Source organism: Anabrus simplex, chromosome 5, assembly GCF_040414725.1.
Source record: "Anabrus simplex isolate iqAnaSimp1 chromosome 5, ASM4041472v1, whole genome shotgun sequence".
Taxonomy (NCBI): Eukaryota; Metazoa; Arthropoda; class Insecta; order Orthoptera; family Tettigoniidae; genus Anabrus; species Anabrus simplex.
This window is the reverse complement of record NC_090269.1, coordinates 253,988,726-254,060,814: the sequence shown is the minus strand read 5'-3', so window position 1 is coordinate 254,060,814 and position 72,089 is coordinate 253,988,726.

The following is a 72,089-nucleotide window of genomic DNA, read 5'->3' as shown; positions in this document are numbered from 1 at the left end:
TATCAATTTACAGTAGAGGCTTTACTTAAGTACAGTAGTAACATTATTCATGCATCATCATTCTAGACTGTTTTGCCTTTCAGTAAGTAACATTCAGTCTGCAAGCCTCTGTAAATTAACTTATCCTCTATTTGCAGCTTGCTCTGTGAACTCGTTTGATTCCACATATTTTATCTATAAGCCATTAAAAAAAGTCTAACTATCGTCGTTCTGAACACCCCCTGGTTAGCTTATCCTGTAAGAACGAGTCCATTATTAAATAACATTCAGGAAACTCCATTCGCCTCTCATGACTCGCCACTCAAGCTGATTTATTCATCTATCGCTTTCATTCCTAACCTTTATCTCATCATTTCGAGTACCCTTCTGCTACAATTTCCACCTGTTTGTACCAGCATTCTCGCCACAGTCATTACTGTTACTTCCAACTGGGTTCGATCCCCGGCTGGGTAAGGGATTTTACCCTTAATTGGTTATTTGCTCTGGTTCGAGGACTGTGTATTTGTGCCATTCTCAAAATTTGATTTCATAGTAGGTAAGGTCCCATTCCCATCGTCCCGCATGTCAACTATAGGCTTCAAATCGAAAGACCTGTATATTTATAATATTTATAATATTTATAATATTCCATGTGTATACACAGGTTCTACTCCCGTACAACAAAGTTTAGGGGCGGTAGAATACACCCAAGATATCCTGCCTGTCGTAAGAGGTGACAAAAGGGGAACCCCTATGGACTCTCATCTTGAGAGTGTAGGTTGTTGACCACGGGGACTCTAGCTTAATGTGGCATTTCTTCCAATTACTTGCGACAGGCTCCTCACTGTCATATTTCCTATCCAACCACCCTCGGCCAACTCTTGTTCTCTTCCGATTCCAACAGTATTAGATTATAAGATCCAGGACGACTTTCTTTCACGTCCTTTGTAGCCATTTTTTCCGATACCCTCATTCTTCTAAAGATCAGATGTCTTCCTTTTCTGCTTTCTGATTATTGTTTTAAGCGAGGATGGTTTTCAAGTTATACTTCCTCTTTAAACGTTAATCATCACCACCACCACCAACGTAGGTTTGGAAAGAGTTTAATATAATGATAATTTTGTCTGAGAACTAACTTCTTTCTTACAGAATACCGTTGTTCGCAACTGCGAGCTTTTTGCATTAACTGCACTACACAATTGATTCTTTTACTCACTATACTGTCATCCCGAGAGGTACATTCTAAGTACTTGTGGTGATCCATCCATTCCAGTTTCGTATTCCATTTCCGACATTCGTTCCTCTTGGGTTTCTTGCCACCTTATGTCACTTTAATAATAATAATAATAATAATAATAATAATAATAATAATAATAATAATAAGTTCATGTGTAGATTTAGTGCACAAAACATAGATCTGTTTGGAAGAATTACGCTTCATTTATGATTTCAGGGGAGTAATTGTGACATTTTGTATGATAATTACTGTATGTGTTAGTGTTGTCTGGTGAATCTATGACCTTTTTTTTATCGATTTCAGGATCACATTTGTTATCAATTTTGTGCCCTAAGTGGGAACCATCTTGTTTTGACTATAATTGTCCATAGATAATACTAATAAGAGGGGTATTTGATTGATTTATTTGTTTACATTCTTGCCCTAAGTGTCCGACATCTTGTTTCAATTTGCCATTACTCTCATAGAAATCACAAAGAAGATTGGAACTGTACCCTCTCTCCACGATGTTCGCAATGTCACAGAGTATGCATTGTTTGTTTATTACTTTTGACGTAACTAAGACAGCCATCTTTAAAACGGGCAACATGCAGTCTTCGCATGGTATTGCACAGGATACATGATCTACACTTTACTCAAACCTGGCGGTAGGTATAAAACATGACCCAGTTTTATGGTGATTATGATAAAGGAAGATAAACTCGGAAAACAGCCGCTGTCTGGGGATCGCCAGGACACTCTTGGAACCACTGCAAGGAGTGACAGTTTGCAAGCCAGTGGTGGTACGATGGTGAGCAGACGGCCTCCTACGGGGAGGAATCCCAAAGAAATTACAGTCGCCGAAGCCAAGGAACACAGTGTTGCACAACACCTCTCGACAACAACCACTGAAAGTGCTTTTGCAGAAGATGCAACTACCAAAGTGCGAAAAGTCCGTACTCGAATGAAATGGGAAAATTTTGTCAATGCGTTTATAATGAGGGCTTACTATAGAGTTACCAGGCTGGAAAAGGACATGACAGATTATCGACAGAAGCTATACACGGTTTTCAAAGCACAGTATCCAAACACACAGGTCTCTAAACAACGAATAGCAGATCAAAGACGTGCAATTGTCATGAAGAACTTCATACCAGAAACAGTTCTCAGTAAGATTAAACAGGAAATTGAAAATGAGTTAATGGGTCCCTTGGAACCTTCAGGTGAGCACGAGTGAATTGCATATGAAACGAACAGAGCCACACCCTACACCAACACCATGGCCCCACAAAATCTCCAAGAAACTGAAGTTTACACATACCAACATAATGCATAAAATGAATGGCAAACTGAAATAGAAGAAGAATTCCAAAGAGCACTTATTGAGTTTGAAGGTACAGATCCCACGCTCAGACTTATACTATCCAGACAGAAGCAAACCAAGAAATTCACACTAATTGAAAAGCTGAATGCCAACATTCTACCAATATATTTAGAAACACACCAGACATTCCTCCAGGTACATACCCCACTGCAATCTACTGTGCTGCAGTGGCAGCAATCAGGGCAAATGGGGGAAAGTAAGATCTGCAAATAGGTCAATGAACCGAATACATAGAGAACCACCATGGCAGCGCCGACTCAAATCACGAATTAAAGACCTACGAAAAAACATCAATCGACTTACTGAATACACCAATGGTCATCGAAGTCCTCGGCTTTGCAATCACGTAAGGAAAATACTGAGGAATACCAAAACCACTCTACTAAAGATGCAGAAAACTCCCTCATTACCGAATATCTAGATACAATGAAGCAAAAACGAACTGCCCTTGCTAAATGTCTCAAATGCTATACTAAGGTAACAGAAAGAAAGGCACAACACTCTCTTTTTAATGGGAATGAGGAACTATTTTACAACAAACGTAGGACACCTGAGACAGCTAACATGCAGAATAGCAATGGGATACCAACTACGGAGAGCATAAGATAATACTGGTCAACTATATGGGATGCGTCCATATAACATAATGAAGAGGCACATTGGCTTAAAACTATCAAGAAGAAAGCTGAGAATATTGAAAGCATGACCCAAGCAGATTTCACATTAGAGGAGGTTGTAACAGCAATGAACAATTTACACAATTGGAAGACCCCAGGAATAGACCACATACACAATTACTACTATAAGAAATTTACCAGTGTTCACAGATTACTCACCTACCACATACAAATTTTCATCAGTAAACCAGATGCCCTCCCATACTTTCTCTTTACAGGAATCACGTACCTAAAATCTAAAAATAACAACACGGCAAATCCTGCTAACTACCGACCAATCACATGCCTACCAACTTTATACAAAATTATAACATCACTTGTAGCAAATAGAATCCAGAATCATTGCAAGACCAATGACATCATCGCTGAGGAACAAAAGGGCTGCAAACGGTTCACAAAAGGCTGTAAAGAACAATTCATTATTGATAGTATAATCATGGAACAAGCATACCACAACAACAGAAATTTGCACACTTGTTTCATAGATTACAGAAAGGCAATTGACTCAGTGCCACATTCCTGGCTTGTTGACGTCCTTAGAGTATATAAAGTTGACCCTAAAATAGTGACATTCCTAGCAACTACCACGCAGACTTGGAAAACTACTATTAACCTCCACAATGGAGAAGAATGTGTGATTACTGACCTCATACCAATTAAAAGAGGCATTTTCTAAGGGGATTCCCTCAGTCCGCTATGGGTTTGTCTTGCTCTGAACCCACTATCAGACTTACTGACTTCAAAAACATATGGATTCACTATCAAAAATAAGCAAAGAACACTCTACAAAATTTCACATCTACTGTATATGGATGATCTGAAACTGTATGCTGCATCACAAAGACAACTTGAACACCTTGTTTCAATTACCCACAATTTCTCCACAGACATCTGCATGAAATTTGGACTCGATAAATGTGCTACTCAGTCAATTAGGAGCGGCTCTTTCTCTGCACAGGGCATCCACTCTGAAGCAACAGATATCTCACCACTGACAACAAATGAAACATATCGATATCTTCGATATAACCAATCAGCAAGGATTCAACACAAGGACACAAAACAGGCATTGAGACTGACATATATTGAACGAGTAAGACGAATTAAGCGTTTTAAGCTCACAGGAAAAAGCATCGTTAAGGCCATCAACACGTTTACTGTACCTGTCCTCACATACTCACTTGGAGTCATAAAGTGGACTACAACTGAGTAGAAGGATCTTCAAACGAAAGTGACTGTGTTACTGACAAAACACAACATGCACAATCCAAAATCAGCTTCAGAAAGACTCACTCTGCCTCGTTCTGATGGTGGTCGTGGACTAATAGACCTTCAGAAATTACACAATGAACAAATTACATCATTAAAGTGCTACTTGAAACATAAATCAGAAATCTCTGCCCTACATAGTGCAATGATTGTAGCAGATAACGGTTTTACGCCCCTCAATCTGAACACCTAGCCTTCACTTACAATGTCATTCTCCACAAATGAGGGAAAGATCATTCTGTGGCAAAAGAAACCTCTTCATGGACGGTATCCAAATGAGTTAAATCAGCCATATATCGACAAACAAGCGTCGCATGAGTGGCTGACACACTCGGATATATACCCAGAAACAGTGGGCTTCATTTTCGCCATACAAGATCAAGTCATTGCCACAAGGAAGTACAGAAAGCATATACTGCATGATCTGTCTGTCTATTCAGATCTGTGCCGACGATAATACATCTCCAGAAACCATTCAGCACATAACCTCAGGTTGTCACTTAATGGCAAACACAGACTACAAGTACAGACATGACCAAATTGCAAAAATAATTCACCAGAAATTAGCCGGACAAAATAACTTAATCCATTGTACCACAGCATATTGGAAGTACAAACCCCAATCAGTCTTGGAAAGTGAAAATTACAAAATTTACTGGGATAGAAGTATCATTACTGATAAAACTATTACCTGCAATAGACCAGATATAACTTTTGTAGATATAAACAAGAAAATCTGCTTCATAATTGACATAGCATGCCCTAATACTCACAACCTCCAATGAACACAAACAGAGAAGATTTCCAAATACACAGATCTGGCCACGGAGATAAAAACCATGTGGAAACTCAACAGTGTTATCATAATTCCAGTAGTCATTGGATGTAATGATATTATACCAAGGACACTACACAGGAGCACTGAAGCCCTTAATCTTCTCCCTCTCACTTACAGAGAATTACAAAAGGCAGCAATCCTGGCCACTTGCCATATAGTAAGGAAGTTTACTGGTATGAACCATCCACCATATACAGAGGACTAATGAAAATCGTCCACTAATAATTTTGACCATTTATGTATAATAAATATCTCATAAATATCTGTCAAATTTATTTGTCAACAATGTAAGTATATACTGATATGTATGAAGCATATGTGCGTATGTAGTAAATAGTACTTCTTCCATGTACATTGTACCGAAGAAGGTCATAATCCCAATTATAAAACAGTGAATTATATAATAATAATAATAATAATAATAATAATAATAATAATAATAATAATAATAATAATAATAATAATAATAATAATAATAATAATAATAATAATAATAATAATAATAATAATAGTAATTGTACCGGCTGGTACACCTCTACGCCGCACATTTGAATTTTCCACCGTAAAGTACTCCTCTACAGGATAAACTCTGAACTTTAACAACTGTATCAATTTATAAGTTTTCTCAGAAGATGTCACTACCGGAAATTTTGTGATTACGAAATTGTCAGTACTGTGTGGATTTCAACGTATTTTTGTTTCTATTGATCAGAAAGTGTGGACATTCTCTCATAGATGTCTCTACTGTAAAACTGGGACCATGCACCCTGGTGCGAAGTGAATGAACTTTCTTGAGGAAATTTTGTATTCAGATTACTAAATTTTGTTCTTTCATTTGTGGGTTGGCAATATTAATTTTTCTTTCCGCCAGTTTTGAACTTAGCCAATCAGTAATTTCTGCAATTAATTTCCAACCAATCATAGGTTTCTTCTTCGATTTTGATGTGTAACTTTAAGCGACCAATAAAATGTAGTGGGTGTGTCTTAATTATTCATGAAAGGTCTCGAATCTTCCCTGAGTGTTTAAAACTGCTGATTTTCACGGCTCCTCGCCACTTCTTCAACCTCTACCTTAGTGTATGGACGTGTAGCAGGGGGCGGGTAGCGCCTCTTCCTTCGGGCAGCAGCTCTTCAACAAGGTAATGGCCGTTTAACATCTTTATTTCTTGCTAGCTCAGCAGTTTAACCCTCGGGGAAGGTCCGAAACCTTTTCAATGTAACCTACCTCTCTAAAAATGTACCTTAGTGCCGGCTTATGTAAAATTTTCTTATTAATTTAACTGTAGGCCTAAATCGGGGATAGAGAGCGCTTTACCCTCTCGAGCTCCCCTTCTTTTTTGATTTGAGGTGACTACGTTTTCATAACCGATTTTCTTCTCTTCTTAATGTGTTAAATTTTTTCTTATACGAGTCACCTCCCTAGTTTAGGAATAGCCCCTGTGTCATCGGCCTAGTGCCTCTTAGGTTTTAATATATGTATTTAGGAGTGCAAAGTCTCGTCTCCTTTCATTTTGTTGTCGGGCCATTTATTTAACCTATTATTTTTCGGCTAAGGCCCTGTAGGCTGGGTACGAGATACCCCTGTTTAATTCTTGTAAGTTTTGCCTGGATGGCAAGTGATTGCGATGTATGGTATTGCCTTTAGTAGGCTTGAAACATTGAGAGCGGGTCAGCTCTTTCTGATGTGGTAAAAGTGCCTCTAGGAGGCCCGTTACGATTTTTGGAGTTAATGCTCTTTGAATGAAGGGGTTTTCTGCCCTTTGATCAAGTGTGTACCTTGGTAAGGTTGGGCTAGTAGCTCAAGGGTTGTGTAATTGGGGGCTCGAAGCCCAGAACTTGTAAAGACCCCGAAAATCGGGCTTTCGTTTGTAAAATTATACCTTGTACCTGATTAGTGGATAGTGGTTGAGTTGTTGTTATCTGTTTAAATTCTATGTGAAATTTGTTAAGTTTTTCTACGTGAAAATATAACCTTTTATTGAAATTTTAATTCATCTTTCGGCCTTGTAGTTAGACCCATTCCAGCCCGCACCTTCTTTCACCTCTGCCTTCCACGGGTAACTCCGTAACAACAAGAAGAACAATAATAATTGTACCGGGCGGTACACCTCCATGCCGCTCATTCAAATATTGCGCCAGTTTAAACTCCTCTACAGGAGAAGTTTGGAACCTTGAAAACTGAACTAATTCTACTATTTCCTAAAAAATGTCACTACGGTAAACGGTGTAATTTTGAAGTGTTCTGAACTGTGACTATTTCGATTTGTGTTTGTTTATTCCGTATCAAGAAGTGTGGACATTCTCTTCTAGATGTCTCTACAGAGAAAAACCTAGGATTACGCACTCTGTTGCAAAGGAATGAACCTTCTTGAAGAAGTTTTGTGTTCATAAGTTTTTGACCTTACTAAATTTTGTTCTGTGGTTTGTGGGTTGGCAACGTTAATCATTTCTTCCCGCTTGTTTTGAATTTAGCCAATCCCGAATTTCTCTAATTAATTTTTGACCAATAACGTATGTCTTCTCCGATATGGAGATGTTGCTTTAAGCTATCCAATAAAGTTTGGGGGGGGGTGTACTCATTCTTGAAAGGTCTCGAATGTTCCACGAGGGTATATAAACTGCTGATTTTCTTGTCTCGGTGCCACTTCATCGACATCTTGCTTAGTGTGTGATTATGTAGCAGGGGGCGGGAGGCGCCTCTTTCTTCGGGCAGCAGTTCATCCACAAGGTAATGGCCGTTTAATAACTTTATTTCTTGCTAGCTCAGCAGTTTAACCCTCGGGGCAGGTTCGAAACTTTTCTCATGTAACCTATCTTTAAAATGTAATAGACATTTGGTAAAAATTCCGTCTTTTTAACTACAAATTGGGATAGAGAGTGCCTAACCCTCTCGAGCTCCCACTCATATTGTTTTGAGGTAACTACGTTTTCATAACCGTTTTTCTTCTCTTCGTATGTAATAAAGTTTTCTTATCGTGTTACCACCTTAGTATGGGATTAGCCCTTGAGTAAGCGGCCTAGTGCCAAGTAGGTTTTAAAAGTGTATTAGGAGTGCAAGCTTCGCCTCCATTCTATTTGGTATTATGGGCCAGTAACCTAACCTGATGTTTTATTTTCCTCATGTAAAGGCCCTAAAGGTTGGGTATCAAATACCCCTGTTTCTTGGTGTGCCTTAAGGGCAGATAGAAATGAAGTTTGTTGTAGCCTTTGATAGGCTTGTCAAATTGAGAGCGGCTCTGCTCTTTTTCTTAACACTGTAATTAGGAGCAAGTGCTCCTTGTACTTAGGGGTTTTATGCCCTTCAGCAATGGTAGTTGTGAGCTGAGAGCTCAGGAATATACTTGGGGATTGAAGCCCAGATTTTGGCAATAACCCCCGAAATCTTGTAATTTCTTTGTACCTGATTTTGGCTTGCTGCTGACTTGTTATTTGTTGAGTTTTGAAAGTCTATATGAAAATTGCTAAACCTTGTTGTCTGTTGAAAATATAACCTTTGTCAAAGTTTTAAATTAACTTTAATTCTGTAGTTGAGACCTATTCCAGCCAGCACCTTCTTTCACCTCTGCAAATCCACAAAACATCGTAATAATAATAATAATAATAATAATAATAATAATAATAATAATAATAAAAATATAATAATAATAATAATAATAATAATAATAATAATAATAATCAATTAAGGGAATGGATGGGCATTAGAATGTTAAGTAATCAATGGGGTATTTCATAGAAGGCTCCATTTCTAAGATCACATATAGGTCTACGTCCTGTGCTGAGGAGAGAAGTCTTGAATGGTCAGTTTGTATGTGCTAATTAATTCAGTTCGGCATCTTGTTGAATTTTAACAGCTCGTCTTCTGGGAGGCGAAGGAGAGTACACTTCGCACCATCTGTGAGAACAGCGCGGAACAAAGCTGCTGGTCAGCCTCCTGCATTATTAATGGAGCTATTGTTAGCAGAGCATCTACGTTGGATTGTATGGTAAGTTCGCAGTAAAGCAAGTAAGATATCACAGATATTAAAAACATGAGATGGACCTTGAATACATAGCAAAATATTGTTAGTGAATATTTTAGCGTGATTCTGTGAGTTTTTATACGAAGCAGATGTCTCCACATACATAAAATTCAACATTAAAACGATGGTTGCTGAATATGATCTTCACCTTTATCGGTTATCCTAGCAGAAACAGTTACACCTTTGTCAAGAACGATAAATTGGGGTTCAAATCAAGGTGTTCAAACCCTTTCGCCTTAGAAGCTCTCTCAAGTAATTTATAGTAGCTGAAATTCGATTTTCTAAGGTAAGGACATTAAACGAATTTAAATAAATATAAATTATTATGATAATTATTTTCGGAAATTTAGAGCGGGAATGGAAGCAATCTTGAGTCTTCGTTTTATTATTGAGAAAACACACAAAGTAAATACAACACTTCGGTATTGAAAAAGCTTTTGATAATGTTGACTACATGTTCTAAGAAATCTAAAACTTGACCACCGAGAGCGGTGAATAATATTTAAACTGTGCGAAGACCGGATAACTGACATTAAAATACAAAGCCTCAATGCAAAGATCTCAAAAGGAGTGAGAGAAGATTGTGGGCTTTCACACCTCTCGGTCAACCCTTAGTCCATATCAGAGAGAATATGAGAAATTTGCTAAGGCAAACAAGTATGGTGAAAAGTTGAATGGAGTGCAGTTTACTGTTGCGCGATTTGTTGTTAATATTGCTATTACTGAAAAAGAAGAGCATTGTCTACAAGACTTATGAACGAGGGTTTGATGAAAGACTGTAAAATGTAAATTAATAAGAACGAAACCAGAAATCACAACAAGTAAAATTGTATGATTTCCTAGAGAGCCTTATAACATGTAGAAATTGCAACCAGGATACTAATAACAAAACAAGCACTTAACAAAAAGAAAAAAAACTACTAACATTTAAAACGATGTCACTATCAATATGGAGGAGATTTATAAATATATTTGTATGAAGTGTTGCTACATTTTCCTCTGAAATATGGTTGTTCAGGAAGACTCAGATCGGTAGACTAAGAACCTTTCAGATGTTGTGCAGGGGACGTATGTTGCTTGTATCTTGAACAGAAAGGCAAATTAATGCAGATATGCTCCTTCAGATTCAAGAAAGGTACAGCCTCGTTGATGCCATTGAGAAGGGAAACTTCACCTTATCAGCCACTTGATAAGACACTACAACTGGCACACGACGCTAATACAAAGATATGCTGAAGACAGATTACCCATGGAAAAACGTTGAGCATTATTCCTCGATAGGATCAGACATGGACAAGTGGACGAAGAAATCAAATTGACTGAAAGAAGACAGCCAATACACAACTACCATATTGCACACGAACCTTCGAATTGAAGAAATGATAATATTTTGTTTTAATCTGACTTGTGATCTTCCTGTATCCGTTAAGTCGATAGATATACTGTTACGTGTCCGATAGAGCAGAATTGGATTCAACGTCAATGGCATCTGGACAACATGTCAACGGAGTGGTTTGTTTCTGCGATGTTATCATTCAAGTATCAAAAAAGTTGGTAATACTTAGTGATACCAGCTTGCCCGTAGTTTGGGTAAGCCAGAGTGTCTGGAGTTGACTTTGTGTGTGATACCGAGCTAAACGACGACCTCACGGGCAGGCGACGAGTTCCAGATCAATGGAGCAGTGATCTTGCCCTAGCTCAACGCATCCTTTTGGATCCGGGATATTGTCTTAACTTAATCACGTAAATTATTTACTCGTATTTTGTGCAGTATAATTCAATAATGTTATTTTAATTCTTTGGTACTTCCAGAAGTGGTTGTTAAGATTTCTAATGAGACCACTGAACTAGGGTAGGATTTTTATGTTTAACGACTCTGCTTGGATCTCGTAGTATCTTTTATTTCAATTGAGATATTTTCTAGTGACTATTTTCGAGTTATTTATCTCGAACTACTCTTTCTAGTGCTTGATAGTGACCTTTTGTGACCGACTCGTTGGCTGAACGGTCAGCGTACTGGCCTTCGGTTCAGAGGGTCCCGGGTCCGATTCCCGGCCGGGTCGGGGATTTTAACCTTAATTGGTTAATTCCAATGGCACGGGGGCTCGGTGTATGTGTTGTCTCCATCATCATTTCATCCTCATCACGACGCGCAGGTCGCCTACGGGAGTCAAATAGAAAGACCTGCACCTGGCGAGCCGAACCCGTCCTGGGATATCCCGGCACTAAAAGCCATACGACATTTCATTTCAGTGACCTTTTGTAATATGTTGATTATTTCGTTCTGTTTCTTATTTCTTTATTTTGTTGCACAGAAGTATGCGATTATTTCTCGTACCAATGGGAATTTATGCTCCAGTAAGTTTTGTCCTTGATAATGTATTCCTGGTGCGGATTTTTTAGCGTATTGACCTAGAAATCACCTTTTTATTGACTGATATAGACCTTTTGTAAAATTTTATTTGCCTCTTCTGTTTTATTTTGTCAGTTGCTCCGTAGAATGGGTGTGTCGTGTTTGTAATTGAGCACTTAGGTCCCAGTGTTTTTTTTTATTACAGTGAGGTTGTCTCCTCCATCGCCTTTGTAAATTTCAGGTTAATTTGGGAGTAGCTCCTGTTTAAGTGGAGATTTTCCATCCTCGAAGTAGGCTTCTTGTAGCCTGAAACTATTAATTTGTTTCTTTTGTAATATTGATTGAATATCTTTAAAAACGTATGGTTTACCTTTAGGTCACTTTAATTCCCAAGTGCTAAATTTCTACTCTCTTAGTGTACTTGGTGCTTGTTTTTGAGATTGTTGTTGTTTTGTAGAACTTTGATCTTTGTTTTGTGTGTGTGCTCTGGGATTGTCTAGCTAACTTTATATTTGTTTTGGTGAAATATAATATTTGTCGTTTTCTGTCGTGTGTAATTTAGCATACCTCGTCCAGATCTCAGACCCACACCGTTATTTCCCACTATAATTTATTTTTATCAAAAACATTACAATATTGGGAAATATCCACTGACAATGTCTGCATACTATAGTATATCAATGAAATTAAATGAAAACATAAATTACATCAAAATTACGCAATATACTATTACAACAATAAATAACGTAATAATAATAATAATAATAATAATAATAATAATAATGATAATAATAATAATAATAATAATAACCTGAAAAATACTCAAAAACAGCAAATTACTCAAAATGGTGTAGCGCAATAATTACATGAATTCGCACACTTACAAAATAATGTATAACTTAACATATTCCAATATAAGAAGTACAACTTAATATTTCAACATAATCACATACAAATTCACAACTACCATAAACATTTTCAGTGCCTTATCCCTATGATTTACAGTAGAATGTGCAGTACAATTGCTTACTACTGTAGCTTTACATTATATTTATAATCTCACCACACAGGAATTTACAGACCTCTTCTGATTCGTGTTAAGAGAGGATGGTTGTCCCGTTATAATTCCTCTTGAAACAATTAACACCACAACCACATTTCTTTTGCCGATATGCAGGAGATTTAGGAGCATAGTACATTTTCGGGAGAAAACTCGACGGCTGCTGTAGATAATGCATTCCAATTAATTATTAATTCCCGGATTTACAACAGAATTTTCCGTAGATTTTTCCTGTAGTTTTCTGTTTACTTTACGCGAATGACCACCTGGCCTATGCAATGGGACTTTTCTAGTCAACTATTCAACCCTCTCCTTGCTGGATTTTTCGTATGTCTTTTGTATTAGCACATGATCTTGCTCTTTTCATTCTAGCCTACTGCGTCTCCCACTCTGTGTTCTGTACTATTCCTGCAACAATACTTACAGGACTGAAATCAATAAGCATGAAGTTTGCAGCCTTCCGCTGTTCCACCTCCAGTTCAGTGGTATCAGCATTGTTACTTACGAAGCAAATAATGAATTAATCATTTCGTTTTCCTTGCTGTAGGTTTTACGTTGCTCCGTTTGAGACCATAATTAAGGTGCAGCTTCAGCATTTGCGTGGTATGAAAGTGAGAAAGCACGGAAAACCATCTTTGGAATCGAAGTTCACAGCTACGCGATCCCACCTACGCAGCCAACCAGTTTCGTGATGAGGGTACTAAAGAGCAGCAGTTCACTGGAGCATGTACTTTTCCTCGTGACGCAAATCTTGGAATGTGGAGTAATCGTTTGGGACTCGTACCAATCAGGGATTGGGCAAGAATTCGTTGTGAATTTTAGCTAATTGAATGAAAAAGTTTAGTCTTTGTTTTATTATTACGTATTACTATTCTTCTTCTTCTTCTTAACAGCTGTTTGTTTCATAATTCTTCGGTGGAGGTAATTTTTCAATACATTATGAACAGAGTTCATTTCTTCCTTTTTCTTCTTTATCTGTTTACCCTCCAAGGTAGGTTTTTCCTTCGGACTGAGCGAGGAATCCCGCCTCTACCGCCTCAAGGGCAGTGTCCTGGAGCTCCTGACTCTGGGTCGGGGGATACAACCGGCGAAGGTGATCAGTACCTCACCCAGGCGGCCTCACCTGCTATGCTGAACAGGGACCTTGCGGTGGGGATGGGAAGATGGGAAGGGATAGACAAGGAAGAGGGAAGGAAGCGGCCGTGGCCTTAAGTTAGGTACCGGTACCAACCCGGCATTTGCTTGGAGGAGAAGTGGGAAACCACGGGAAACCACTTCCAGGAAGGCTGAGGTGGACCAGAGTTCATTTACGAAGTTAACACAGTGTTTCGCTGGTTACAAGCCCTAAACTACAGACACTGAAGAGGGTTCAGCGAGTGTGGTATAAAGATTAGTACTTCTAAGACTGAAATTATATCAGCTCGAAAGAAGGAGTTCTCGGACGAAATTTTCTTTGCATCGGTCTATTTTCAGACCGATTTTCTTGTACAGGAGTGGAAGCAGGGATGACTCGGTATATATTATTATTATTCGTAAGTTCGAAGTAATAGGCATGAAAGTAGCGAAAATAATTGCGGCTATAAACAGGTGATATCATTGGCAGTAGGGAACTCGGAATCAGGAGACGCAGCCCAGGTTAGGAGTGAACTCGATGGATGAAATTATGCATAGAAATCGTCTGCGGTGTCCGCCTCTGTGGTGCAGTGGTTAGTGTGATTAGCTGCCACCCCCGGAGGCTCCGGTTCGATTCCCGGCTCTGCCACGAAATTTGAAAAGTGGCACGAGGGCTGGAACGGGGTTCACTTAGCCTTGGGAGGTCAACTGAGTAGAGGTTGGTTCGATTCCCACCTCACCCATCCTGGAAGTGGTTTTCCGTGGTTTCCCATGCCTCCTCCAGGCAAATGCCGGGATGGTACCTAACTTAAGGCCACGGCCGCTTCCTTCCCTCTTCCTTGTCTATCCCTTCCAATCTTTCCATCCCCAACGCAAGGCTTCTGTTCAGCATTGCAGGTGAGGCCACCTGGGTGAGGTACTGATCATCTTCCCCAATTGTATCCCCCGACCCAGAGTCTGAAGCTCCAGGACACTGCCCTAGAGGCGGTAGAGGTGGGATCCCTCGCTGAGTCCGAGGGAAAAACCGACCCTGGAGGGTAAACAGATACAGAAGAAGAAGAAGAAGAAGAAGAAGAAGAAGAAGAAGAATCGTCTTCGGTGGTAGGGTCATGTGAGATAAGGCAGGAGGACAGGTTATCTAGGAGAATAAAGGACTCGGTTATCTTTAGACTGAGTTTCTTAACATATCTCAGCAGATAACGTAAGGGTCCCCATCCTACGAAAAATGTAAAATTAAGCAATTTCCTCAATTGTGTCGAAAGTTGAAGGGCTAAAGGGCCCGAAAAGGTTTCAAATTGAGTCTTGGATAGCTCTATCAAACTAAAAAAACAAATTTCGAAAATCACTTCGGCCTAAATGTAGTTCCGAAAAAACAGCCTATAATCGCTTTTTTCTTTACTGTACTTGTTTTCTTTTTCTCTCTCTCTCGCTAGTTGTTTTACGTCGCACCGACACAGATAGGTCTTACAGCGACGATGGGACAGGAAAGGGCTAGGAGTGGGAAGGAAGCGGCCGTGGCCTTAATTAAGGTACAGCCCCAGCATTTGCCTGTTATGAAAATGGGAAACCACGGAAAACCATTTTCAGGGCTGCCGACAGTGGGGTTCGAACCTGCTATCTCCCGAATACTGGATACTGGCCGCACTTAAGCGACTGCAGCTATCAACCTCGGTGTGTTTTCTTTTTTTTGGTTCAAATCCTAGACAAATTAACTTATTTACATAAGTCTTTCTGTAATGTATTCTTTGGTCAATACTTTCAGGCGTTCTTTTGATTTAAAAAATGCCCCCTCCGAATGTATTTATAAGGGTTTAAGTAAAACTCTGCATTGACTCACATTAGCACTCTTAGTGGTAGAAAAAGGCAAACACCTAATCTGATCGACCGGATAACGATGATTAAGAAAAGGATTGCACTTATCCGGAGGCCTCGGGTTCAATTCCCGGCCAGATCAGGGATTTTTACGTGGACCTGAGGGCTGGTTCTAGGACCATTCAGCCTACGTGATTAGAATTGAGGGGCTATCTGACGGTGATATAGCGGCCCCGGTCTACGAAGCCAATAATAACGGCCGAGAGGATTCGTCGTGCTGACCACACGACACCTCGTAATCTGCAGGCTTTCGGGGTGAGCAGCGGTCGCTTGCTAGGCCAAGCCCCTTCAAGGGCTGTAGCGCCATTTGTGGGGGGGGGGGATTCTCAAATTTTATTATATTTTTTTGAACTAAAATTCGTAGCTCATATCACTAGGGTGTTTTCAACATTGAGTTGCTTGCCTGAAGGGACTTTTTGATATAAATTCTAGAAGTGCAGAACTAAACGAGGCCACAGAACTAGCTACAGATAGAAAATTGTGGAGGCGCGTTGTTATTTCACATAGGTCTAAGCTTGGAGACTGAACGCCGAAATGCATAACACTCTATAATGAAGATGAATGACGTTATTATTATTTCTCTATAACCATCAATTCCTCCTTATCTTGCACGGAGGAGACACGTTCATTATCTTCGGTTCGCTTTAGAAACCTCTCGTCTTCATGGCTGCGGTGCTTCATTAATTGCTAAGCAGCTTCCTCGGATGGGAATCTCTGTTTCTGTTAATTGTCCGGCTCGCTCTTTAAAGTATTAAGTCTGTCCTCGTTGTGGTCGCGTGTTGCATGCTAAATACAGCCGCCATCAGCTGACCACTGCAGACCTCTCCACAATTCATGAGACGTGGATCAGGCTGACCGCAGATGAAGTACGGTCAAGACTGCGGCAGGCGAACGAACCAACCTGCGACTATCGAGCCACAAGGGAATTCTTCTTCTAAAATTTGCATGAGTGAAGAAGGGGCCTATGCTGTAAGTCAAGTGTCTTACTATGCTGTCTGTTTCTCGTTAAACAATCGACCATCGCAACTGCTGCCCTAGGGTTTTGTATATTTGAATGTTTATATGACTGGATGAAAAATCAAAATCCACAGCCTTTTTCCAGTCACTCACCCGAGTCAGGAATGAACCCTATCTTGCGGCAAGGATAGGAAATGTGGCATCTGCCGAAGCGTGTCGCACTCCTCTGGGCCAAGGATTAACGACTGACAGATGAAACAAAATGATATTGCAGAGTGTTGCTGGAATTAAAGATGACAGGAAAAGCCGGAGTTCCCGGAGAAAAACCTATTTCACCTCCGCTTTGTCCAGCACAAATCTCACATGGAGTGACCGGGATTTTAACCATGGAGCCCAACGCTGAGAGGTCGGCGCACTGATGCCTGAGCCACGGAGGTTAAGTTTATATGACTGGCTAATGTTTGTGATTAGAAATGGTAATACTTGCTGCTACTACTAAAATGTTTTCATTCCTCCCCTGAAGGGAGAGGCGGGCATCTTTTAGACGGTAACGCCGTCTCTCAGGCCGGGAGATTTGTTACGGTGAAGGAGATGCTCGGAGACGGTGAGGTGGTTGGCGGCCGTGGCCTAAACTAGAAACTGTCTCCATTCGCCGTGAGATCCATTCCTGTCCCGTCTCCCGAATGCAGAGGTGTAGAGTCACGGTAGAGTTGTGACCACCCCTCCTACTGCTCGGTTAGCCGGTCAGAGTGCAGAGCTGTTGGACCACGGACCATCCCTGGCCACTTATGGGCCGAAACCCACTCTGCATCTACCGACCGGTAATACTTGAACCGAACCGAAGTTATTACATTCCTGTCCATTTTCAATAGGCGGGTCATCAGCTAAACTAGTAGCTCTTAGGCCTTTGATTTGTAATTGTTGATTTGAGAGTTAGGTGGGTTTATATGTTTGTACATACGTTGTTTATTATATTATTTGGTTCCGGCGCAGAAGTCGCCTGACTACCAAGGGGCAACCACCCCCCCCACCCCATAGTTTTCCCCCCGCTCCCCCGCTATACTCCGTTTATTGAAATCTTTTATGTACATGGTATTTACATTATTTACATAGTATTACATAACTGACGGAGGTTTCGCGCTCACGTTCACGTTTCCTTTCTACCTTCCCTCCCATGATCAGTTGTAACAACCTGCAGGCAATTTGTTATTTTGGAATTGACCGAAGGAGCAAGCTTTCCTAGATGAGTCTATTTCTAGTATTATAAGTGTGAACTGAGACTTTGATACTATTTCACTTACTGTAGCTTTCTTACATCATCCTGGGAGATTTTAATGCATGGGTGGGTGAAACTATCCAGTGTATGATAGAAAAATACACGAAGTATTAATAGAGGGAAGGAGAAGTCAAGATAAGGAATGCAACAGGATGCAATTTCAAAAGTTTTTCCACTATAATAATTCCTAAAGTCGTTTCCCATTTCCACACCAGGAAAATGCTGGGGCTGTACATTAATTAAAGCCACGGCCACTAGTTTCCCATTCCTAGCTCTTTCCCATCCTTGCGTCGCCGAAAACCTCCGATATGTTAGTGAGCTGTTAAACCACCACAAGAAAAGAAAGTTTTCTCAGACGACATACTTCTGCTCTCTCTAACATCAGTCGATGTACAAAGGAGCATCACAAGAACTGCTCAATATTGTACAGAATGGTGTTTACAAATTAGGATTAATAAATAAAAATAATGGTTTGTAGACAGCGAAATAAATTAAAGAAGAGAGAAAAGTGGTGATTAGATGACGTGAATTAGTAGTCAATAAACGGGTATTTAGGAACTGTACTAGCATCTAACGGTAAGTGGAAAGAACAAGACGAGCAAAAATAAAAGCGCGGGTAACTCTATCTAGCACGAGATATTTGGAAAGTAAGATGCCAAATTCGGGATATAAGCTGCATAATTTTTTTCTAAATTTGTTGTAAAATCCAGATTATTTTATAGGGTACAAGTATGAGGCACTGAAGAAAGCATTAAGAAACTAGATGTAATAGATAATAAGTTTTACAAAATAATAATGGTTCTACCAGTATATGCAGCTAATAGAGGAGTTAGAATCATATCCTACTATGAAATAAAGTTGGGGTCTTGTCAACACTCCGCGAGACTACTAACGTTGCAAATTAATGCGCGACTGCGTGAGGGATATGGGAAGTGCATCTTGGCGTGCATGTCCGTATCCTGTTAATTTGTTTCACAGGGATCTTTTGCTACGCCCTTGTATATTCCTTTTCAGGTTTGATGCTGTGCGTGGGTCCACATCCTATTTGTGTAGTGCCTATAATTTTTTGTAAAAGTCAAAGGGAATGATATATGAAAAGGTTACCGGTCAGCGTTGTGGCAACAGAGGATGTTATTCTTCAGCAATATAAAGTCATAAGTCCTTATATTAGTAATTTTTACTCGATCGTGTTTATTACTGGAGTTTATTAAGGCGCCGGGTTATTATGCATGTCTTCGAGAATGTTTAATTAGAATATGAGAATACGCGATGATGCGAATTGTGAAATAAAAATGTATGGCTGAATAATGAGATTTAAATGAGGTTCTTCAAATAGGAAAATAACGATTAGTTGAGTAAAAAGGTAGAAAAGAGTCTTCGAGTCATTAATCACATGTGAATCGAGTAAATAAAAATTTCATACGCTGAAGAGAAGAATTAAGGTAGTGTCTTTGCCTTTGGCATCTTGTGAAATGTATAGTCATAGCTGAGGTTCCCAGGATAACGTTTAAGTGATTTTCGTCGAGGTATTGCTAGATGTTAGTTGAGTAACTACTTATAATTTGTTAACTCCATGGTAAAGCAGTAGGAGAAATACATCAAGATAAGAGAATCTTCAAATGAATCCACACTTATAATGAATGAATTAATTAATACATTCCCTGAGAATAATTTGTTAATGTTGATATTGTTTTCTTTTTCAGCTTTAATTAAGGTGGCGCGCTTTAATTTCTATTTTGTAGGATGTCGGTTAGGTTATGCCAGTGCAAGTCATAATGTACGAGGACATTTTCAAAATGCCTTTTTATAATTAATATGGCCCTCAGAATTTAAACTGGAAATATTTTCAAATGGATGAGAATGCGGGGTAAAATTAAAGGAAAATCGAAGAAAATAATGTAGGGAAACGGGAAAATATTATTTAAACGGAATTATTGGTGTCCCGAACCGGGACCGGGAACAAGGGGTTGTAACTGGACGATCCTATTAAGAAGTGGGCGTCAGGTCATCCTACGTTACACAACAATATTGACAACTCCGTTTCTCCATGAACGGTAAGGAAAGCCTTCACCGCCGGCCTAACCATCTACCTTGTCAATATTTTACTCAGTAATATTGGACAGTGAAACAAATGTGCACGCTTTGCTTGTTGTGAAGTAGAGTTCTGGGTAATGGAAGTTTTTGTAGGACTCCTTATAAATAATAACGCGAGTGACTTTATGTCCCACGGAATAATTTTACGGTTTTCGGAGAAGTTCAGGTGTAATAACCTTGTATATAATTTTATATATTCTATATTATTATTATTATTATTATTATTATTATTATTATTATTATTATTATTATTATTATTATAGTATGGCCTCAGCTACCATGCAGACATTTTAATTGACTGTATCTGGCAGTTTGCTCGTCAATTTCGACGTTCCGTTTTACTTTAGGCCTACTAAATATAGAATAAACCAAATCTCCCTTGGGTGTCTATGGCTTAGTTTTAATTTTGTAGGGTAGACACCAAATGTGTTGCCAGATATCTTTTACATTCTCGCATCGTACGACATGAAATGTAGCATGGATATTTCTCCGCCCTTCAAAAATCCGACTACATCTGCCGGGTTTGAATTCGCTATCTTGGGATCCGGAGACCGACACTCTACCACCGGTCTACGGTTCCCTATCACAATGCCAAATCCAGAAACCAGAAAGGTCATTTTCCCGAAAGTTACATTTTCGATACCTTTTCCTGAATCCAATCTCCCGAATGTAAATGTCCCGAGTCCTATTAAATACGAAATTATAAACTGTAAATTATGCTTTTATTTAACGCATAAACTAAATATAATTTATTTCATAGTACGAAATAAAATTCAATTTTTTCAATGTAAAGTTGTTCCCTGAAAATTAAAACCTACAACCTGTTTTCCAGTCATTGACCGGGCTAGGGATGAAATGAATGCAGCCCCCATCTTGCGGCGAGGATAGGAAATGTGGCGGCTGCCGAGGCCTGTCACACTCCTCTGGGGCAATGATGAATGACTGACGGAATCCAGCGGTGAGAGGCCGACGCGCTGCCGCCTGAGCCACGGAGGCTATGTAAAGTTGTACTCTATATGTCTAAATACTGTACGTTTGTCTATTGTTGGCTTCTTTGTGCTCCTCTTGCTGTAAAGTTATGATCCTCATTCTATTTTGCAGTGATATCCATTTTCTCATTGGCCGAGCTTTAACTTTCCTTCATATACACAGTTATTACGACATACTAGCCGTGTCTGATTGTTTTTTCAAAATTTCTACTAGACATGCTTCAAAATTGTCATGATACTTGCCCATAAATATCTGGAAGAGAGTAAGCCATCCTTCTCTTACATTATTCACTGGATGATGAGTGTCAACTATTGTGGATTGATGTTCATTCTATAAATGAAGTAGTTAAAGTGGAGTTTTCGCATGCCTACTGCTCTTCCCCGTTGCCCAGTGGCGTACAGTAGTTGAGGTCAAAATAATCCAACTGAGGTAAAGGAGGTCTGGCATTTCTTCTTGAAGCTCTTCGAACGCATCCACAACGTCCTGGAGGCGGAACGAATGCCAGTGCAAGCACCATGAGAGTGTAAATGTTGACTTCTCTGTCCTCGGCGTTGTTACAGGCTTGTAGCCCTTCAGTTTTAACTCGTCTGTACAGGGGCTGTAAAAAAAGAGCAAAAAACAACACAAACAAACAAGAAAAACAAGAAATTCCAGCGGTACTGTCGACACCATTTTCTGGATTCAAAAAGGATTCAAAGTACGTAGCTCACTACTCATTCAGGAATTAGAATATCAATTCTTAGTCTGTGAACTGAATTTTTAGCTTCAAGGATGACAGTTTCGAATACATTTTGAGTTTTCCTGGTAAGAAATGCAAAAATGAGTACCTATTTTGTGATTCGTTATCGAACCAGACATGCGAAACAATTCTTTAATACTAGTCGTAAATATCTGCACAACTAGATTTGTGCTTGATGTAAACGTGCCGATCTAAAAGCCAAGTAGAACTTTTGTGTTAGGCTTTCCAGATTTTGTTTTATAGCGAAACTTATGATTCTGTCATACAATGTGCCACTGTCGTACAGAGGGAATATTTCGCCTAATTAGTTATTGTCGTACCGAATTGGAATGACTGTTCAGTCTGCCAGATACACTTTCTTTGGCAGTAGATTCAGATTTCGTTCCTTTAGTAAAACTTATTTCAAACTTTTTCACTCCGATAGCATATTCAAGAAGCCACAAGGAACTTGATGAAGTTCATTTCTCAATTTTTGACAAGGATCAACTCCTGGATGAACAGTAATAACTGTCTTTAGATTAATTTTGACAATTTCAGCTTGTGTTGCTTCTCGATTTGGTGCAAGAGATCGAGGCGACTCATTGCCTCCTTTCAAGACAGAAATAATATCACCATCTCCAATAATGATAGGTCATGTATGACATTGTATTGGTATAACTTTGTGAGAGTCCAAATAAATTTTGCCCTGAGAAATACTTCTAATTGTGTAATTGATGAAAATATCGTGAGGTATTTTGGTACTTATTCCATTAGCATATAAAATGCTCAAATGAGCTTAAATTTAGTAATGATACAAACTAGCGAGGACTGGCAACGATTTTAAGTGTAAGTAAAACAATAGCTTGGTATTGCCATTTAATGATCAGAATAACACTCTTTCGGGAGCGTGCGTTCGGGCATATGGTTTCTAGAGAATTCCTTCTGGTAAGTGTTCGGACATTTGTCCATTCGTGAAATTCTTGTTTCGGGAGAACTGATTTTGGAAAGTGAATTCGGGAAAGTGATTGAGTAAACTTAATTAATGCCTGCAACATCTTACTTAAGACTGAACATCCACTCGCTGCTGCTTCGATGGAGTCTCACGTGGAGAGTCGGGAATGTACAGAACGTTTCAAATTAATACATGACGATACTTGGAATATCACCGCCATTAACTGCCTGTACGATTATAATAAGATCCGTCAAGAACTACGAGAATGTGAATTTACCTCCTGGTGTTCACTACCGCAAAAGGACTGGGAGTGAAACTGTACAAAGTTTATACACCAGCAAACTCATGGGTGTGAGATCATACAGGACTGTCTTATAACGACTGGAGAGAGGTAATAACGATGACCGCTAATGTTTCTGCGGTGCACTTGGTGTCACATCCCTCGACAACAACCTCTGTTGGCATTGCGACTTAAAAAAAGAAACTTTTGGTCATGTTCTGCGATTCTGCAGACGCGGAGAAATCCTAAGGAACACGCTGCACCACCAAATCAGGTCCTTCATCGCTGAAAAACTGTAAAGGAAGGGATTCAAAGAACATAAGGAAGTATATGGACTGGCCATAAACGGAAGTTCGCGGAGAATTGCTACCATAGCCTTTAAAGAAAACGATTCTTAAGGATTCATTTTAGATCTGAGTGACAGGTTTGAGCATTGTAGCTGTCAGCCAGAGAATTTAATGTAGAAAATACGTAAATATAAGAACCCACTATCTCTTACTACAAATCTAAATACCACCTTCAGGAAACTGAAGTAATAGCGGGTGTTGGTCGGACAGTACATCGTCATTTTGCTGCTCCGTGGAAGCGCTTCAGGCTTTCAATGAAGTGCATCCCCGAAATCGTGACTTTCGTCCTACGTAGCTTCATCCAGATGCTGAGACACCACATCTACAGTACGGAAATACTGCACTAGTTATACAGTAATACCATATCTTCATCGCTAGACTGAGTGGCTCAGACGGTTGAGGCGCTGGCATTCTGACCCCAACTTGGCAGGTTTGATCTTGGCTCTGTCCAGTATTATTTGAAGGTGCTCGAATACGTCAGCCTCGTGTCGGTAGGTTTACTGGCACGTACAAGAACTCCTGCGTGACTAAATCACGGCACCTCGACGTCTTCGAAAATCGTAAAAAGTAGTTAGTGGGACGTAAAGCAAATAACACTATTAATATCATATTGAACCCACGACCTTTGTGCCCTAAGAATATTATGTATTAAATTTTCAATTGGAATAAGAAGTTCGATTTCAAGATATCACGGGAGTGACACGTGGCAAGGGGATAGCTACTTTCCGTCCAACGCTCTGGGATACGTGACGTCATCCGCACGTGTTGTACTTGGAAGGATACCGAAGAAAGTTTGAGACTGCTAAGCCATTTTGGTGGGTTATTTCAGAAGAGCGCGTGTGTTATGGCGTACCCACGCGAAGTCAACAAAATATAGTGCCTATCAAATGAGGTTATTTATCCAGCTAATTTAATATGTATTGTACCGGGCGGTACACTTCTACGACGCAAGTTCAAATCTTGCGCCAATTGAAACTTCTCAACTAGAGAAATGCGGAACTTTAAAAACTGAAATAACTCTACGGTTTATCAGAAGATGTCACTGAGTGTTTTTGATTTGCTTTTGTTTTTCAGTGATCAAGAAGTGTGGACATTCTCTAACAGACGTCTCTACCAAAAACTATGATAACACACTCTGGTGTAAGGGAATGAACCTTCTTGGAGAAATGTTGTATTCATAAGTTTTGTCTTTACTAAATTTTGTTCTGTTTGTGGGTTGCCAACATTAATCCTTTCTTTCCGCCTGTTTTAAATTTTTTTGCCAGTTGCTTTACGTCGCACCGACACAGAGAGGTCTTATGGCGACGATGGGACTGGGAAGGGCTAGGAGTGGGAAGGAAGCGGCCGTGGCCTTAATTAAGGTACAGCCCCAGCATTTGCCTGGTGTGAAAATGGGAAACCACGGAAAACCATTTTCAGGGCTGCCGACAGTGGGGTTCGAACCTACTATCTCCCGAATACTGGATACTGGCCGCACTTAAGCGACTGCAGCTATCGAGCTCGGTGTGTTTTAAATTTAGCCAATCAGTAATTTCTGTAAATAATTTTCCTCCAATCATAGCTTTCTTCTTCAAATTTCCATGTGTAATTCTTGTCTACCAATAAAAATTGAGGGGGTGTGTCTACTCATTCCTGAAAGGTCTCGAATTTTCCACGAGGGTATAAAAACTGCTGATTTTCTTGTCTCCTGGCCACTCGTATAACATCTAACTCAGTGTGTGAATATGTAGCAGGGGGCGGGAAGCGCCTCATTCTTCAGACAGCAGTTCTTCAACAAGGTAATGGCCTTTTAACATCTTTCTTTCTTGCTAGCTCAGCAGTCTAACTCTCGGGGAGGGTTCGAAACCTTTAATATGTAATCCATCTCTTTAAAATGTAAATTCCGTTTCAGTCTATGTAAGAACTACAAATCTCTTTTACTGTAAAGCGGGGATAGAGAGTGCTTTACCCTCTCGAGCTCCCCTTCATTTTGAAATTGAGGTGACTACGTTTTCATAACCATTTCTTCTCTTCCTTAATGTACTAAAGTTTTCTCATACAAGTCACCTCCCTAGCTTGGGATTAGCCCCTGTGTATCGGCCTAGAGCCACTTAGGTTTTAAAATGTGTATTTAGGAGTGCAAGTTCACGCCTCCAGTCCCTTTCTGTGGGCCAGTAACTTAACTTGATGTTTTGTTTTCTTCATGCGAAGGCCCTGTAGGTTGGGTATTAAATACCCCTGTTTCTTTGTGTGCCTTGAGGGCAGATAGAAGTGAAGTTTGTTATGGCCTTTGATAGGCTTGTAAAATTGAGAGCAGGTCAGCTCTTTCTGGTATTTTGGAAAGTGCCTCTAGGAGACCTGACATTACTAAGCGGGAGCAAGAGCTCCTTGTAATGAAGGGGTTTTCTGCCTTTGGGTAATTTGTGATTGTGAGCTGAGCGCTCAGACTTTGGGGCTCGTAGCCCAGAATTTGTAAAGTTGTATTGTACCTGATTTTGTTATTTCCCCTAGTGGAAACTGGTTAAATTTTTCTCTGATTTTGGACTTCTTGATCGTGTACCTGATTTAACTGGTTGTTATTTGTTGTACGCTCAAAATTCTATGTCACCATTCTTAAGTTTTGAAATTTTAATTCATCTTTCGAACTTGTAGTTAGACCCATTCCAGCCCGCACCTTCTTTCACCTCTGACTTCCACGGAGAACTCCGTAACAAGTGGTAGCAGAGCGTGGTTGAATGGGACTCAATTTAGCCCCTTTTGACGGCTAAACATTGTTTTTGATTCGAACTCTAACAATTTTCTCAGTCGCTGGAATTTTTGATTTTTCTAAACTTTTCTGTCATCATGCCCGGCCCTCGCGATGTCTTCCATCCCGGCTATTTGCGCAAGGAGGAACTGATCTATGAATGAACAATTAGAAATGTTCAATCTGGAGGCACGGTTGCGGCTGATATTACTAAGCTTAAAGATTCTCTTAATTTGCCGATTACCACCCCAACTTTGGGAGAGAAAGAGATTGATGACTCTCTCTCCCCGATCACTAACAATACTACTGAGCTAGCATCCGTAGTTAGTTTTTTTGAAGGAGGGGATCCATCCCCAAATCAACTCAAAAGAGTACAGGCCAGATTGTACCATTTTTCTAATAGAGTTAACGATCTGTTGTCTCTAAAGTTGAATGACATTCAAGGGAAGGAGGCTAGTGCTCTTCTCGAAAACCTTTCTAAACTGTCCAGTAAGGTTATCCTATTGTTAACTTGAGCAGTACCCCCCAAAACCGACCAACCCACTCTGGTAAACGTAGTTAGCGAGGAAGAGTCTTCTAAAGGAGAAGAAAGTAGGAAACCAGTAGGAGCCCAACAAACCTCTGCCCCATTAGACAACGAATCTGAACGTCGTAACTTGTTGAATAATGCACCTTCTGAAACAGCTTCTGCGCCACTTAGGCCTCTACCTACTATGTCACCTGGCTTCAGCAGTTTGCCCCATCCTTTAGCAATGTTGCTCAGATGTATTTCTAAGTTTTCTGTTAACTCTACCAGTGACGTCATTTCATTCTTACGGTTTTGTTGTTGAATTCCAAGATCATGCTCTTTTTTTCTCTTTCCCCGTGTCAAATCCTGCAAATTATGTATCCCTATTCAATTGGTGTCCTCTCAGACAAGATAGTTAGGGCAATTGCCGAACAATCAACTATTGAAGGGTTTCATGCACACCTTCTGGCAAATTTTATCCCCGCTCGAGCTAGGTCATCGCTAATTCAGAGGTACTATTACCGAGTACAGCGGCTGGATGAAAATCTTGCCGAATTCATCCAAGCATAAAATTCTATACCAGAGTATTTGCCCTCCATTTCCCTGAAGATCAGATTGTACAGGCCATTGTGGAAGGCATTTCCCCATCGTACAGGTCATATTTGTGCTTTGCGTCGCGTCCTCAAACTTTTGCCGAATTAGAGGCTATGGCTATCTCAGCGTAAATAGTTAGATACGCCGACATCTTACGTGTCGCGAAAGAACCCCCTCCATCCTCTAGTAATTTTCGGCCTCCACCTCGCCGAACCGTCACACCCCGCAAATGTTATGCTTGTGGGTCGCCTGACCATCTGCGGAACAAGTGTACTTTAGTTAAATCTAGCGGGACAAAGAATGGAGCAGGGTCATCTCAAGAATGTTTTAAATGCGGCGCTTTCTCTCATATTGCCAAAAATTGCTCGAATTCGAATAGCACTCCCTCCTGCTCAACTTCGTGTGCAACTTCCACCAACAATCATAAGTGACTAGTGGCTCCGGCTGAGTTGGCAGATGCATCTTTTCAAGGCTCAGCCCAGGTTAAATCCGATGAAAATTCCTGGGAAAGTCAGAACTGTCCTACATTACCATTTGAATGTCCCAAAAAATGTCTTAGGATTGCGGCGGATTCACCCGCACCTGTCCCATTTCTCAAAATTGAATTGAATAATGAACCTGTTAATAATCTTGACCATGATGGTCGGGATTGGATCCGTATTGACTTAGTAACAGTAAATATGTTGGAAGATAGTCCGCCTAGTCAATACAATTCATTTTTTTTTTACATGTTTCGAAAATATTATGCATTCTCTTCCTCAGCTAGTGGATTAAAATTCAGTATACAATAAGACCTGACTAAAATACGGGGGCCCCCATTAAAATTCAAAACAATGAGTATGACACTTAAAATTTTTGGATAGTACAAACATAGAATTAAAATCCCATTTTGTCAAGTACAAATTAAAAACACAATATAGTCTAATTAATGTCTAATTAAATACAACGTCTTGTGATGATATGAATTCACAGTGTCCTTGAAGTTGCCTCGCGTAGTTCAAAAATGTTGAGTTAAGGATGAATGAAATTGCATTAAAACTTGAACTCCTGCCGATATCCACCGTTAATGGGTGTTAAAATGATGTCTATTTAAATTAAAATATTGGACACAGCGTCGTATAATGATGTGAAATTACGGTGTCCTAGGAATTATAATACTATCTTGCGTAGTTCAATTGGATTTGTACAAGAATAAATGAAGTTGCGTTAAAACTTGGAGTCCTGCCATTATCTTCGGTTGATAGATGTATTATGCAGCCAGGTTGAAAATAGGTTAAAATGGTCTATAAAAAGGAAATGAATTAAAAATTAACAAAAGGCTCCGACATGAACAAATGAGAATACAACGGGGTAAAAATATTAAACCTTACCAGTGTGATGATGTAAATATTACGTGTGGCATGCATGTGTTGGATAGATGTTGAGGATGTTGTATTGACTAGGTGGACTATCTTCCAACATATTTACTGTAATGAACCTGTAACAGCTCTGTTAGATTCTGGCAGTGTGTGTTCCATTATTTCGGCCGAGTGGTACTCCAAATTGAAATCTGTTTGTAAACTTCCTGATTATTGTTCGTCTTTGGTTCAGTGCGTTTCGGCAAACTCCTCTCCATTAGAAATTGCAGGTTTTCTGTATGCCAAAATTAGAATTGCCAAATTTACTTGGAAATTTAAATTGTTTGTGTCTAAGCACTTGTCATGCCCCATTATATTGGGAGCAGACTTCATGTCTCACACTGGTTTAGTGCTCGACCTTCAGAGCAAGTCGTGCACTTTCAAATTTGCTAGTAATTCCAAAATCCCTTTATTAAAATGTAGTTCTGTGTCGTGTTCATCTGTTTCGCCTACCTTAGACATCTACCTGAGGAGCAGGCTGATAGTATTCGTAAGTTGTGTCAGTCGTTTCCAGAAGTTTTTTCTGATACTCTTGGTGTAACTGACCTTATCGAATACCAGATTGAGGTTACGGATTCGATTCCTGTCCGTTTTCCACTGTATAGGCTATCTCCACCTAAAATGAAGGCTCTGAAAGAAATCATAGATCAGATGCTAAAAGATGGTATTATTCGCCCCTCTAAGTCGGCATATTCTTCGCCTATTTTTCTAGTCCCGAAACCGCAAAGTGGCTTCAGGCCTGTGATTGATTATAGGGCTCTCAATCGGAAGGTGGTGTTACAATCTGTGCCCCTTCCAGACCTTCAGTCTTGTTTTTCATGGTTTCGGAAGGCTAAATTCTTCACCATCTTAGACCTAAATCAGGCTTATAACCAGATACCTCTGGCTGAAGAATCTAAACATCTGACAGCGTTTGACACTGATTGGAACTTGTATGAATACAACCGCGTGCATTTCGTGTTCCCCACGGGAGCAGCCGTGCTTACGAGACTGCTAGACAGGGTCTTCTCCGACATCAAATTTGAGTATCTATACCATTATCTTGATGATGTCGTCGTATTTTCTGAGACCTTTGAAGAACACCTTGATCATCTGAAAGAGGTCCTTAATCGCCTTCGTAAGGCAGGGTTAACAGTTAAGCTGTCCAAAGTTGCTTTCGCTAAACCTTCCATGTCATTTCTAGGGCACATTGTGTCGCCCGATGGAGATCATTCTAGAACACAGGCCATCCGTGATTTCAAACCTCCCAAGGACATCAAAGGTATTGCCAGGTTTATAGGCATGGTGAAATTCTTCAAGGAAATTTATTCCTAACTTTGCCAATAGAGTGGCGCCCTTGAACCTTCTTCGTAGGAAAGGCATCAAATTTGAGTGGGGGCCTTCTCCAAGCCGCTTTTGAAGATCTGAAATTAGCGCTTTGTAATGCCCCTTTTCTTGCTATGCCGTATTTCTCTAAGAAATTCATCGTGTAAACCGACGCGTCGTCGTCGGCGGTAGCTGCAGTCCTTCTTCAAGAGACTGAACGAGGGAGGCGACCCATCGCCTATGCCTCTAGGACATTATCGGCCCAAGAATCCAAGTATTCCATCTATGAACTTGAAGGTTTAGCAGTCCTGTTTGCTCTAGAAAAGTTCAGCCTCTATCTGGAACATGTCAAGTTCGACTTGGAGACAGATAACCAAGTCTTAAGGTGGGTCTTAGGTAGGCCGCGTCGTACAGGTCGCATAGCCCGCTGGGCCATCAGAATTTCTGCCTTCCAATTTGGCGTTAGGCATATTAGAGGTACTGAAAATGTCGTGGCTGTCGGACTAAGCCATATGTTTTCTAATGATGTAGAGCCCCTTGCACAGGAAGACTAATCTTCACTTCCCGAGTCCATACCTGCTGGCGTAAATGTCATACTAACGGATGCTCCCATGTTGTTTAGGGATCTTGAAAAATATCATCGTGAAGATCCAGTGCTGGCTCCTATTATGGAGACCCTTTCTTCTGGGGAACATGTCGTCCCTTATGTATTGAGGAATGGTGTTTTATGTTGCCCGTCGGGGCATGATAAGAAGATGAAAGTTGTGGTTCCAGCTGTTCTTGTGCCTATGATCTTCAAGCACTATCATTAGATCCCATTAGGGGGGCATTTAGGTATCTTCAAAACTAGAGAAAAGATCCGAGAAATGTTCATCTGGAAAGGTATGGACGGCGAAATTCGTGAATTAGTAAAGGCTTGTAAATCTTGTTGGCTTAGTAAACCCACCATGTCCACTAAGCAAGGGCTCTTGTCTTCTCATCAAGCGTCGCGCCCCGTGGAACGTCTTTACATCGACTACGTAGGACCCTTCCCCCAGTCTAAGGGGAATGCCAACAAGTTCATCCTCGTGTGTGTAGATGGCTTCACTAGATTCTCATGGTTATTTCCGACTAAGCTGGCTATCGCTCAGTCCACAATTTCTTGTTTAAATTCCATCTTCGCTTCTTTTGGTCCGTGTCAATATATTGTTTCTGATAATGCTAAAGCTTTCTCCTCCAATCTCTTCCGTTTTGATCTATCCATCTCATATGTGACTACTTCTGCTTACTATCCTGAACCATCTCTAGCTGAACGGGTCAATCGTAATCTGAGGTCGGCTCTTATTGCCTATCATCATGATGATCATTCTAGGTGGGACACCTCCCTGCACTGGTTAGCCTTCGCTTTGAACTCGGCGGTTCACGAATCTCATAAATTCACTCCTGATTCATTGATGTTCAAGTTTGTACCCAACACGCCGCTCTCTAACCTTTGGTCTCAGTGATATTCTACCTGAGAAAATAGATCCAGATAATATTAGAGATCTTTGGAAGAAGGCTAAGGCCAATCTTAAAGTGTTTCATGAAAAGGTTAGGGAAAGATATGATCGTGGACGGAGGCCCACCAATTTAAAGGTAGGAGACCAAGTTATGGTCAAGAATTTTGTTCCCGCGGGCAAGCTTGCTCCCAGATTTCATGGGCCGTGCATAATTTTAGATTTTCTTACGCCGGTCACATTGTTAGTGAGCAATCCAGCCACAGAGAGGATATTTAGGGTCCACCTTTCTCAAATTAAACCCATGTAAAATCCTGGTTAACCTTGTCATCAACATTCGACTAGGAACCTGAAGGTTATATTTTTCTCTAAATCTTAAACCTTCTGCCCCTTATATTTTTACATTTGGTTTTTTATTATCTGCTCTGTATAAATATTGTAAAACCTTCTCCGAGAGGAATCTGCTGTCCTCTCCGTACGACCATTACCAAGCTCCCGTCTCCTGCTAAACCACACCAGTGGCATTAAAATAAAATAAAGTTTCCACGCCGCTGGCCCCTCTGCCTCACCTCGAAGTCAGTACCCTAAAACATTTACGTCCAACACAAATTCTGCCGCCGAGATCTTCCTGTTTCAGTGCCTCCGCAGCCGTGCGGCGCCGTACCGCCACTGAGGTGGGGTACGGGCCCACTCCACTCCAGTGAGGTCAACCAGTGTACGGCGAGCCGGAGCCCTCCTTCCGGCCAATCAGATGTGCGGCGCACCACCCACAAGCTACTCGAGGACTGTAAACAAACTTCGTATCTGCGGCGTGCCTCTCCACGACTACCCCTCTCATAGTAGCGGGAGAAGTGTATCTCAGGTTACTTGAGGGGTCCGGGCGACCTCGACTGAATTTTGGCAGCGGCGACTGGCCTTGCCGTCAAAATTAATTGACAGCTAATGTACTTCTTCAGCTACATGGACACTCTATTTCTGCATTTAATAATTTTTTTTGCTTCTATCAACCTTTGGTGGACTTAGAAAAAAAATATTACTTCCATGAATTAATGTTTTTGTTTCGCAATTTTACTACTACAAAGAAACTCTAAAGATGGACCTAAACTAGACCTACCCATCCATATTAGTCAATTTCAGAGACTTCCGACTACTGAAAAGTGGTATTTTTCTCTTCAAAATTCTTCTTCAACTAATCAGCAACAAACTTGGACTTTGTTTTGGAAATTTTTTTTCTCTCTTCAGTGTCACCCCTTGGAAGGACTTTTTTTTGGGGGGGGGGAGGTCTGTACCGGGCGGTGCACCTCTACGACGCAAGTTCAAATCTTGCGCCAATTGAAACTGCTCTACTGGAGAAATGCGGAACTTTAAAAACTGAACTAACTCTACGGTTTATCAGAAGATGTCACTGACTTCATAAGTTTTGTCTTTACTAAATTTTGTTCTGTGGTTTGTGGGTTGGCAACATTAATCCTTTCTTTCCGCCTGTTTTAAATTTAGCCAATCAGTAATTTCTGTAATTAATTTTCCTCCAATCATAGCTTTCTTCTTCAAATTTCCATGTGTAATTCTTGTCTACCAATAAAAATTGAGGGGGTGTGTCTACTCATTCCTGAGTGGTCTCGAATTTTCCACGAGGGTATAAAAACTGCTGATTTTCTTGTCACCTGGCCACTCGTATAACATCTAACTCAGTGTGTGAATATGTAGCAGGGGGCGGGAAGCGCCTCGTTCTTCAGACAGCAGTTCTTCAACAAGGTAATGGCCTTTTAACATCTTTCTTTCTTGCTAGCTCAGCAGTCTAACTCTCGGGGAGGGTTCGAAACCTTTAATATGTAACCCATCTCTTTAAAATGTAAATTCCGTTTCAGTCTATGTAAGAACTACAAATCTCTTTTACTGTAAAGCGGGGATAGAGAGTGCTTTACCCTCTCGAGCTCCCCTTCATTTTGAAATTGAGGTGACTACGTTTTCATAACCGTTTCTTCTCTTCCTTAATGTACTAAAGTTTTCTCATACGAGTCACCTCCCTAGCTTGGGATTAGCCCCTGTGTATAGGCCTAGAGCCACTTAGGTTTTAAAATGTGTATTTAGGAGTGCAAGTTCACGCCTCCAGTCCCTTTTTGTGGGCCAGTAACTTAACTTGATGTTTTGTTTTCTTCATGCGAAGGCCCTGTAGGTTGGGTATTAAATACCCCTGTTTCTTTGTGTGCCTTGAGGGCAGATAGAAGTGAAGTTTGTTATGGCCTTTGATAGGCTTGTAAAATTGAGAGCAGGTCAGCTCTTTCTGGTATTTTGGAAGGTGCCTCTAGGAGGCCTGACATTCCTAAGCGGGAGCAAGAGCTCCTTGTAATGAAGGGGTTTTCTGCCCTTGGGTAATTTGTGATTGTGAGCTGAGCGCTCAAACTTTGGGGCTCGTAGCCCAGAATTTGTAAAGTTGTATTGTACCTGATTTTGTTATTTCCTCTAGTGGAAACTGGTTAAATTTTTCTCTAATTTTGGACTTCTTGATCGTGTACCTGATTTAACTGGTTGTTATTTGTTGTACGCTCAAAATTCTATGTCACCATTGTTAAGTTTTGAAATTTTAATTCATCTTTCGAACTGGTAGTTAGACCCATTCCAGCCCGCACCTTCTTTCACATCTGACTTCCACGGAGAACTCCGTAACATGTATAAATTATAAACGTCCACGAACACTACCGCCAGCAATGTAGCAAGTATGTGGTTACCTTCAAAACTTTTTAAATTACAGTTCACTTAAGTCAGAAAAGTTACGGATATTTTCTTGGCGGCAAAAGGGAAATGCCCGGAGAGAGGGGGTAGTTTCTATAAATATAGGAGGGGCGCCATGTTGAAACCCCTGCATTTTGTATCACGAGGCTGAAGACAGAGGGTTGAACTGCTCTGTAAATCGAACGACAAAAGTAGACTAAGTCCAACCAACAGATTTTAGCCGATGTGGCTGGGGTCTTGTCTCAATGTGGAGATAGTTTTTCTTGAGTGGAAGTAATTGTACAAAAAGGACGGTCAAGGTACCGAAGAAATTTGTATAAATTGTGTGTGGTAAAGAAAGCAATTCGTGTGCGGGAAATAATTACAATCCGTCGTGTGCGATCAATAAGAACGACAAGTGAAGGGCATTTCCTTTTTTTATATGCTTTATTTCCAGGAAATCGGATGATAAAATGATCTGTACAGCCAGAAATGTGAAAATGGCTAAATAAAAATGCCACTGTCGCAGGTGAGCCCTAAGATGAATGCTGGCATGACTTAAATTATGTGACTTACCATCTTACCACCTACTCTGTCTTGTTTCATGATGTGTAACTTATATGTATTTGAAGGGGGTTATATACGATGCAGTTGGTCGCCCCTATGTGTTTTTTTGTAAATGTCAGAATACGACGAAAAAGGGTCATTTGTTTTATTTTCCACTTGGACAAATTTTTGAAGTCTTGCGAGTGCCGTATGATGTAAAAAGTTATTAAATAGGGTTTTGAAGTGATATCACGTCCAATGTAGATCGTCATTTTCGTGTGTTTATTGACTATATTTTGTGATGTAAAATTAAGATGTTCATTTGACGTAAAATTTTCAGTTGGAATTTTGATGGAGTTGGTGCAAAAGGGATCCGTGGTTATCCATTTTCAATCGGATGGAAGCGCTTTACGTAGCGTTGAGTAACGCATGTCGGTGAATTTGTCATGAGTGTAATGTATTCTATGTCCGTTTAAACCGTGTCTGAGTGAAAATAATATCAGGAAATTTGTGTCATTTTTGTGAAAATCCAGTTATTAAAATACGATATCATTTTATGCGAAGTTATTCATTATGAAAGCACTGTGCGTTATTAGATGTCGTGGATTCTAGTAAGGATTTTTATTCCAGTTCTTTTGTCAGTGATAGTCGTGAGTTTGGGAAACAGAGGTTAGTTTTGTCGTGTGAGTCGAGATGGGATTTGTGAATCAGGTGTTTGGAAACCTGTCGATGAGGCCGGGACTTGTGGGAGCCCGAGGAAGATTTTATAATGTTGGGAATTGAAAACAGAATACGAGAATCTGCGCCAGTATTAATTGGCGACGTGTACAATTATGGTGGGACTTTTAAAGTAAATCTATGTGCATATTTGGTTGGTCAAAATATATCGTATTTTGTAATTAGTCTTTTGCGAAGTTTAATGTTTCATTCTTTGAGGTCAGTCAGGCATGATGAACAGATGTTTCATATCGAGACTGACAGACAGAGAAGGGTCGTTTGTGCCGAGACCGTCAGATGATCGAGTGGGGGTGGGGGGGGGGGAGCAGTTTTGTATAACGGAACGTGTAGTGGTTTACGTGTAGGATGGAGATTGCATTCTTGGTAACGGAGATAAATAATTACGGAATCTAGTTGAAATTTCCATCCGGGAATAACGTGCGGGTTGTTGGATACTGTGAATTTGTTTAATTGAGATCTAATGTACATTTGAGACCACGGACTTAGAGTATAATGAGTAAGGTTAGCCAATTTTAGGGTTGTCCAAAATATAGAGCGGTGGTACTGACGATTGTTTTGTTTGTGAGGGGTGCGCAAACTTTATGAAATGTTATGACGAGATATGACATCGTAATTGTCTTACATTATACGGCGAGTTACTTTTGGTTTGTACGTAATTATTAGTGTTATCCAAGTGTTAATAATGGCAAGGGTTAGATTAGATTTAAAGTGTGAGGTCATGAAACAAGGTATAAACTGGACATGAATGATGTAATAGTTCTTTTCTAGCTACAGGAATCAACAGATAAACATCCAACGTGATTAAAATGAATTACGTCAAGAATTATGTACGGACTTGTGAAGAAACCATTCGTTCGTGGAAATAGAATTTGTTGTTCTTTAAGATTTCATTAAATCATTTAAATTTATTTAATTATTAAATTCAGTGAAAACCGTATTTTGAAATAACTTTAAAATCAAGCGAATAACTTGAAAATGCATTCTGGAAATCGTAGTTTATTTTCTGGGGTATATGTAAATGTTAACGTAACGATTAAGGGGACATATCCGAAGGTAATGGATTTTACTGCCACAAAGTATTGTGAGCATTGTTGTTGTTGCATTATTTGACTTTGATTGATTGAGCAGTAAATGTGCAGGGGATAGTAAAGTGGAAACTTTGGTCATCAACCGATGTAACTTAATTGTGTTTAGCCTTCAGCTTAGAAACTTGAATGGTCAGGGGGTCATCAACCTCAGTGTCTTAGATTAGGGCCATATGCCACTGTAGCAACATATTCCTTGCGGTCATCATCCACAATGACTTTAAAGTAACTTAGAAATTTAGATCTCGGTCCATGACATAGTTGCAGGTCACATCGATTCAATTAAGGGTCCATGCCGTATAACCACTGTGTGGCACACACCGATTGGACTGCCTTAATTATACCCAGAGTCCAGAGTTCGTGTTACGAGGGCTGGACCATGCAGAATCACTATGATGGTACATGTAGTCCCACATGAAAGCCGAATTTAAGGATTTCCAGACTTTCCTTTCTTTAATTAATAATTGAGACAATGGTTTCTAGTAAGGATGCCCATCAGGCAGTTACGTCAAATGCTCACACCAGTGTCCTGACCTTCTATGTAAAAATGATTGTGGTGTCCAGTGGACATGATTGAGTTCAATGATACCGTTGATAAATCATAAATTCTTCAGGAATTACTTGAATAAATAGGAATATTTTTAAACAGACCTTTCATTTGAGTAGATAGATTAGAATTACTGAACCCTACCTTTACCTCAGCAAGTGACGAAGAACCCGATACGACCTAAGAGGCAGATCTCATGAACTTTTGCTGATAAGTAAGGAAGGTAGGTATCCTTCAGTATGGACCAAAGGGTTCAATATCTTTATTATAATTAATATAATTGAAATGAAAATCCACAGCCTATTTCCAGTGTTTCGACCGGGTCAGGAATGGAATGTATGAAGCCCCATCTAGCGGCGAGGATAGGAATTGTGCCGGCAGCCGAAGCCTGTCGCACTCCTCTGAGACAATGATTAATGGATGACAGATGAAATGAAATCATATTGGAGAGTGTTGCTGGAATGAAAGATGATAGGTAAAACCGGAGTACCAGGAGAAAAACCTGTCCCGCCTCCGCTTTGTCCAGCACAAATCTCACATGGAGTGACCGGGATTTGAACCACGGTACCCAGCGGTGAGAGGCAGGCGCGCTGCCGCCTGAGCCACGGAGGCAATTCAGATAATATTTTTCTTATTTATAGAACTTTATACTGTAGATGCAGTTTGATACGTATTAGCTTGTTTTAATGGTAGCCTGTAAATACAAGAGGTTGGTTCCTTAATAAAAGCACATTATTGTTAGTATAGGCCTACTGTGAATTGGGGTAGGCTCTTGAGGTGGATTTGGCCCAGATTTGCGGCAGGGTGACCTTCCTGACGCCTACCCGATGTGGAGTGATATATTCACTATTGCGTACTTCTGTGATGGTTGGTAATGTTGTATGTTGCCTGTGGATGAAAATAACTGTACTAAGATTAACACAATCACACAGTGCCCGAAGCAGAAGTATTAACCAAACACAGCTAAACTCCTCGACCCGGTTGGCAATGGAATCCGAGGCCTTCTGAACTGAACTGACCATTCAGCAAGGAGCCTGAAGATAATAATAATCATACTACCACTGCTGCTACTACTAATAATAATAATAATAATAATAATAATAATAATTGTATGTCCTTAGCTACTGGGTTGCAAACCTTCTGAAGTAAGGCTATCCAGGCGACCTACATACCAGCTTAGATATTCCGATTATGCTACTGTCTAGCAATGAAAACTGAATTCTCCTCGACGGTTCTAAAGTTAGTTTTTATAAAATCAAATGTTGTTCACTTTTCCTCGGTGATGTTGATATGAGTCATAGGTACGATCAACTGTCTAGCGCTATCTTAATCTAGTCAGAAGGTATTTGAGGTGAAAATCTTCGGTGGGTCACCCTGTGCAACGCGTGAATGAAGGTCTTCCTTTCTCAACATTCACGAGTGAATGTTTCCTGCACGCACGTGACTTTAAATATGACTCAGTAATTGAGAATGTTACTGATACTGCTGTTCACTTTCTTTCGCCTTGATATTCCCCGGAAGCTCTTGTTAGAGCCTCCCGCCCACTATCTCGTAACACGCGAGATAACCAACAAAAGAAGTTTCATATTTTGATTTATTTCTCTTGTCTTTGTTTTAGTCGCATTCTGTTTCTTTTGCTCGTCACGTTTCGTTATCCTCCCCTCCTCTCACCCCTAACTGCTTTGTAACCCCCGCGGTATTGCGTTTCACCCTCTAGCGTGTGATATACAGCCCCCAGCACAGCAACTGTAAACGTTCCATAAATCTGTAAATACTTCAACAAGGGTTCACTTCTTGCTTACTTGCTAAGATATTTTACTTCTTTTATTTTTGTGCCAGTTAAAGTTTAATATTAATGACGTTTCTGAAGTTAATTTCTCCCCGTTTGAAACATAAACTAGCGAGTTTAAATGAAACAGACTTACTGCGTATTTTCAAGCCGATACCAACTTCTAAATCTGATTCTTGTACATCCATTCTGAAAATGTTTTATTGTAAGTAACTCTCATCTTTGTTTATTGCTCTGATATTCTTCTCTTTGCAAGTCTTCCACTTAAAATTCGATGGATAATATCACGAAACAAAATTCCGAAATTAAACACGAACCATTTTGCAATTCTTCTTTTCCTCCTTCGTAGAAACGTTTGAAGTTCTTGATATATGATCTTCTCGGTTTAGTTCAGTCATCTTAAAGTCTTCCTTTGACTAGCTTGAACTACTTACTCGCAACTTTAAGTCTATTTATATTACCTTAAGGACTGTTTCGTTGATCACATTTTAGTGCTGTGATATTTAATAATATTGACAGTTTAGATTTATACATTCTTTATTGTGCTAGTTTTAGCTGCCCATAGCGGCGATTGTTCATGAGACCCGATAAAGAATTCTACTAAGCATAAGTGTTCACAGAAATAAATACTCTAAATCAGGGCCTCTCAGGGTGCATGCGCCTGGTGCATGCACTGTGCACGGTGCAGAAGACGACTTCGCTTGGTTGACCAGAGTGCATACCCCCACTCCTCAATTTGGAGCAATAGCGCTCTCTCTCTCTTTCCCCACGCCTGTCTCGCTCGCTCCCCATGTCTCCCTCTTCCTCACTTGCTCCGTAGCGCTCCAAATCCGAGCTGAGTTGAACCGAGTTGAGCCGAGCTTAGCTGAGTAGCTCAGAGACGAAGCGTTGGTCCGAGCCGAGCCGAGTGGGACCGATGCACTGTGCACAGGAACTCTGCACCGCTGTTGGCACGCGTGAGATTTTGGGCGTTTGAGAGGCCCTGCTCTAGATGAATGATTCAGTTGGTTCTTCTCTTCTTTCTTAATCTGTTTACCCTCCAGGATTGGATTTTCCCTCGGACTCGGCGAGGGATCCCACCTCTACCGCCTCAAAGGCAGTGTCCTGGATCTTCAGACTCTGGGTCGGGGGATACAACTGGGGAGGATGACCAGTACCTCGCCCAGGCGGCCTCACCTGCTATGCTGAACAGGGGCCTTGCGGGGAGATGGGAAGATTGGAAGGGATAGACAAGGAAGAGGGAAGGAAGCGGCCGTGGCCTTAAGTTAGGTACCATCCCGGTATTTGCCTGGAGGAGAAATGGGAAACCACGGAAAACCACTTCCAGGATGGCTGAGGTGGGAATCGAACCCACCTCTACTCATTTGACCTCCCGAGGCTGAGTGGACCCCGTTCCAGCCCTCGTACCACATTTTCAAATTTCGTGGCAGAGCCGGGAATCGAACCCGGGCCTCCGGGGGGGGGGGGTGGCAGCTAATCACACTAACCACTACACCACAGAGGTGGACCAGTTGGTTATTAATTCAATAAAATCGGTTTGCAATTCCGGATAAACACTTAGAGATAATAACGATTTTCTTCGTGCGTCTTCGCTAGTTCAGTTTTTAGAGCAGAGGTTCTCAAACGTTTTTGTTTCGTGGCACACTGTGGAGTATTTCAAATACTAGGGAGCAGTCCTGATAGACCATAAATCCTTGCGGAAAGTATTTAAACCACTGTAACGCTCGAGAAACTTGTTGATCACCCAATCCCTATCGAAACAACATACCTGTTCTCGCGTTGAAAAACATTATTGCAAAAATAGGAAGATATAAAAATAGGAAGATATTTCTTTCTGTACGTTCACAATTACGGCTGTCTTTGTCTGCAATTCTTCCCCGTATTGAGCAATTCTTCAAAAGTGTACAACCCCACATTTTTCACTGAGTTTAATATGTTTGTATTCTACGTACTCTGTCTTTACATTTGTGATCCTGAGTCCTGCTTTACGCCGCACCGACACATGATGGTCTGATGGCAACGATATGATAGGAAAGGGTAAGAAGCGAGAAAGAAACTCCCGTGGCTTTAACTAAGGTATAGCCACAGCATTCGTCTGATGTGAAAATAAGAAACCACGGAAAATCACCTCACTCATATGGTTCGAGGGCAAAGTGTTAGGGAAGAAAGGGAGAGGTTGACCTAAAAAGTATTTCGAAGATATCGGAAGGAGAATGATGTACGAAAGTTGCAGGAGAAGTTAGCGAGCTACAGAAGATACAGAAGAGTGATTTTCACAACAAGGTATAGCCTTTAAAACATGAATGAATGGATGAATAAATGAAAGAGTTTTATAAAAATATCTCGTAACCATGAATGTTCACAACAATAAGCGTAATGGATGAATTATTCCTTTTGGCAGTTGGGAGTTTAGTAACTCAAATCTTCAGCTTCCAGATGGCATTTTCAGCAGCATCGAAAACATCACATTCAAATGGAAATGTAGGCCTAGTCTACATAAAAATATTGTTGAATATTGAAACATATTATCGATAAGTGCGTGAAGGTTGATGGTTCTGTGCATGGACGCTAGAATCGTGCTGGTAGCGCCGTTCTGCGGCTCGTTTCCTATTTAAAAGTGGACTACATTGCAAACGGTACCCATATGCTTCGTAACGAATGTGGTCATTTAGTGCAATATTTATCTATTAAGCGGTCAAAAAGTTTCCGTTTGACGGCCGTACAATTCTCAAACGGGATGTCAATTAGGCAAAATCGCCGTGAGCATTGCATTGAGGTACGCGTCCCACCGACGCACCAGGTTGAAGATCCTCGTGTGGTAAAATACCGGGTCCTGCCGCGTGAAGAAGACCGTAATCGCCTGCTGCACAACCTCGTCCGACAGGAAGCATCGACCCTTCAAGGCCTTTATGAGGGGACCGAAGGCGTGATCATCGCATGGGGAGAGATCAGGACTATAGGCCTCAACCACCGCCGTAATGTCCGGCTCCGCTAAATGGTTAGCGTGCTGGCCTTTATTCACAGGGGTCCCGGCAGGGTCGGGAATTTTAACCATAATTGGTTAATTTAGCTGGCACGGGGGCTGGATGTAGCCTATGTGTTGTCTTCATCATCATTTCATCCTCATCACGACGTGCAGGTCGCCTACGGGAGTCAAATCGAAAGACCTGCACCTGGCGAGCCGAATATGTCCTCGGACACTCCCGGCACTAAAAGCTATAAGCCATTTCATTTTTTTTTTTTAACCACCGTAATTGATGTGGCTGGCTTCCAACATCGACCGGCGTCTTGTGTCGAAACGCGACGTACACGCGGAACTTGGTGCACTATTCTACAAAGGTGGTTTTCGACACACATGCTGCCCCATACACAGTCTTCATTCTCCTATGGATGTCCACCGGTGTTTAACCTTCAGCAGACAATAACAGAGTAACAGCACGTTGGTCTTGTTTGGATGCATTTGGTAAAACCATCCCCAAAGTTTACCTGGCCACATTTAACGCACGCACCCCAGCATAATACGACTGCCACACTAATCCCTTTGCCTACATATCGTGCTTACATACACGCATCGGAGTTGCGGTACGTTGCATGTCCGCTACAGTAACTCCCTCAAACGTAAACGTTTTGATCACGCCTTATATACAAGTAAATATTCTCATTTTTGTTCCAAATTGAAGATGACGTGTATCACAAACATTATAATAATATTTATAAAAACACCTATTCGATACAATCCAATCCACTATTTTATGTAGTTAAAATTTATACATACAGTAATACTTAAAAGTCTAAGGTACATGTTTCATCCCTTTTATGGGCATCATCAGCCTATATCAATCTGAAAGTTATTGGATATGGGACTTTTCTAATCTTATAAACTATAGAATAAAATGTTGAACAATGATCTCATAAAATATTATAGAAGAACATCTAAAATAAGGACAATGCACAGAAAGTTTGTTAAGAATTCTGAAAATTAACAATTTAGAAGCCTATAACGTGGTTAATCTCGAATATGTGAGCGTTTAAAACCGAAATGGATCCTCTTCTTACACACCATTTTGACGGCCTTGAGTGTGAAAGCACATTAATCCAAGGGGGATATTTGTTCCACTCCCATTACATGAGTTCAAGATAGTAAGACCAATGTCAAATATATTTAAAACAAAAGTCTGAACGTATCAAGTGTGTTAAAAATTATATAGGTTGATATATCAGAAAGTCGTAGAAAAGAGGATGGGACTTCTTGTAGGAGACGTTGTTAATGATAAAATGTTGAGGTGTCAAAGCTAGCTGATGTCAATGCTTTGATATATTAGTACGGTGATCGATTGGTTCCAAAAGACGGTCAAGTGGGTATGACTATCCCTGTTGGAATATTTATTCGAAGAAATGATCGTGTTTTACCTGAAACAAAAATATTAAAGAGGACTAGTTAAATGGTACTGTACATGAGACTTCCCATATGTCAAAAATGCCTAAGGCGGTACTTACTCGCACGGTGCGTAGATTGATATAGGCTGATGATGCCCATAAAAGGGGTGAAACATGTACCTTAGACTTTTAAGTATTATGTATAAATTTTAAGCACATAAAATTGTATTGTATTGAATAGGTGGTTTTATAAATATTATTATAATATTTGTGATACACGCCTTATATACCAACATCTCTCAGGTAATACGTGAACATTCCGTTTTAGTCTAGGTATTAGATCAACACAACGACCCGCAATAGCATGTTTCAGTGGAAAGTTAAGTTTTATTACCATAATTACACGAGGTTAAACCAAGGAATTAAGTTTCCTTGTTTTATTGCTCAGAAACAAAGGGAACGAGTTCGCTCCAACTGATGAATCCGCTTTCGCGCCATATGAGACAATGGACGCTCCTTCAAATAATTCGGAAAAGATAATAGTTGAAAGAAGGAAGCAAAACTTAAAAGACGCTTCAAGAAGACTAAGAATCATGATGTGGAATATAGAAGGGCTAAAAGTGCAATGAATATGAGCCCGGAAAACTTTCTATTAGGGTACGATATAGCAATTCTATTGGAAACATTCGTCACTGACGACTGGCAACACCCAGACTTCTATGGTTTTCATCTTACAGCTAGACAGGGAGAAAAAGGTAGACCTTCAGGGGGGATAACTAAAACCATACCTGACTCCAATATTATCAACAAGGCAACGGTTTTCATCACCTACTCTGCAAATCAAAACACTTCCGTGACCCAAGTATAGACTGTGAGTGCACACTATGTGGAAAAACGTGTGAACAGTACCACAATGAATTCTGTACAAGAAGAACAATATCTATAAGTGATTATGCAAATATGTAACCCATCAATATAATCTATATTCTCTGTTATGGCTATTTGGCTGCATTAAATATTTTTTATTTTATTATAGTCATACCGAATGATTGTGTGCAGGCCCGCGAGTCGGTAAACCAGAACGTTGGGACAACGGCAGCTGCAAAATGGTGAAGTTACTGAACGAGTATTACTGAACTGAGTTCGCATTTAAGATACCTTGTAATTTTAATCCATCCATTAGTTTGAAGTTAATGGCTCTCCTATGCGTATGACAAGAAATAACTAGAGAAATGTCACCAATGTAAAAATGTGGGTTCTTCATTAGAAGACAGATATTTGAAGAGGTTTTCTTTGAGTCGTGCTGCTTTAACTCCCGTGTAGAGTGGACAGAGAGTGTGGTCTGACAGCTAAGAGGGAGTACAACTCAGCTGTGTGTTTTTCCAAGCCGACGGCGACACAATCTCCCCAAGGAGCATTCCCCGTGGTGTAGAAGTTGTAGGATTAATATCTGTAGCTCTGTCAGTGGGCAAGAGAGTTGACAGTGTGGACAGGATCAGCGTACTTACCGGCTACCGGTACTTCAATACTAATAATAATTATAACAATCGTTCACGTAAGTAACCAACAAGACAAAATGAATGATCCAAGAAAAGAAGAGAAAAAATGATATTTTTATGATTATAGAACGACAGAGTTGAAGATGTGACTGTGATTGGTACTTGAATCGAATCCACCTCTCTCCGGACGGATGCGTTAACCATTCCACTAGGATACGTTCCATCAACTCTGAACACCATCGTGCTGGCTGAAGTTACCCATCTGCATGGTCCTGTCCTTGTACATGCAGCAGAGGAACTGGAGGAATTAACTCTGCCAGGCAGTCAACCACTGAATCGGTATCGTAAATGAAATAAATACAATTAAAGGCAAAGATAAATATATAATACATTATTTTTCATTTTGGGACAGGAATCATAAAAATAGAACGAAATATCTGTTTTGTGTGATGATACTAAGAAAGTCATCCCAAATGTATGTTTGAGCCATATTATTTTTGTGTTTAATACATGGTTAACAATAAATTAAATTATTGAAAGTACATTTTGTATCGGAAACTATTGTACTGTATATGAAACAAAATTTATTCCTGTCCCTGATACCTATATAACGTAGAAAAGTACAATTTACTCCAGCAACAGCGAAATACATTATTGTATTGAAACGCAGACATTAATCAAAAAATTATAAAATTACTAAACTGCCATTAGAAATAATTCATAATTACAATGTTTGTCCTAGTACACAACCTAATTCTTTGGTTTACTTGGTGTACCGTACACTACAGAGAATGGACTGTTCCTAGCCTCATTCACAAACACCGAAGTTCATCCATCAAAATACTGCACATAATAAAACTACAGGCCAGTTGACACAAAAAAAAAATATCAGTAAATTTCCGACATTTGCGGGTAGAGAACACGGGATCGTTAATTGGGTTCATAGTAGTTCACTCCTTACACCTCAGATGTCTCAACTGACATCAATTCAACATTAAAGAGCAGAGTGTGTTTTCTACTGTGTTGACCGTCCTAGTAGAAAGGTCAAGTCACCGCCCCCCCCCACCCACTCCCACCCCACCGAGAAAGTGAAGAATTCGGTTTCGAGTCGAGGGTGGTCATATTTCCATCGCAGTCGTCTTACAGCCACGAAAAATTTCGTAGTTTAAATTTAGTAATGTTAAAATTGCTAGAAATTGCAAATTATAGTTAAATAAACAATACTTAGTGAAAAAACATTCACTCCTATCCATGGAGCAATGTTCAGTTTAGTAATTACTTGTAATTTTTAAATCAACCAAATTAATTCTTTATTGCTAAATGGGGTTTGCTCTATACATACTCTTATTAATTGAAAATTTACACGATTATTTTGTTGATATGACTTAAATACTCGTATCACCAACATATCCTAGAATCTCGAAGAAAATCCTTCAGAAAATCTTTTCTTCCTTAATTCATTTTCCTACAGTGATGCATATTACCACTATCATGCATTAAAATAAAAGCACAGAACTGTTTATATTAATTTTATTCAGTCTTGATTCTGTAAATTAAGTGTACCTTCACTCCTAGAGCTACTGTAATAATTCCTCCAATGTACAGGGCCTATGTTGATTTTGTGAAACAAACCATCTCAATCAAAGAAATAACTTTTAAAATCTTCTATCCCTGAATTATGTAACGATTTTGGGTAATAATAATAACAATAACAATAATAATAATAATAATAATAATAATAATAATAATAATAATAATATCAGTTAGTGAGATGTTTTGCCAATACGAGTAATTAGAAATAATTGTTCAATTTCGTATTTATATCCTAATCCTATAAAGTGAAATAGTTAAAAATAAAATCGTTCTCGGAATTTGAACACGAATTCTCCTGTAGAATCGTTGGCGGACGAAAACACTTCATAAAACTAAAATTCTTCAGTGAAAACTACGGAATCTGAAATGTAACTCGTATATTGTTTGTTACCAAATGATTAACTTAAGTCATATATATATATATATATATATATATATATATATATATATATATATATATATTACACCCGTCCATTGCCCGGGGATATAGAAGGTTCATAGGTTCTTGTGATAAGCCTCAGCTAAAGTCAGTCGTGACGCATAATTCTCCACCCAGGGCATGGACATCCAAGTACTGTTTATGCAGTTGGACTAGCACTTGACGCAAGACGTTCATGATTATGGTAATAATAGTATTCAATAACTTCGTAAGGCTAAATATATCTCATTTAAATAAGGAAAACGAATGTTAGTTTCTTGGAAGGATCTTTTTCCAATTTAATGAAATCAAAACCTAACTTAATACAATAATAATACATTGTATGATGATTGGATAATAGCTGGATAGACGAACGAAAATCTCTGTTGGCTAAATACTTAAAAAACATAATTATTTAAACCTTGATTGAAAATACTAACTTGATGGAAACGAATATGGAACTTGCTGAAGGCAAATCATCATTATTTATCATTAATTGTCCGCCCGCAATAAATAATAGGATCGAATAAAATTTCATTCAAAAATTTTTTTATAGACTACACTTGCTTTTATCTTCACTTATCCAAGATTTCATTTCAAAGTACCCTACATTTATCCATTATCTCAGAAATTACCTAATTGCTAACCAACTTGAGTTCTCTAATGGTGACCAGTTTCAATATAAATATCCATAAAGTGCACACAGTGTAGGAAAACCCACATAATAATAAGATCTCATATCGACATAACTCAATCAACAACAGCATGTCCCAGGAATCCGTATCAGCCACCTAAATAGAACACAATATCTAGCCGCTACGAAATCATTAATAATCCCAAAGAATGATTAACAGTAACTGCTTCCACCGGCACTGCCCTCCTGAAAGAAAATCTTGAAGGCACACTATCTACGGGAAACATACTATAAGCAACTACGCAAGAATACAATCTACTACCAGGTGACAATAATTCAATAAATACGACCTTCTACTTCACACATATTGTGCTTATTAAATGTTGAAGACGTCTAATTAGTGACCATTTCCTCAAATCAGATGGTATCTGCATCGTATCCCGTCGCGAAACAGTGTTTCGATGATCATATAACAATCCCTACGCTCGACCTTCGGACATCTTATACCACCAAAAATAACGACACAATTGCTTGCCTATTCTGGGTTCTTAATTGTATGACGAGCGCTTAAATCCATCTCTAAATCTCAAATAATTATTTATCACACTCCCATTATCTATTTTTCAACGAGACACTTACCATAACAATATTAATTCATCATAAAACACTTTATGGACGACCCTGTCCTTATTATTCACCATATTCAAGCACATCATACATATTCACACATTACTTACCCAAGAGAATTCACAAGCATTCCCGAAGAATCTCTTTTATCATCACCAAAGTATCGCAATCAACGCAACACTGATTTCACGAAACAATCGCCACTACGCAATAAACACGTATTGTATTATCATGCAGAAGACCTTCTACAAATAACTATTAAAATAAAGTCACCTCAAGAAGTATTCGTGCAACACAAGTATGTTTCACTAATGAAGACACCGCATTCCTCCATTCACCGTAAACGAGAAGAAAATTCCGAATAACTCGCAGTAAGACACGTATTTACAAGCTAAATCTTGCGTATAATAGATGATCTTAATATTACAACCTCGGACATAACCGTAATCACAAGTAACCGGGCACTAAATGATAGTCGCATTAGGTCACTCAAGTTGTTTAAATTTACGTCACTTCATTATGAAAAAAAAAAATACATTCTACTCTACAGCTATGCAACTACAAGAAAATAGGGTAACGAAAATGAAATCTTGGTACTTATCAGTGAAGATTATGTGATACCGCTCTCAGTCCTTTGCTCCATTGGTCATAGGTTTGGCCCTCACTTCGGCATTATCTCCCGGGCCTGTTAGGATATCGGAATGTTTAAGCACTCATATTCATTTCCATCATTACATCATTGGAAAAATCTTCATACATTTTTGAGTCCATGGACCTGAAACTTAGAAAAACAAAATTAACACAGTGACCCAGGCGTTTTACAATATCTCACAGTTATTTCCGAAACTTTCCTTGTTCAGTATTAAAACCTGAGATCGCTATTCGACACAGTAATATTATTTTATATATCACGTTCTCTAATATTTCTCTTAGGTTCTGCGAACGTAGGCGTTCCCTTTAAAGACGTGCTAATTACTGTCCGTTCAACCTTCAATCTCCGTTTTTATCTGCCATACCATTACTCATAAAACAAAAAGTTCATTACCATTGTTATGCTAATAATATCGGTCTGCATTCCATACGTTAGGCTCGACTCACTGACTTGTAACCTCTCTTCCATCTGTTTTGACAGTTCGAATGCGAATTCCAAGATAACGTGATCCCATCTGACTGGAAAGATGTACAAAGGAACACTTCACCATTGTCTTGTGACGTATGTAATCGACCTAACCTCTTCAGCGCAGCCTTGATCCTGTAACATATGGCATCACTTCATGGCCTCCTTCATGACACCGCTGGACCTGAATATCATATAGTCGACTTACTTCTTAATACTGTTGAGAATGTAAAATTATTTTGCTAATCTCTGCTCACATATAAGATAATATTTCGTGACTGTAAGCGTGCGGTGACCACGGGGTTTTGAGCTTAGGAATTTCATTCCTCATCTTATATCCATCCAATTTCCTGTCTGAATGGGCGAGTTATTCTAGATATTTGACCCAGCTGGATGTATTTCCGAGTAATTCCTGTTAACCATTCCTTTAGCATGACCTTCAATGGCTCAACAGCTGACTCACTTGCCATTGGACGGTCATATTTCCCCCCTTACTTGAAAAGAAATTTCGGACGTCAGTAGGAAATTTCTCCTCATGTGTACCAAAATTATAACTTGTTCTCAATGTCATATTCCATTTGAGGAGGCAATATAATATTTCCGGAAAACTCGCAATTCATATTAATTGAATAGTTGTTCTTCGTGACAAAACATCCTGTTACACGTTCTGTCGTCCCTCTTAGTCTTCGATATTCCTCGTAACATATCCAACGGGCTTGACCTTATTCCTCCGTAGATGTATATTCATTAAACTCATCCTCTGTTTTACTATCTTCAAAAATAACGTTTACTTCCTCTTCAACAGTGATTGGAAAATAATATTTTCTCAAGTTTGAGGCATTAAATATGGAAACATTTCCAGAATCTAAGCTCTGAATTTTGTATGAATTATTATCCAAAACCTCGATGATTTTGAATGGCCCAATAAACAGATGAGCGAATTTTGAATAAAATTTAGCAGCAGGGTTTGACGTGGCTGGTTTCTTCACTAACATGAAAGTTCCAATTTCTAGTGGTTTCCGAAATCTTCTGTGCCGTAATTTCTTGAGCCTTTTTTCCGCCTGTTTTTCCATGCGCAGTCGAGCTTGCTGAATGATCTCCTCCTCGTTAGGTAGGTCTTCTGTAGGCTTACTTATAACCTCGTTCCAAGGACGATTAGGATACTTATTCAGGTGGACAACGCTAGGGATATTATCGATCGATTCATGCCATGTGTTGTTTAAGCATTCAGTGATCGTTGGTAAGAATGTGGCCCATGTCCAGTGACGTTCAGAACAAAATACTCTGCAATATTTCGACAGCTCTCGCATTATCCTCTCAGCCGCATTTGATTCTGGATGACGTATGGAACTGAACTTGTGCTGTATTCCCATTCTTTTTAAGGCCTCTGAAAATTCTACTGACGTAAATTGAGTTCCGTGGTCGGTTAAGACACAGTTCGGCTTGCCCATCTGAGGTATGACATACCTCTCTAAACTCCTAATGATGGCTTTGGAATTTGCTTTCCTGATAGGTTGCAACGACACGAACTTGGACATGATATCAAGGACAACTAGAATGAAACGATTCCCGCGTTTGCTAACTGGTAATCCTCCGTATAGATCCATCGCAAATATGTCACGGGGCTTTTCTGGTATTACAGAGATCGGTTGCTGGTACAGTGAAGTGGAATTATACTTTACACGCTGGCACGTATCACAAGTTCTGATAACTTTCCTTATTGTTCTTCGAAATTCAACCCAGGTAAATGTTTCTCCTATAGTTGCTATCAGCTTGTCTACTCCTCCATGGCCGATCATTCGATGTATGTACCAGACTAGTTTACACCTTAAACTGCGTGGAACTACAACTCGTAACCTTTCCTTTTCCTTATCCACAAATTTATATAAAAGGTTATTGTCATAAACATAGTTGGCCGTTAGCATATTTGCTTCCTGGTTTCCATGACCATCATCGGTAGTTCTTCTTCGACAATCTTCTATTATGGGTTTTAAGGACGAATCATTAAGTTGCAACTCTGATAAACATTTCAAATCCTCAAGACTTTCTTCGTCTTCTTTGGTCATTTCCACCATGTTAACCTCTGGTATGTCCTCCACCGGATTTCGACTCAAACTGTCTGCCAAGATATTTGATTTACCGGCACAGAACTCGATTTGAAGATCAAATTGCTGTGCGTAGAGGGCCCACCTTGACACTCTCTCGCTTGTCAAAGATGATTTCAATACAAATGTCAGAGCCGTGTGATCAGTTCTTACCACTATTGGGTACCCATAAATCATTTTCCTCCACTGCTGGAGTGCATACACGATCGCTAACATCTCTAGCTCCGTCGTCGTATATTTCGTTTCATGACCGCGTAACTTCCGACTTATAAATGCCAAGTAAGTCTTTCTCTTCTCTACGTCGTCATATTCCTGATATAATACAGCTCCAACTCCTATTAACGAATCATCTGACTGTATAATAAATTTTAAATCAAAATTTGGATAGCCCAACTTAACATTATTCGCCATCAATTCCTTTGTTTTCCTGAAAGCTCGATCATGACGTTCAGTCCAGTGCCATCGATTGTTAGTCTTCAGGAGCTCTTGTAGAGGTGCTACTGTTTCAGTATAATCTGGGCAGTGATTAGAGAAGAATCCCGTCATTCCTAAAAATTGCCGGATATGTTTTATCCTTCTCGGTCTGGGAAATTCACATATGGCCTGGATTTTAAGAGGATTCGGTTTGATCCCCGTTCCATCAATTATATGCCCAACGAAAGGAATTTCTGGCTGGCAGAATTTTGATTTAGATCTGTTAATTTTGAACCCTGCTTCCTCTAAATTAGCCAATAATCGTTCTAACATGGTCATGTCATCTTCAAACGTGACCGTTGCTAGCACAATGTCGTCAACATAAATGGTGACAGACTCCTTGACTTCTGGCCATAAATTTCGATCCAATGCTCGAATTAATGCGGCTCCTGAGTTGCGAGTGCCAAAGGGAAGCCTTTCAAATATATAGGTTTGGTTATTAAAGAGGAATCCAGTCAACAGCTTGGATTTACCTTCCAACACTATATGAAAATATGACGATGTTAAATCCAGTATTGTGAAGTACCTCATCCCTTTAAATTTTCTGATAATCTCCTTAATTATAGGGGCCTTATCATATTCAGGTATTATTCTCGAGTTTAATACCCTCGCGTCCAAACACACACGGATGGATCCATTACTTTTTTTACGATTACCAGGGGGCTAGTATAAGGAGAATGGGATTTCGAAATTATACCATTGTCAACCATCTCTTGGATTGCCTTCATGGCCTCAGGCATAAATTTGTCTGGTACTGGATATGGTTTGGCCTTGAACGGTCTCCAATCCTTTACCAATAATTTGTATTCAAAATTTTTAATCGCTCCTGGTTGGGTTTTGAACGCATTGCCATATTTCATTATCAAGTTTATAACCATTCTCTTTTGCTCAACGCTACCTCCAATTCCCTTATCGATCACATCGTTTTGTGAAATGTCCTCGAACTCGTGCTTCTCCATGACTTTCTCTGTCAAGTGTAGTATTTCCTCCGCCGAAACATTTATGGTTTTCTGAAGTTCGCTCATCCTCTTGTTTTCTACTTTTGCTGCGACGTGTGACTGTTCTTCATCGTTTTTTCTTAGTCTGATTTCCTCCTTATTCAGGTCAATGATAATGCCATTTTCACGTATGAAATCTGAGCCGATAATTAAGTTGTACTGAATTCTGTCCATGACCACAAATGGGTGTTCAAACACTATTTCCCCGATCTCAATAGGCAAATAGGTTTGTATCTTGCATTTAGCGATTTTATCTGGGATAATTCCTCTGATTTTTACACCTGAAACTGGAATTACAGGAATCTTAAGTCTGTCCTGCAATCCTAAGAACAGTATTTTCGAGATTATGCTGATACTTGCCCCTGTATCCAATAATGATGACACGTGAATACCAAATACCGTTACTGTAATTATCGGAAGTCCTCTTTTTAAATCTATCGTTTTGGGCTGATTATCCTCCAGCAGTTCTTCGGGTTCAAATGCCCATGACTCTATGGTAGCTATTATCCAATCATCTCCCTTATAATTATGTCTTATTTTATCTACATCGTTCTCTGTTGATCCCAGAACGAAGATTTTTTTTCACACCGTTCCTCTCTTTATTGCCGTCATCAAATGGTACCGCTCCAGGATTGAGTTTTGCATTTGTGCTGCTTTTCTTAAGCTGCTGCTGATATTCCAAACTCGTTGCACCTATGCAATCAGCATTAATATCCTGACTCTGGATTGCATTTTCCCATTGCTTCTTTTCTTGTTGTTTCTTTAGCTCTTCAATGTATTTCTTTTTCTCGTGGTTTATCTCTTCTTCTTGACTTCCATCTCGCTGTCTCATGTCCTCATTATCTCTATTTCTTTGATATGGCCATCTGCTTCTATGGTTGACCCATCTTGAGTTCCTTCGATATCGTGGGTATCTCCTATTCCCATTCTGGGGTGGTGCCCATCTCTGATATTGCCGGTCCTCCTTGAGATTTTTGTACCTCGCTTGCCTTCTTTCTTGGGCATGGCGGTATGAATTATTATCTCTCCCTGCTTCTTCTGATTCTACCGGTGTCGCAACATTAACAACCGGATCAGCATGCCTTATCATTCGGTTACCGGTTTGCGATGACGTGCTATCAAGCTGTCTTAGAACAGACTCAGCATGTACTGCAGACTGTACATTCGCCGCTGTCAATAATCGTAGAATGTCTGGAGGGAATTGCTTTACTATCGCCCTGACCATCTCTAACTCTGTTGGTGGTGAGTCCAGTTCTTTAAGGCGATGGAATTGCATTGTAAAGTAGTCTGAGAAGCGACTCGGTCCACCCAGTGAATACTTCTTTGAGTACAATTCTAGCCGGATATTTTGTTGCGTATCAATATTCCAAAATTTCTCCAAGAACGCCTGCTTGAATCCGTCATAATCTTCAAATATATAGCGGAACGCTTTGAACCACACCAACGGTGTTCCTTCCAAATGTCGCTCTACAGTCTTAAGTCGTCTCTCCATCGGTATTTTGGCTTCACGAAAGTATTCATCCATCTCACGCACAAATCCACGGGGTGTCATTCCTGATCCGATATTGCCTGAGAATTTCTTAGGCCTATCTTCATGTGTGCGGATAACATTAATTATTTGCATACCGTTTCCTACATGAGTAATGCCACTTTCGCTGGTTTCAATATTGAATGCTGGCATTTCGGACCGACATTCTGATTCTATATTCTTCCCAGTCTCCATCGATACCTGTCGATCTGAGAAAGCTGATACCAACTTCTTCGTTGCCTCATTTTCAATCTTCAGACATTGCATGTCCTTCTGGATCGTATTAAGATTATCACTCAGCTTCTTAATTTGTTGTTCCATTAAGGTTTTATTTTCGTCTGATTCTTCCATGATCAAGTCAAATTTATTATTGATCTGTTCCCTTGCCAATGTTATATCACTAAGCACCGTTTGGTTAGCATTTTCCATTTCTTCCGTAATCTTCTTAAATTTCTCATCCCAGCTGGCATTTGTCTCTGTCATCCTTCCTTGCACCATGACTACTTCCTCTTTAAGTTCTTTTATTTCCCGATTAACCTGGGTTTGAAGGTCACTGACATTCAGTCTTAATTCAGCTTTCAACTCAGTGATTTTTTCCTGAATATCCTTCTTATTTTCATTAATTGCCATAGCGACTTCCTCTCTCAAGTTCTTCATGTCCTCTCCTAGTGACGTCACCTCTTCTTGCATGGTCTTGAAATTCTGTTGGACCACCTCGGTGATCTCACGCAAATTACCTTGAATCTCATTCTTAATTCCTTCCTGCATTTCCGCTCTGAGCATACTTTGTGTCTCCAATAACCTGTTTTGAATAAGCTCATGGCTCTCCTGAATTTCTCTTCTTGAAGCTTCCTGTATCTCTTCTTGAGCTCCTCGAATTTCTCTTCTTGAAGCTTCCTGTATCTCTTCTTGAGCCTCTCGAATTTCTCTTCTTGAAGCTTCCCGTGCGTCATGAATTTCCTTTATGGCGACTTCTTTTATCCTTTCTTGTGCTTCATGAATCTCTCTAGTCGAAGTTTCTTGTATCCATTCTTGAGCCTCTCGAATCTCTCTAGTCGAAGTTTCTTGTGCATCATGAATCTCTTTTGTTATAGCTTCCTGGGCATCATGAATCCTTTTAATACTTTCTTGCATTGATTGATTTTCCTTAGTCGTGGCTTCCTGTGTCTCTTGCATCTTTGTCATCTTTCCTGCCAACTCTTCCAACAACGCTTTTACTTGTGCCAACGATGCCATTTAAAAAAATATTGTCGCAAGTTAAATATAGTACTAACAGTCTCTAAGTTCCCTATCACTCAAGTTACCTAATACTAACACCTAATCCTACGTGAATATACTTCAACTATTTGAATGCTTAAATCCTTCCAGACCCGGAATCAATGCCAAAGTGAACGACCAATAATACGATAAATGCAAGTGAGTTAATTGCGGACACTTCAGTTTAAGTAAATTAATAACTCTTAGCCAATAGAGTTTGCCTACAGATTATCCTTCCAATCTACTAACATATAATTATGCCTTGCTCGAAACGCTTCCTGCCTTTTAATATTTTGCGTAGCTCTGTAATAAATGTAAGTGTTAATCATATCCATTACCCCAGTCCAAACTCTGCATAACATAAATATCCCACGGTGGACAATAAGTGTGCTCTTGCCTGCACGTATGAGCATTGAATTACTCAGTCATCCTCTATTTCGAATTCTGCTGTTGGTTGTCAAGAAAACCTTCTCTTAATTTGGCTTCACGTATGGGCGCCAGAATACACCCGTCCATTGCCCGGGGATATAGAAGGTTCATAGGTTCTTGTGATAAGCCTCAGCTAAAGTCAGTCGTGACGCATAATTCTCCACCCAGGGCATGGACATCCAAGTACTGTTTATGCAGTTGGACTAGCACTTGACGCAAGACGTTCATGATTATGGTAATAATAGTATTCAATAACTTCGTAAGGCTAAATATATCTCATTTAAATAAGGAAAACGAATGTTAGTTTCTTGGAAGGATCTTTTTCCAATTTAATGAAATCAAAACCTAACTTAATACAATAATAATACATTGTATGATGATTGGATAATAGCTGGATAGACGAACGAAAATCTCTGTTGGCTAAATACTTAAAAAACATCATTATTTAAACCTTGATTGAAAATACTAACTTGATGGAAACGAATATGGAACTTGCTGAAGGCAAATCATCATTATTTATCATTAATTGTCCGCCCGCAATAAATAATAGGATCGAATAAAATTTCATTCCAAAAATTCTTTTTATAGACTACACTTGCTTTTATCTTCACTTATCCAAGATCTCATTTCAAAGTACCCTACATTTATCCATTATCTCAGAAATTACCTAATTGCTAACCAACTTGAGTTCTCTAATGGTGACCAGTTTCAATATAAATATCCATAAAGTGCACACAGTGTAGGAAAACCCACATAATAATAGGATCTCATATCGACATAACTCAATCAACAACAGCATGTCCCAGGAATCCGTATCAGCCACCTAAATAGAACACAATATCTAGCCGCTACGAAATCATTAATAATCCCAAAGAATGATTAACAGTAACTGCTTCCACCGGCACTGCCCTCCTGAAAGAAAATCTTGAAGGCACACTATCTACGGGAAACATACTATAAGCAACTACGCAAGAATACAATCTACTACCAGGTGACAATAATTCAATAAATACGACCTTCTACTTCACACATATTGTGCTTATTAAATGTTGAAGACGTCTAATTAGTGACCATTTCCTCAAATTAGATGGTATCTGCATCGTATCCCGTCGCGAAACAGTGTTTCGATGATCATATAACAATCCCTACGCTCGAACTTCGGACATCTTACACCACCAAAAATAACAACGACACAATTGCTTGCCTATTCTGGGTTCTTAATTGTATGACGAGCGCTTAAATCCATCTCTAAATCTCAAATAATTATTTATCACACTCCCATTATTTATTTTTCAACGAGACACTTACCATAACAATATTAATTCATCATAAAACACTTTATGGACGACCCTGTCCTTATTATTCACCATATTCAAGCACATCATACATATTCACACATTACTTACCCAAGAGAATTCACAAGTATTCCCGAAGAATCTCTTTTATCATCACCAAAGTATCGCAATCAACGCAACACTGATTTCACGAAACAATCGCCACTACGCAATAAACACGTATTGTATTATCATGCAGAAGACCTTCTACAAATAACTATTAAAATAAAGTCACCTCAAGAAGTATTCGTGCAACACAAGTATGGTTCACTAATGAAGACACCGCATTCCTCCATTCACCGTAAACGAGAAGAAAATTCCGAGTAACTCGCGGTAAGACACGTATTTACAAGCTAAATCTTGCGTATAATAGATGATCTTAATATTACAACCTCGGACATAACCGTAATCACAAGTAACCGGGCACTAAATGATAGTCGCATTAGGTCACTCAAGTTGTTTAAATTTACGTCACTTCATTATGAAAAAAAAAATACATTCTACTCTACAGCTATGCAACTACAAGAAAATAGGGTAACGAAAATGAAATCTTGGTACTTATCAGTGAAGATTATGTGATACCGCTCTCAGTCCTTTGCTCCATTGGTCATAGTTTTGGCCCTCACTTCGGCATTATCTCCCGGGCCTGTTAGGATATCGGAATGTTTAAGCACTCATATTCATTTCCATCATTACATCATTGGAAAAAATCTTCATACATTTTTGAGTCCATGGACCTGAAACTTAGAAAAACAAAATTAACACAGTGACCCAGGCGTTTTACAATATCTCACAGTTATTTCCGAAACTTTCCTTGTTCAGTTTTAAAACCTCAGATCGCTATTCGACACAGTAATATTATTTTATATATCACGTTCTCTAATATTTCTCTTAGGTTCTGCGAACGTAGGCGTTCCCTTTAAAGACGTGCTAATTACTGTCCGTTCAACCTTCAATCTCCGTTTTTATCTGCCATACCATTACTCATAAAACAAAAAGTTCATTACCATTGTTATGCTAATAATATCGGTCTGCATTCCATACGTTAGGCTCGACTCACTGACTTGTAACCTCTCTTCCATCTGTTTTGACAGTTCGAATGCGAATTCCAAGATAACGTGATCCCATCTGACTGGAAAGATGTACAAAGGAACACTTCACCATTGTCTTGTGACGTATGTAATCGACCTAACCTCTTCAGCGCCGCCTTGATCCTGTAACATATGGCATCAATTCATGGCCTCCTTCATGACACCGCTGGACCTGAATATCATATAGTCGACTTACTTCTTAATACTGTTGAGAATGTAAAATTATTTTGCTAATCTCTGCTCACATATATGATAATATTTCGTGACTGTAAGCGTGCGGTGACCACGGGGTTTTGAGCTTAGGAATTTCATTCCTCATCTTATATCCATCCAATTTCCTGTCTGAATGGGCGAGTTATTCTAGATATTTGACCCAGCTGGATGTATTTCCGAGTAATTCCTGTTAACCATTCCTTTAGCATGACCTTCAATGGCTCAACAGCTGACTCACTTGCCATTGGACGGTCATAATATATATATATATATATATATATTATCATATTCCATGACGTTTTTCCAAGCAAAATATGGAAAGAGGTTCATCACTAACTTTCATATAAATGTTTGTTATTTATTAACTTCAAGTTATTTAAGAAGTTAAACTTAGTGTAAAAGAGAAGTACCCTGCAAATGTTATTCAATATTTCATGTAAATATCTTGAATAGTTTTTGAATAAAAATGAAAACCATGTACAAATTGCATTACATCTCCGTGTCCGGCGTCACGATTAAACTATGTGACTTATGTTCTGCAACGTATAGAGCTTTATCATTAAATGAAACAAGGTCATCATGAAAGCATATTCTAGTCAATTTCCTACAGACTAGAATATGTTCTTCGTTATAAACTAGCTCCCATTTTTGCAAAGAGGGTCTTTTGCTAGGTAGTGCCACTAGGTTCAATTTACACCTCAATACACTGTAGCTAGTGCCACATGGGTTCAATTTACTCCTCGATTAACCGGCCGCAGTCGGTTGAGAAATTTCCAGGTACTAAAGGGCAATTGGAAACCAGCAGCTGGTTCCTCTCTGTTTCATCAGTGAATGTGGTAGGCCTACTTGTCGTCTCCACAGTTCTAATCGACGATTTAGAGGCGAAACAGCCAGTGATTGTATTGACTGGATAACGTTAGTTTGTCCTTAGTCTGGTTGGTTGCATCTGGTATCCGAAAAGGGCATGGTGCGGGTCTATTTCAGGCGTTCCGCGTCGGCTCCAACATGTCTCCTTATTGCAGATGGTGCTATTTCTCTTTAAAATATATGGTTTTTCGGTGGGGATTTACTTTTAGGGATCCTGTATTGATGCGTACCATCTCATTAATAGACACCTGCTTGCTTTGCATGATCACATTTCCTCCGCACAACTGCTGTATATTATGCTGCCGAAAAAGTTTGTTTTGCTATTTGCTTTACGTCGCACCGACACATATAGGTCTTATGGTGACGATGGGATAGGAAACGCCTATGAATGGGAAGGAAGCGGACGTGGTACAGCCCCAGCATTTGCCTGGTGTGAAAATGGGAAACCACCGAAAACCATTTTCAGGGCTCCCGACAGTGGGGTTCGAACCCACTCTCTCCCGATTACTGCGCCGAAAAAGAAACCAAAGCCCATACTGATATACGCACGGAGATTATGAGGTTCGAAACCCCATGATATGCCTGTTAGTTTTCGGATGAAGTCATTCCTTGAGCAAGCCTTCTGTATGTATATCAATAGAGTGCTGTCCTACAGATAAGCTCGGTCTAGTTCCACACTCGGATATTTTGGTGTGTCATTTTGTTCAAGATCTGTTGTCTATAAGTAACTTTTAGGTTTCTCCAGGTTTCTATACTTCGCATCTGAAGGTTACTATGATTTGGTTTGAGGTGGTTCATCTTATAGTAAACTGCAAGTTTTTCAAAGTACCAGGTCAGTATTTCTTCGACCTCTTCCAATGTACGTCCATGCACTGCTATGGCTATGTCATCTGCTTATACTGGTGAGATGTACTCCAGGGACAAAGGAAGTGTATAACAATACTTACGGCTTCCAGATACCAGTGCAGGAGCTGCGACAGCAATCGGTTTGTTATTGAATTAACAGCAGGCTGAAACAAACAGATAGTCCACGTTATATCATGAAATTGTAGCAACAGAAATGTAGACAACATTTCATTTATAATTTTGTGATACCAGTAATAAATTAAACAGAAAGGAAAAGAAAGAACATTTGTGAGGAAAAGGATGTCTTTCAGTTTATTTCATATATGGTAGAAATGACTACAAATGAGGAGCAAGGATGCTATTCACGATCAAATATACAGGCCGTTATGACTGATTCCCAAAGTATTGGTTGGGGGATAGGCTCCTGTATTTCCATAATCCATTCAGGAAGTTACTGAACAAACGTTGCATAAGGGAAGTTTTTGTCACATCCATGAGTCAATAAAGTGCTTGATGTCTGACTCAATAGGTTTGTTTTTGGTGAAAATATTATATAGTAGGGGAAGGACACTTCTCGGAGTAAGACCAGTCTTTTGAGACTCCGGTGGCTGTTCTTATTCTGGAGTATAACGTAGAAGTACCTGTCTTGAAGGATATACAGTACTTTACAAATCTTGCCAAACCATAATTCTTCGTTACAATTTACGTTGTGTATGTTGGGTATTCAGCGCGAAGGCTGGTTGGATGGCCTAGGTGTCACTGAAGAAGCGTACTAGGGAAATGAGGAGTGACGTAGTTTCCCGTTGCTTTCCTCACTGAGCCAGCAGTTGCTATTGCACATCAGTCTGCCAAGCCCACTGAAATGCGTGTACCAACCGACCCTATGAACGATTTTTTCACACCATTCATAGCAGGGACTGGTTGCGTAAGGAATGGCATTACTAGCGTCACTCATACCTCAGCCACTTTCATATTGTCAAAGCCAAGGATAAGACTGAGGCAGGTCAATGAAAGTAACAATTTTATTCTAGCCCATACCAGAAGACACAGTGCACAATTTACGTTATATCTTCTGAATCAGGCATCGGTAATTGAATTTGATGTATACTGAACTAAGATCAATGGAAGCTACTCCTGTCTTTGTTAATACCAGTCCTCAATATTTCGTATTACATTCATGATCTGACTGCAACGTGATCTACCACGCCTCAAGCGTGATTTATTCAGGGATAACAACGTATTCGATGATGTGGGCCTTCAACTGAAGATCATTCGCTCCAGGTTTTGGCACATATGGCACAAAAGAGAAACAGGGCGAATCATTTTTGCTTCAGTTGGTTCTTTTCGGGTTTTAAAAGGGCAATGGCTCGAGATTTTATCCATGTTTTATGAATCTGCTGGGCCTATGACCTCAGCCGTTAGGCCCCTTTAAACAACAAGCATCATGAATCTGCTTGGTGGTAATGGAGTTGTTCAAGTGTTCGATGATCGATTTGAGAGTGACGGGATCGAAATGTTTTATTTGCTGATAACCGGGCGAGTTGACCGTGCGGTTACGAGCGCGCAGCTGTGAGCTTGCATCCGGGAGATTTTGGGTTTGAACCACACTGTCGGCAGCCCTGAAGATGGTTTTCAGTGGTTTCCCATTTTCACACCAGGCAAATGCTGGGGCTGTACCACGGCCGCTTCCTTCCCACTCCTAGCTCTTTCCTATCCTATCGTCGCCATAAGACCTGTCTGTGTCGGTGCGACGTAAAGCAACTAGCAAAAACAATAAAAATGTATATAGCCTATTTGCTGATAGGCCATCCAATCCTGGCGACTTGGTTTCATTCATGCCTTAGATTACGACTTGCGATTCTTTCATGATGATCGGTATTTTAAAGGAGTAATTTTAATTTTCAGTCTCCAACGATAGTCATTTGATCAGTTCTTCGGTTAATTTAGCCATTCAGTAGCAGCTGATGTGCGCCATGATGAGGTGTAACGGCATTCTAGTGAAATCAGTGTCTTGAAGATTCGCTCTTAGGGTTCTGGATCAAGTACCACGCACACAGATTGTTCTGTTTCATATATAGCTCTGCTTGGGTGTTGGCAAGAATACTTAATGTACTCTGTTACATTCAAGATATAACCACAACGTGATCTATCAAGTCTCACCTGCTGGAACTGTTTCTTCGGAAAAGGGATCGTATTTTTATAGTTCTTCGTACCATTTCAAAACGTCTTGAGAGTTATTTCTCAATACAGCTATCTTATATAATAGGTTTGGAAGTCTCTTGGATTATGCTGTCGTGAGTTTTCTCTGAAAGGTGGCTAATTAATTCCAGACATGAAGTCCTATGAAACATTTATAGAACTGGAAAAGAAAAACTGTGTCAGCTCATCTCACAAGCTCTATAAAACACCGTGTTTAAGTTGAAACAGTCAATTCTAATAATTGTAAAGCAAATTTCATTTTCCTAGTTCTTTGTGCAGTTATATAATTATCATAAAACTGGTGCCTCTTTTAGAAAATGTACTGATATGTGAGTGGTAAAAATCTTCATCATTATAATTTGAAAGTTTATACCTTTACTGGCGAGAACTAGTGTTTACAGTGCACTACTGTATATCTTCTGGTATGAGCTAGAGCAATTTTGTTACTTTCATTGATCTGTCTCTGTCTTATCCTTGGCTTTTACAATATGAAGGTGACTGAGGTATGAGCGATACTAGTGATGTTGCTCGTAGGGTCGGTTGGTGCATGCATTTCAGTGGGCTTGGCAGGTTAATAGTAAATTTCAGAGTGAGAAAAGCGACGGGAAACTACCTGACTTGTCATTTCCCTAGTGAGCCTCTTCAGTGATCACTAGACCATCTATGAGAGCTACTGGTGGAGCTATTGAGGATCCAACTAGCCTTTGGGCTGAGGACTGAACATACATACCATTTCAAAGATGACTCACCAAATGGTCCAGCTTGCTACATCTGTTTTAATAGGTGTATTTTGCATTCGAGCCTCACTGATTCTGTATATGTAGCTTAACCGATTTTTTCTATATTATTCATCGATATCTTCAGTGAGGCCACGTATAAGCAAATGATTTCTTATTACTTCATCTTTCACGTGATCTCGTTTCGTGACCCCGGTTATTCCTCTAAAGAAACGCATTTTACGTCGTGATTCATATTTCGCATTCATGCAGTCAATGGCAATCTCTCTCCCTCCTGATCATGCGTTGTATACCTATTTGTAAAGCCACCATCGTTTCTTGCGGTTTCCCTATAACTGCAAAACTTTTCTTGATGCTATTTGAGGATCCAACGAGCCTCCGAGCAATATATTTAACATATATAATATTGGTTAAATGGTTTTAGAAAATGTTGTTTGTGTGTCTTTAATTATTGTATTCATTGAGTTTTCTATGCCTCCACACGTACAAATAAATAAATTTTGTTATCGATATCTACTTCACCCAGGTATGATTTTTGACACATGAGAAAGCTAAATATATGCATTTGTTCAATACTACGTTTTCTATTAAAATTTTGAATGCGGCGAAGGTCATTGCTTTGTTTTTCTTTCGACTTCCCGTGATTGCCATTACACACTTTGAAGCTGACAGCCCCTGGGGGTTGGCTCGTACTATAGGCTGTCGATGTATTCTACCGCCCCAATCCCCAGGAATGATGACTCTTTCTTTTATTCTGCATATAATGGCATCTCTTTACACCTTTATTTAAGCCTACCTAACGCACCTCGATGAATTTTATTTTTAGAGTGAAAAAGAGATATACAAGAAGTATCATCATCATCATCATCATCATCATCATCATCATCATCATCATCATCATTGTGTTGAAGAAAAGTACCTACAAGCTATGCAGGTCTCTGAAAGTGTAGAAGATAAAATCTTCCACCGCTCGTAACAATAGCACAAAGTGGGACCAACCTTTGGCTATAAGCTCGACTACCTTTGAATCCAGAAAGTACACTGGAACTCATGTCTGGCACAGACTGAGTTAAATACAGGGTCATGTGAATCATCAGAAATGTATTTTAATTTGTCCGGGACTGGAGACTACCAATTTTCATGCGAAGCGAACACATTTTTACAACCTGGGTTGTTCAACTGTAATCACTTTCTAAAGAACTATTTTTGTTCTTCTTCTTATTCTGTCCTCATACTCTGGTCGAGTCTCGGGCGCGACTTGTGTCGCTTATGTGGACTTCGTCCTCTTTTATGACGGATGCCCTTCGCCAAATCTGTGTGGAGGTATTCACTATTGTGTGTTCCTGTGGGTTTGGTAATGTGTTGTGTTTGAATGAAGAGTAATGTCCTAGACCGAGGCACCACAATATTCAGTCCTCGAGCAAGAGGAATTAAGCTGAAACCCCTACAATTCCCGATCTAGTCAGGAATCGAATTCAGGACTCTCTGAGCCATTCAGCTGAGCTAATCTCTTGTTGCCTGTCATATCATCCCCAACGTCAGGTCAATTCTCAGTAGTAGCTAGAAACAACTGTAGATGTCACTACTATTATTTGTAATATCTAAACTATTATTTACAGACAGCTTTCTTAATTGTCAAACAAAGTAAGGAACTGTTTTTAACGTATTCACGAAGACAAATAGGAATGAAACATATAAAAGGCATATATTATAAGTATGGCATATATTATAAAGTTTGTCGTAAAATTGAAAGCATAGAAAAATGTTTCTATGTCTCTCTGTGTTCCTCAGCGTAGCAGATTTATTTAATACTCTTATGTTTAATTAAATTTCATGGAGATAATGAAAATATAACACGTAGAAGTGGAAAAGTAGTAATTGGGATGAATAAGTGTCAGAGTGGTATCCGTCAAGAAGACCAGGAGATCATTGAATAGTTGTTAGGTTGGAAATACAACAGTCTGGAGACGACACGATATATGATATCCAAGTAACTTGTTTGCAGAATAACTTAACCTAATATTTTATTATTTCATTATGAAATATCTTTATTCTATCAACAGAAACATAAAATTAAAATAACATACACCATTTTGCCTTTAAGGGATTTTTTCGTTCTAAAAATGCGGTAGGACGTACTAGGTACAGATCCCAAGGTTATGTATGTGGAATGTCTCTTGTGTATTGCAATATGAAATGATAAACAGGTTGATATTTTCATAATTTTATTTACGGCATTTAATTTTCATTTCAACAATTTTTAGCAAATATCATATTTGTATTGAACAACCTTGATTGATGTGAGAAGTAAGAGATATACGATTTATACTATAGTTTGATTTGCCATTTGGTTTTGCAAGATGTCGAAACTGCGGGTTCACGTTCGCGACGCTCCCGTAGCCCTTTCATTCGTTTCGTCGATGTAATTTTAGTTCTCTGTTTTTTTATAATTTGCTTTACGTCTCTCCGACGCAGATAGGTCTTTTGGCGACGATGGGATAGGAAACCGCAACGAGTGGGAAGGAAAGCGACCGAGGCCTTAATTAAGGTAAAACCCCAGCATTTACCTGGTGTGAAAACAGGAAACCACGGAAAGCATCTTTAAGACATATATCGTCTGCTATATTCCTCCGGTCTCCTTTGTGCTGTCGAGATATCCACTGTAGTATCTTTGTAGACCATACTATTGCTATGCATTGGACATGTTCATACCATCTTAGTTATTTTGTTTCTATAGTATAATCTGTGATAGTGCTATGCGCATTTGTATTTTTTCAAACACTTCATTCCTCAACGTAAGCTAACAGCGTTTTCAGTATTCCATCTCCGCAGTATTTATCTGCTTTCTTAATTTTTGGCATTGCAGCCTTCCGCTGCACTCTCTCCGCCCCAACCGCACTCTCCTCCTTCATTGTCGCACTATTAAAAATGCGAGAAACACATCATGAAGGTCAGTAACCTTTTCTGTTGTTGTTTCACGTGACGTTCTCATTGACTGTTAAGTGGTTAAACCGATCTTGCACTGTAAGGGGGAGAATTTTCTCTCAAGGTAATATTTCAGTGACTTCAAAACAAAGTAAGTGAGGTGAAAGGCTGTAATCCACTTAGCTGGAACGTAATACTAGTCAAAAGGAACAGATAGCATAAATATCTCAGTTTTGTGTGCTGGAGAGGGTTTAGACCAATGCTGCACTGATCACCTAACGTGGCAATTAATAATATGTAAATATTATTTAATGATTTAAAATACAACACTGCACTTTGAATTAAATCAAAGAAGTTTGAGGAAGTAGTGCATGCATTTTGATTCTGAACTCCGAGCGTCGAAAAGTATCCATCTTACCAACCAACATAGAGAGAAATCTTGTATTTTTCACTGGTAAAAAGTTCTTAAATGTGGCCCGACTCATTAGCTGAATGGTCAGCGTTGGGGCCTTTGGTTCAGAGGGTCCCAGTTTCGATTCCCCGCCGGTTCGGGGATTTTAATCGCGTCCGATTCATTCTTCCTGCTCGGGGACTGGGTGTTTGTACTTGCCCCAACACTTCCATCTTCATATTCACATATCACACTACTCTACCAACCACCATAGAAACACGCAAAAATACCGGGCGAGGTGGCCGTGCGGTTAGGGGCGCGCAGCTGTGAGTTTAAATCCGGGAGATAGTGGGTTCGATTCCCACTTTCGGCAGCCCTGAAGATGTTTTCCTGTGGTTTCCCATTTTTACACCAGGCTAATGCTGAGGCTGTACCTTAATTAAGGCCACGGTCGCTTCCTTCCCACTCCTAGCCCTTTCCTATCCCATCGCCGCCATAAGACCTCTCTGTGTGCGTGCGACGTAAAGCCACTAGGAGAAAACCACGCAGTAGTGATAACACCCCTTCGTATAGGGTTGGCGTCAGGAAGGACATCCGGCCGTAAAACAGGGCCACGCGACCCCACAAATGTGGGAAAAGCGGTAGAGGAAAAGTAAGAAGAAGTAAAAGGTTCTAAAAGTCCCGTTTCTCGCAGTACTCTGCTTGATTCGCACCTCTATCCTAATTATTGTTCGATAGCTGATAATTAAAGCGTCCAGTTGCTTTCTTGCAGAAATCGTCTTCGGGAACGCAAGACGTCCAAAACATGGCCAAGGGTTTCTGTCTTGTTACAGCCAGGTTGGCAGCAGCGAGTTGTGTTTAAAACTGTGCCAGTAACAGAACACACTACAGTGAGGTTGCAAGATATCCTACGTAGATATTACCTATCTTATATATACCTGCTTTAAGCAAAAGCAAAGCAAAGTCATCTCCGTACAGGCCATGAAGGCCCTGGGAGGGGTGGAAGGTAAAGGCTTCCACTATTCGCAACCTCGGCACTTGATGGGGTAGAGTGGTTAGCACAACGCCCGGCCGCCTTTGCCCCCAGGAATTAACCTGGTACTCATTTTTGGTGTAGGCTGAGTGAACCTCAGGGCCATATGCACCTCCGGAAGTGGAAATCTCACTTCTTAAATTTTACGACTTATTGACAGGGATTCGAACCCACGACCTTCCGGGCAAACCGAGTACGCCTTTACCACCTCGGCCAGGCAGCCCCTACCTACTTTAAGACCATGTTCCAAACTTTTATTTTATTGATTAATCCGTCTGAATTTACAGATAACACACAAGGATCCAGAATACAACAAATTTATAAATATTCTACAACGGTTATGAATAAAAAAGTAAAGTCATTTCCGTACAGCCGTTGGAGGGGTGGAAGGTAAAGGCTTCCACTATTCGTATCCTTGGCAGTTGGTAGGATAGAGTGGTTAGCTTTACGTCCGACCGCCTTTGATCTCATGAATTCCTAGTACTCACTACTTTTGGTGTAGGCTTAGTGAACTTCAGGATCATGTGCATCTTCGGAAGTGGAAATCTCGTTTCTTAAAAATTTCGGCGTCCTGATGGGGAATCGAACCCACGTCCTTCCGGGTGAACCGAGCACTCCTTTACCGCCTCGATTAGGAATCCCTAATTATCATTAAAGGAAATATAAATACTAAAAAGGAAATGTGTGTAATGCAGTACATTGAGTGGTTTAACATGAGGATGTCTCAATATACTGATGAGTCCTTTCAACTGCTGCGGAAAGAACGGCATGGATAACATTTCTGCTGGTTCTCAAACTGTTGCAGAAATTGACAAAGGAAGCTGTAATCGTGCCTCTGGTTCCGACCATAAGTCTCACGACTTGTTCTTGAGATGATATTTGTTATGCTAGGATTCACGGGTGTTATCAGTTCTTTTCCTCTTTATAGATATCTGCTGGCTGTGTCGCATTAGTCTCAGTTCTGACAATCGGTTCGATAATATGCCCGCTTTTTGTTTTTTCGTCGAAGGCGATGATGTTTATCCGACGACTGCTGCCAGTAGATGAGATATCGAATTTCTTCATACACAAACATGTCTGATCTTTCAAGCACTTGCCTAGGGTGGAACAAATGCTGTGATATCTGGCATTATTTAGAGTTTCATTGTGTGTGCAGTGCCTTACGACGTGATGGAGGGTTTTGATCTCGTTGTGACAATGTCGACAATGTTTACTGTTCTAAGTTCTGCCAGGAATAATTGGTACTGCTGGTACGTTACCAACCATCTTGAAGCCATCGCGCCATTCACTACTGGCGAGTCCTTCGTGGTTTCGAACCCAGTAATTAACTTGGCTGTATTCCTCATATTCTGTATCTCTCAGAGTATTGCGCACATTTCTAGCACCAATGGAGCTTATTTTCTTATGATGATGATGATGATGATGGTGATGATGATGATGATGATCATCATCATCTGTTTACCCTCCAGGGTCGGCTTTTCCCTCGGACTCAGCGAGGGATCCCACCTCTACCGCCTCAAGGGCAGTGTCCTGGAGCTTCAGACTCTTGGTCGGGGATACAACTGGGGAGAATGACCAGTACCTCGCCCAGGCGGCCTCACCTGCTATGCTGAACAGGGGCCTTGTGGAGGGATGGGAAGATTGGAACGGATAGGCAAGGAAGAGGGAAGGAAGCGGCCGTGGCCTTATGCTAGGTACCATCCCGGCATTCGCCTGGAGGAGAAGTGGGAAACCACGGAAAACCACTTCGAGGATGGCTGAGGTGGGAATCGAACCCACCTCTACTCAGTTGACCTCCCGAGGCTGAGTGGACCCCGTTCCAGCCCTCATTCCACTTTTCAAATTTCGTGGCAGAGCCGGGAATAGAACCCGGGCCTCCGGGGGTGGCAGCTAATCACGCTAACTACTACACCACAGAGGCGGACGATGATGATGATGATGATGATTTTCTATGTGTTTTATATTCAGTGCTAGATTCAATAAATCCTTCTCTCGCGAAGCCATCCTGTGTTGCTGATATAAGTTTTGTCAGCTGTGTGCAAAAATGTAAGTGAACTTATCGTTTGTTGAAAGACTTCCCATGAACTGATAAATTCATTATAAGATGGGCAATTCCTGCTCATATTTAAAGGGGATAGATCGTAGAAAATTAGATCACCCAAAGCTCATATCTCGTTGTATCGTATAGTAGCAGCAAGTTGGTAACTTACCGCCAGCATGGGATGGGGGTTGTATTCAGATGCGGCGTCTGGAGTGGTTACACTCGCAGGGTTCATTTCTGTAAGTCGACGCGACATTTGTCAGCCGCCAGCAGAACTAGGGGCCGGTAATCTCCACCTATTTATCATCACTTTCCTTGAGTATGTACTACCGTACTCAGGAATACAGCAGAGCCCGAATAAGATGGGAAGCATCTCCATACCTTCGTGTCTCACATTAGTGAGTACGTGCTCTGCCTAGAAGGTATAAAGGAAGTTTGCTGAAGTGAAACCTAGGGAAATAATTGTTTGAGCCTTCTCTCTCACTTTTGCAGTAGCCAAATATGAGTGGACCGAGCTCGATAGCTGCAGTCGCTTAAGTGCGGCCAGTATCCAGTAATCGGGAGATTGTGGGTTCGAGCCCCACTGTCGGCAGCCCTGAAGATGGTTTTCCGTGGTTTCCCATTTTCACACCAGGCAAATGCCGGGCCTGTACCTTACTTAAGGCCACGGCCGCTTCCTTCCAATTCCTAGGCCTTTCCTATCCCATCGTCGCCGTAAGACATATCTGTGTCGGTGTGACGTAAAGCAAATAGCAAATATATATATATGAGTGGTATACAGTGCGGAAGGATTTGCAAAGGGAGAAGTTGGTAGGGTTGACGAAGACCGCGCTGATCATCAAAAATAGGAAATCAGAAAAAAACAGATTAAACTATATTTTCTTAGAATAGTTGTATTCCATTCAGACTACGTTAATTTTGGTCTCCAAGAATGTTTGCATATCCTTGCTCACAGTAAAGAACTGAAATCACAGATAAGGCTTTTCGCGGATGATGGTTTACTATATATTGTAATAAATACTGTATATTAGTGGATTGTGAGAGATTCAAAAAAGACCTCGACGAAAACGTTAAAAAACTATTCGAAAGTATAATTCATACTAAAAGAGACCCCACGGTAAGATACGAGTCGCATCTAACTCATCCAGCCGAAGTTCACAACGAAACGAAACGTATATATTTGCCTACAGTGCCATATTACACTAAAAAATACCAGCTAGAGATATGCAAGTGATGGGTCTTATGATCGGTACCAAGAGGACGATCCCCAAAAAGGTGGTGGAAATCACGAGAGTCTTCGGAATCAGCACTGATGAACTCGTGGACTGGGGGTCAGAAGCTCTCAGGGGGTCTATCCTCATTTTTAGACACCACCTGTACTCATCGGATTAATATTAACTGACCACAAGTTCGATAGGAATTATTTTTGAAGTTGTTCTTTTAAACCTTTCAATATTATAAATATTTTTGTAGCTTTTAATTGCATTCCTTAGTTAACTGTAATTAATTTTAATGAATTGTTTTCCAGTATTGTTTAAATTTCATAGTTATGCTTAATTGTTAGCTATTTTTAATCAATATTCACTGTACTGTGTATTCTTTGTCATCAAAATTACAAATTTCTTTATGAAAATTATAGTTTATCCCGCTAGATGGAGCAATTAAACGTATGGTAGAGACATCTAAGAGTTGGAAACCAAAGTATTTTGTCATACACAAGTTCAAGTTGGCTTGCATAGATGGCCTTATAGAAGGCACACAGTTTAACAGGCTGGAGAAGGTGTACGCTCGGTAATAATAATAATAATAATAATAATAATAATAATAATAATAATAATAATAATAATAATAATAATAATAATAATAATAATAATAATTGTTACCGTGTTTTAGCGGTAGGTAGAGGCGTAAGAAGGTGCGGGCGTGAATGGGTTTCAAACTACGGAATCAAAGTTAATGTAAAATTAATTTAAAATTTAACTAGGTTATATTTTCTTTTCAAAAACCAAGCAATAACAGACATGGCAGGTACAATGTAGCAAAACAAGGGGAGATACAATATTTACAGGTTTTGGGCTTCACGCCCTGACTTCAGCGATCAGCTCAGTTTTACCACAAACACAAGTTTTAACAGAGGGGCAGAAAACCCCATTCATCCCTAGGAGCCCCTGGCTCCGAATTACACAGAAAAGCCTCCACGAGGCATATGACACTCCATTATCAAAAGAGCGATCCGCTCTTAAAATTTAAGCCTCTCAAAGGCCACACCAAACTCTACCTTCAAGCTGTCCTCTAAGGACGTATTCACAGGGGTAAAATACCCAACCTACAGAGGTCTATTACATGAAAAGAAGGTTGATTACATGACCTCTAAACTAACAATTTGAGAGGAGGCGATCTTGCACTCCTAATACCCTTTGTTTTTTAAAACCTAATCTGGCTCTGGGCCGCTAACGCAAGGGCTAATCCCATACTACAGAGGTGACTTAGAGAAGAACACTTTACATTACATAAACGAAGAATAGTTTGAGAAAATAAGTT